The 72,089-nt window shown below is 38.7% G+C and overlaps 1 protein-coding gene across 1 annotated transcript; it reads left to right on the top strand.

The window, feature by feature from the left end:
• Positions 1–23,062: 23,062 nt before the first annotated feature.
• On the top strand, positions 23,063–71,702 carry DNAJC5B (DnaJ heat shock protein family (Hsp40) member C5 beta; the record flags this gene model as incomplete). The annotated part of the gene is made up of 4 exons (XM_084229521.1): positions 23,063–23,184; positions 54,842–55,055; positions 57,746–57,917; positions 71,608–71,702. Exons 1-4 carry the CDS (start codon positions 23,066–23,068, stop codon positions 71,700–71,702), a joined length of 600 nt encoding a protein of 199 aa, XP_084085647.1. The 5' UTR covers positions 23,063–23,065.
• Between the last annotated feature and the right edge of the window lie 387 nt (positions 71,703–72,089).

Here is a 72,089-nt window from a genome sequence, read left to right as displayed (position 1 = left end):
TTGTGCCACCAGAGAGGCCCCATTTTGTATTTCTAAACACTTAGTGCTGTGGCAATAAGAAATCAAAATATTTGGCATGAATTTGGCTCTTTAAGAATTATGAATTTAGTTGGGAAGGCAATAGAAACAACTGTAAAGAGTTCAGAAGCAAAAGAGGAAGTGCATAATAATGGAAAATGTTTGCATATTGGCTTCAAAGTATCCCAGGGCACAGTGCAGAGGGAAGGTAAACTTGCCTCAAGTGTTCAGGTTGCCCATCATGGCAGAGTTGGGACTTGAGAGGATTTTGAAAGTTAGTGAAACAGAATAGTGACTGTCACAAATTTGGGGTAAAAACATTTTCTAGTGCAAATATTGATCCTGGCACAGTTCTCCTAAGATTTGCAAGACCCCTCACAGAACTTATCTCTACTCCTCCTGTACTTTTGCAACTCCTTCTTTGCAAGCAAAGCAAAGCATTCATGTAGATTTGGGGGTTATAGAAACTGAAGTTATGGAGATATGCCAAAATCAGGAAAGATGAAACAAAATCTAACAGGTGATTAGTGTGCAAGGCCATGTATGCTGTAACCAATGTCTTATCTGATTTTAATTATGCATATGGGCTTCCTGACCACACACATTAAAACCAATGTGTTTCAAATCTTAATCATTATCCTTTCCCAAACCTGCTCCCTTTTGTGATTCCTATCTCAGTCAATGACCTGGTCATATTCCCAATTACTCTGGGTAGAATGAGGAGTTCTATCTATCTCCTGGTCTTTCTTCCCCTATGTTTGGTCATCAAATCCAAGTAGTTAGAGCGCCATGTCTCTTTTGATCTCATTGCTTCCTGTCATTCTAAATCCTCTGGGCTTGGCTCTTATCTCATCATCTTTCTTTCATTTTTTATAGTTCTGTTTATTGAGTTAAGTTGATTTTCAATACTGTATATGTTTTAGGGATATATGTTCATAACTCTTTAAATGTATGCTACCACCCCATACCCATACAAAGCATGAATAATCATCCACCATCACCTATTGAGCCCACCATTGCTTTGCTCCATGCCTCTCTCCTCCCTCTGGTATCCTCGGTTCTGCAATCAGATTTCAATGGTTCATTTTGGTTTATTTTTGTCTGTTCCTTAGTGTTGTTTCATTATGTCCCACATATGAGTGAAATCATCCAGTATTTGTTTCCTCCTGACTTATTTTGCTAAGCAACATCCCCTCTAATTCTACTCATGTTGTTGCAAAAGGCAAGATTTTATTATATTCTACAGCTGAGTAGTATTCCATTGTGTATATACACCACATCATCTTAATTCACTCTTTTGCTGTTAGGCACAAAAGTTGTATGGCTATAACACTCATCAATGTGTATACACCAAGTTAAGGAACAGCAAACTACTTTAGGCAACTCCTATCAATTCTGAGAACAAATATTGGAAAAAAACACATTTGTGGTAGAAGACTTCAACACCCCATAATCACCAACAGACAGATCAACTAGACAGAACATAAACAGAGATATGATAGCCTTAAGTAGAGAACTAGACCTGTAGACATTTACAGGGCACTATACCCCCCAGAAAAAAAATTAAAAAGCTGAATACATATTTTTCTCAAGTGCACATGGGACCTTTTACAGAATGGATCACATTCTGGGACAAAAAACAAATATCAGCAAATTCATGAAGATTGAAATAATACCTAGCATCTTCTCAAAGCATACAGATATCAAATTAGAAATCAACTATCAAAAGAAAACAGGGAAATCCTTTAATACATGAAGACTGAACACACTATTGAAAAATACTGGATTAATGAGGAAATCAAAGAAATTAAAAAGTACCTAAAAACAAATTGAAAATGAGCACAAAACTATAGAAAAATTATGGAAAACAGAAAAAACAGTACTAAGAGGGAAATACACAGCAATACAGACTCACATCAAGAAACAAGAAAGAGCTCAAATAAGTAATCATCTCACTCAACTCAAGGAATCATGGGGGGGAAAGCAAAAATTCCAAAGCCAGTAGAACATAAATAATAAAAAAATCAAAGCAGGGCCTCCCCGGTGGTGCAGCAGGTTGAGCGCAGTGCTGTGAAGCTGTTTGCAGCCTCCACGGCTCCGGTTCGATTCCCGACCAGGGAGATTCCCACATGGCACACGCAGAGCTCTCCTGGCTCACCCGCTGATCCCCTCAGCAGTGTATTTTGGTCCTTCTGCCTGTTCTGCTCCCCACTCTGTCTCTAGAGGATTCTCTCACCCTCCCATGCCTCTGGCCTGTACCCCAGTGCTTGTATGAATAGAAAAATCTTTTTTAAAAAATGGATCGCAATTAATAAAATACTTCGAAAAAGAAATCAAAGCAGAAGTAAATGAAATAAAATTTAAAAGACAATCCAAAAGATCAGTGAAACCAAAAGCTGGTTCTTTGAAAACAAAATATACAAATCTCTAACAAGGCTAACCGAGAAAATTAGGGAGAAATCTCAACTAAATGGGCTCAAAAATGAAACAGTAGAAATCACAACAGATACTTCAGAAATTCAGAGGATAATTAGATACTATTATGAACATCTATACATGAACAAATTCAATAACCTAAAAGAGATGGACAAATTTTCAGATTTATAAAATCATCTGAGACTGAATAGGGAAGAAACAGAAATCCTGCACAAATGAATCACAAGGAAACTGAAACAGTAATCAAAACTTTCTCCAAGAAAAGTTTTGCACCCAACACTAATGATAAAGGACTGATCACAAAAATCTACAAAGAGCTGATGAGACTCAACAACAACAAAGAAAATAATCCAGTCAAGAAATGGGCAGAAGAGCTAAAAAGAAACTTCTCTGAAGAGGAAATAACAAATGGCCAACCAGGCATATGAAAAAATGCTCAATATCACTTGCAATCAGGGAAATGCAAATCAAAACTACAATGAGATACCATCTCACACCAGTGAAAATGGCACATATTAAAAAAACTAGCAACAACAAATGTTGGCAAGGATGTGGAGAAAAAGGAACTCTCCTGCACTGCTGGTGGGAGTGCAAACTGGTCCAACCACTATGGAGGGCTGTGTGGAGATTTCTGGACCTACTACACATAGAGCTTCCATATGATCCAGCAATTCCACTCCTAGGTATTTACCCAAAAGACACAGAAACATCAATTCCAAAGAGCACCTGCACCCCTATGTTTATAGCAGCACTGTTTACAATAGCTAAGCTTTGGAAACAACCCAAATGCCCAAAAATAGATGACTAGATTAAGAAGATGTGGTACATATACACCATGGAATATTACTCAGCATTCAAAAAAGATAAACACATGCAGTTTGCAGCAACATGGATGGCGATGGAAGGGATCATGCTCAGCGAAATAAGCCAGAAAGAAAAAGAAAAATACCGGATGGTCTCACTCATAGCAGGAACCTAGAAAACCTAAATAAGGGACCAGGAAAAAGAATAACTATAAGAAAGAAAAAATCAAAATCAGCAAACAACTATGAACCAGAGACACTCTGTGGGGGTTGGGGGGCAGGGAAAGGCGGGATTGGGGTCAAAATAAGGGGGTTGCAATTGTATGTGGAATATAAAAATAAAATAAAAAAAAACTTTCTCCAAAAACCAAAAAGTCCAGGACTAGATGGCTTCACAAGAGAATTCTACCAAACTTTCAAAGGTGAACTAATACCTATTTCGCTCAAATACTTCCAAAAACTGAAGAAAAAAAGAATAATTTTAAATACTTTCAATGAGGCAACATTACTTACCAAAACCAAACAAAGACAACACAAAAAAAGAAAATTATGTACCAATCTCCCTAATGAGAACAGATGCAAAAATCCTTAATAAAATTCTAACAAAATGAATCCAACAATTCATTAAGAGGGTCATATACCATGGCCAAGTGGGATTCATACCAGCATCACAAGGATAATTCAACATCTGAAAATCAATCAATGTAATTCACCACATCAACAGAGAGAAAGATAAAAATCATATGGTCATATCAATAGATGCTGAGAGAGCCTTTGTAAGATCCAACATCCATTAATGATGAAAACTCTCCAATAACCAGGGATAAAGGGAATATACCATAACATAGTAAAAGCCACATACAACAAACCCACAGCTAATTTCATTCATGGTGAAAAACGAAAAGTTTTTCATTAAGATCTTATATAAGACAAAGATATTCACTCTCACCACTACTATTCAACATTGCATTGGAAGTTCCAGCTACAGCAACTAGACAAGTGAAAGATATAAAAGAATCCAAATTGGGAAAGAAAAAAGTAAAGCTTATCATTATTTGCAGATAGTATGATAATATACATAGAGAACTCTCAATATTTCACAGAAAAAAGTAATTGAAACAATCAGTTTAGCAAAGCAGCAGGGTATAAAATCAACACACAAAAATCACTGCCCTTCCAATACACAAGCATTGAGATAGAAGAGGAAAAAATTAAGAACATGATTAACAATTACACCAAAAACAAAACAAAACAAAAAACACCTAGGAGCAAACCCAACAAATGAGGTAAAATATCTATAGAAAGAAAACTATAAGACATTGTTGAAAGAAATAGAAGATGTAAAGAAATGTAAAAATATTCCCTGCTCATGGATTGGAAGAATCAAAATCATCAAAATGGCCACCCTACCCAAAGCAATACATGGATTCAATGCAATCCCAATAAAAAAAGCAATGACATTGTTCAAGGAATTGGCACAAACACTACTGAAATTCATACAGATTCACAAAAGACCCTGAGTAGCAAAAATCTATCCTGAAAAAATAGAAAAAGAATAGAAATTTCACACTTCATGACCTCAAATTATAAAGCCATAACAATTACAACAGCCTGATACTGGAATAAAAACAGACACGCAGACCAATGGACTAGAATTGAGAGCCCTGAAATAAATCCACACATATATGTACAATTATTCCATGACAAAGTCAAGAACCTACACTGAAACAAGGATACCCTCTTCAATAAATTGTGTTGGGAAAACTGGACAGCTATATGCAAAAGACTCAAACTAGACCACTATTTCATACCATACACACAAATCAATTAAAAAATGAATAACAGGGGCCTCCCCGGTGGCATAGGTGGTTGAGCGCAGTGCTGTGATGCTGTCCACAGCCTCTGAAGGGCGGATTCGATCCCAGTCAGCCAGAGAGATACCCACATGGTGCAGCAGACCTCTCCTGTCTTGCCCGCTGCTCCCCTGAGCAGTGTATTTCAGTAGATCTGCCTGTTCTGTTCCCCGCTCTGTCTCTGGTGAATCCTCTCACCCTCCCGCACATCTGGTCTGTACCCTGGTCCTTGTATGCTTAAATAAAATAAATATTTTTTTTAAAAAATGAATAAAAGACTTGGATGTAAGCCCTGAAACCATAAAATACATAGGAGAAAACATAGCCAAAAATTTTCATGACATAAGCTTTAGTGACTCCTTTAGGAATTCATCCTCAACAGCAAAAAAATAAAAGAACATAAACTGGAACTACATCAAACTAAAAAGCATCCACACAGCAAAAGAAACCGCAACTAAAACGAAGACACTATTGAATGGGAGAAAATATTTGCACACCATACATCTGACAAGGATTGGTATCAGAGATATACAATGAACTCATGAAACTCTACAAAACAATAACCCAATAAAAATTGGGCAGAACTAAAAAGGCACTTCTTCAAAGAAGACATACAGACTGCAAACAGGCACATGAAAAAATGTTCACAATAACTTCTTAGAGAAATGCAAATCAAGATCACAATGAGATATCACCTTATACCTGTGAGAATGGCCCATATTAAAAAAAAAAACAAAAACAAAAAAAACAAAAACAGAAACAAGTGCTGGTGAGGCTGTGGAGAAAAAGGAACCCTTCCACACTGCTTGTGAGAAATGCAGACTGGTCATTTTCTATGAAAAGCAGTACTGAGGTGTCTCAAAATATTAAAAATATATCTACCATATGATCCAGCAATTCCACTCTTGGGTATCTACTGCAAGAATGCAAAAACACTAATTTGAAGGTACATGTGCACTTGCATGTTCTTTGAAGCACTATTTTCAATAAGTCAAGTTGTGGAAGCAAGCTAAGTGTCCAAGAACAGATGAGTGATTTAAGATACAGTATTTATAATCTTCCATGTTGTTGTCATTGGATTCTGGGTAATTGTTCTCTCCTTGTGAAATATTTCATTGAGGCTCCCAGGTGCCAGCTATATTTATTTTTGTTTGCCCATTTTGCTGCTTTAGTTGTCCCTATTTTTAAAAATGTATCAGTAACAGTAATATAGAAATTTGGAACTATGCCTACTTTTCCAAGCTGGTGGTGATATGATTTTATTGTAGTTTTTTGACCTTTGCTGGTGTTCATAGCTACTCTAACCCATATTTGCAGTTGCTGAGTCAGAGGGTGACTGAGTGACTTGCAGGGGTCTAGCTGTTGGTGTGAATGTGTTGGTGGCTTATGTTTGTGGCATTACTGATATCTCTCCTCTATGGGGTTCCAGTTGTGAGATGGCAGTCTGTGCCTTCTTAGTTCACTTCACGAGGTCAGTTTCAATCTGCAGAGGGAGGGGAGTGCATTCCAGCAACGGTCTTTGTTCTTTTTGTCAGGGAATGATCTGGTCTGCAGGGAGCTCCCAAATCCTCTGCACATGTTTCTCCTCAGTCAAGGGTCTATGTCTCCATACTGTTCAGTTCTTCCTTTCCTCAGGGCCCCGAGCTGAGTGGCAGCCATGGACACACACCCTGGACCACAACCTTCAGGAGTTTCTTTCTACCCACCTCTTTTTTTTTAAAAAAAAAGATTTACTTATTTATGCATACAAGAACTGGGGTGCAGGCCAGAGGTGTGGGGGTGAAAGGATTCACCAGAGACAGAGGGGGGAACAGAACAGGCAGAATGACTGAAGTACACTGTTGAGGGGAGCAGCTGGTGAGTCAGGAGAGGTCTGCTGCGCCACGTTGGTAGCTCCCTGACCGGGGATCGAACTCGTGCTGCCATGCCTATGGAGAGCTTCATAGGTTGCGTCTTGACCCCTTGTGCCACCAGGGATGACCTTCACCCATCTCTTGATAAATGAAGCATGAATCTACTCTGTGTCCCTCCTGGTGTAGAATGTTCTGGTCGCTGACGTCCAAGAAGTGCTCCAGTTTCACACCAACTGACAGGAGTCTGGATGTACATCCCTCTGGTTAGCTGTTCGGGGATCATCTTTGGAGTGAAGCAAGATGATCATGCTATCTTGTTCAGAGTCTCTCATCATCTTTTTCTAAAATCACTCAGCTCCCCAACTTCATTCCTCTGTACTCTATTTGTCATAAATTTCTTAAATTCACCAGTTTAAGAGTGGTTCAAATTTTTCCCATTGTTTGAAAAATAAGGGACTCTCAAGACCCTTCACCTCTTCGAGCTTTGTCTAGCCATCCCTCCCTCTCTGTCACCCATTCCTCCTTCCCTTTTGCACCAGACAGGGATCTCTACTCTCCAGTCTGCCCAGCTCTTTCTTGCCTCTATGGTCTTTACTCATGCAGTTAACTTCTGAGAGAATTGGCTCAGAGTAGCCATGATTTTTCTTTCTTCTCAGAGATGAAACCTTCAACAAGGTTGGTCAAGCGTTCCTCAGACACTTTGCTACTAGAGGACACACGTTGATATGGGTCCTTGACCCCATTTTTTATAGTTCCATGGGCACCTTGATATTCAATAAACCTTGGTGACTAGACGTCTGTGCCTATAAATATTGTTTCTGTGGTGTTCCTACTCTTTTACTGAGAATTGTGGGGCATCTTATCATCCATTGCCCTTCATAGTATAAATTGTAATTGAACCCTTTCTTCCTTTCCAACTCAGGCTTCAGTTAAAATCCTTGATTAGAAGATAAGTCTTCTGCCAGTCACGTCATTAATGGCCCTCATAAGTTTCATGACATTCCTTGCTGAGTGTCTACTGTATGGTAGCCAAGGTCATCGCCAGAATATCAAATCATGTCCTTTGACATCATCCCAGGCCAGCTATCTGATTTCTACATTTTTCTGTGTCTTTTAAAGTGATGGTGTCCATAACAAGAGATTAGGGAAAACTCCCGGGAATCTGTATCTTTTGTTTCTACCTGGAACAAAGTCACTGAACCTAGTTTCTTCTGACTTCATGTTTCCTGTCCCTATTAATCATTTGAAGGTCCCTCAAATCAGGAAGCAGCATGTCTCCAGACTGTCCCACCCAGGTGGATAAGCTTGTCTCGCCGCTGTCACCACCGCCCTTCCTTTCCTGCACCTGGAATCTTGGCCTGATGACTTTCCCTGAGTACATGCTGTTCTTGTGTGGGAGCCCCTCACCACCACTGCAAAACCGCAGAAAAAGAGTCATTGAAAGTTTCTTTATCTTCTTTAGATGAGAGTTGGGTTTGCATTTCAGTGACTTCCTCATAGCTCAGAGGTGGTAAAAGCACAGTTCAAATAATATAATTCTTAAATTTTAGAGAATCATACAAATAGAAGATAATTATAAATGCAAATGTAAATTACCTTTCTCAGGTTTTAAGATGATATTGTCAAAATTATGTATATAATTATAATGTTTAATATGTATCTCAACAGACACATACTATAAATGCTGGTTTTAAAAGATCAAGCATCTTCTAAATAGCTTATGAACAGCTATTTAGGCTGTTATCTGAACTTCCCCTTGCCTCTTAAACATAATTTCAATCGATATTTCTTGCTTAGTTCTGAAATAAAGTAGCAATAATAAAAACAAATTTTAAGCTGTTTGGCACCTACACTATTAGCCAATGTTCTCTAGAGAAACTGTCAATAGGAGAGCTATGTGACATACACACAACATTTGTTATAAGGAACTGGCTCATGCAATGATGGTGGTGAGCAAGTCCCAAGATCTGCAATTTGTGAACGGTATACTGAGGACAGCTGATGATACAGTTCCACTTCAAATGCCAGAAGATTTAAAACCTTGGAAGGGCTAATATTTCAGTTATTGCCCAAGAACAGGGGGAAGAAATTGATATCCTAACTCAAGGCAGTCTGTTAAGAGGAAATTTTCTTACTTTCAGAAGGGGTCAGTCTTTTTGTTTTATTCAGGCCCTCAACTAAATGGACAGTTTCCACCCAAATTGGGAAGGGCAATCTGTTTTACTAGTTCTATAGGTTCAAATGTTAATCTTATCCAGAAACACACTTATAAGATACTCCAGAATAACATTTACTAACTATCTAGGTACCGCATGGCTTGGTCAAATTGTCACACATAGCCTATAAGTAGGCTCAGTAATTATCTCATTTAATCAACACAAAGACCCATGTGGAAATTGTTTTATTCCCATTTGTTCAATAGATGTTTATTCAACAAATGTTTGTATATTTTAGAGATGATGACACTGAGGTTCAGAGAATTGAAGTCACTAGTCAGAGGCATGAAGCTTGTAAATGGCAGTCTAACCTTGATCTAATTGACTTTGACTGGATACTTTTTAATCTTGTGGTCTGTGACTCCCAGCATTGTTGCTGCATTCCCCGCAGGTACTGGGGCTCACCGACTTGGGTGGGACAGGTCTTAAAGTCATTATCTACTGGTCACAGTGCAGGAGCAGCTGTGGGGAGGTGGGCTCATTCCTGCTTTCACATTTGGATTTGAGTGTAACTTGGAACCACTGTGTGGGCTCGGCTTTCCTTTGCCTTTGAGGTCACCCACAGAACATTAATGATTGCTGCATTTTACTGAAAGCTGTGTTGTGATTTGCATGGGAAATGTCACTTAATCTTTGCAAAAAAAAAAAAAAAACATTTCTCATAACCCCATTCTGCCATGGGAGATGACAGGGTTAAAGGGACAGCCAAGGGCAGGGACTGAGACATCCCTCTTAAAGCACCATCCTAAGAGCCAACGAGAGTGCCCTACATTTCCCAAAATGTCCCTGTGGGCCAGTCCAATCCTGTTCCACCCCTCCCCTAAATCTGCCCATAAAGTCGGCGTAACACTGCATGAATCAATAGTTTTGCAGGTGTGCACTGTCTGCTGATTCACCCATGGAACAGGCCTGGGCTTTCCCTCCGGTTTGATTTGCTACTCATGGCCTGACATGTTCCGCTTCTCATTTCTGACTTCAGTAGTGACTGTCCAGTAGTAAACTTAATCCCCTACACCAATCTTGTTTAAAGCAGATGCCCTGTCCCCTCTCCCTGCGGCTTTCTCTGGGTTGCTCTCCAGGAGTGACCTCTGACATAGCAACATGAGCAGTCTCGCTGAGTTAGCGTCAGTCACAGCAAGCCTCTGGACTTGGAGAGGAGGAATCTGAGACTCAGGAGGGTGTGTGTCTTGCCAAGTTCACACAATTACACGCCAAGTCACTTGTCTCCCAGTTCAGTGCTTCTGGTGTATGGTAGAGATATCACTTTTAATGGGATGAGGTGGGAGAGCCCCGCAATCTGACCCAGTGGGGACAGGTCCACGAGCAGCACATCTCAGAAGCAGAGCTTGTGGGGCAAATGTACCAGACAAAATGAGAGGTCAGCCTCTCTTTCACACATGCCCCTCCATGTGCAAAAATGCACAGCACTGGGGTAGGGTGGTCTTTTTTTTTTTTTTTTTTTTGCATTAACAGTGAATTCTCTTTGGCCTGCATGCTTCATTGGAAGGTCAGAAAAGAGTCAAGCTTCTATCTGTCTGGAATTGTAGTGAATGACTCACCATGACCCCCATTCCCAAAGGAAGTGGCTTTGGCTTGAATCATGTGTTTACAGAAAATCAGTTTGTCTATAAGTCCACATGGATTCACCCAGTGGATTCTCCTTGGTGCCTTTTTAGCAATTGGGTTCTGTGGGATGATGTTTCCAGACCAGATCCTTGGTCCAGCTCCCTCCAGTTCCTCACTGGCATTGTTTCCAGAGCCTGTGGCCCATAGGACAGGAGCTGAGGGCAAGCAGGGTCGTTTCAGCCAAGACTCTGAAAACACTGCCCAAAAACGTTTGCACATGGAAATAATCGTTGGCAGTAAAAACTCTCAAAAGAAAGGAACATAAAACTGCAGATTGATTTTAAAACCACTTTACTTTTTAATATTTTTTAAACCTAAAGGGTAAATGAACTTCAGATTCTTTGAGAGCAGTAGGGCCATTGTTGAGAAGGCAGCACACTCTAGAGGTGGAGAAGGAATTTGGAAGGTGCCCGGAGACTCAGATGCTCTCCCTGGCTGCCAAGGACTTGGTGGCATCTCTGGACAAGTCACCCTTTATTCCTTGACCTGGAATTCTTGGAATTGGGAGATCTGTGTCTACCCAGGCTCTGTTAATAACTATATAATGTTTACATGAAACTGTCGATCCTCAGGTTCTTGATTGGTGAAACACTGTTCCTCAGAGCTGCCAGACACCTTGATTTTAGACTTCTAACCTTCAGAATTATGAGAAAATGCACTCCTGTTGTTTAAAGGTACCCGGAGTGTGCTGCATCCTTACAGCAGCCTTAGGAAACTGATGTGCCTGTAATGCTGTTAAGTTCGGGCACTAGGCAAGTGGAAATTCTCCGATGTGGCCCACAAAGGGAACGTCACAGTCCCCTGCCCCCGTGCTCTGGCTCACCTAGAGACTGCCCTTCTCCAGCACATATTTTACGAACCACCATCTGGTGTTCCTTGTTAGCTGCCTTATACTGTTGGGTGCTGTGCTTTAAGTGTAGCTCCTTTGCCTCCTCTTCTAGGTGGCAGCCAGAGGTTGTAAACTCAGATACCTCCTGGGTCAGAGTTGTTGAGAGAGACACAGGGGGAAGAACTTCAGACTGGAATGTGTGTCTGCCTTTAAATAAAACTTACCCCACCCAGACGGCCAAGAAAAACATGACTAAGACCTGTCATTTGGGGATCTCCACAGTGTGCCGGAGAGAGGGGGGTGTCTCTTGGTCTTTTCCTCCCCCAACAGCAGTCAGCAGGTTTTTATTCAGTTTCACAGTTTGCTGGCTGGATCCGTGGCTGGGTCCTGGCCCATCAGTGTGTGGATGGCTCTGAGACCTCAGAAGTTCAATCATGGCCCCAAAGTTTCTCCTTTCAGACAGAAACTTCAAAAGCAGATTTCATAAGGTTATAATTTAAATCCCCCAACTGACCAGCTTCTCGACACTGTTGCAAAATTTGAGCTGCAAAAGAATGCAGCAAAGGGCGGTGTCTCTCCTCCACATGGCTCTCCACCACCCTGATTATTTTTGTGAGTGTTTTTCTTGACACTTCTCAGACTCTCAGGTGGCAGGGGAAAGTGGGATACTGCAAATCAAGGGTGATTTGGGGAGAGGAATACTTTCTTGCGGAAGCTCCTGTTTACAGTTCATTTCTTTTTGAACACCAGAGGGCGATACAGTCATTTGAATAGCTCGCCTTCCTGGCTTTAACTGAAATCCTGGGAATCAACGATTTTCATTTTAACATGAGAACAAATGCTGAGTGGACTATTTGGTCATTTGACTATAGGCTCAGGTCTCTTAAGAATGTTAGAGAAGGCTTTTGAGACTGTTTGCTGAATGCCCCAGCTCTGGGGCCTGGGGCAGGGAGACCACAGGTGGCCACTGTGGCAGTTTCCTCTGTGGGGAAGCACTTGTCACTTTCCCTCCCACTCCATCCTGAGATTGTCAGTTCTGGTAAGCTCGGTGGGAAGGTTTGGACTGTGGCCTAGGTTAGAGTTACCTTGTGTTAAGGACCCAGATTGTTACTTCCAGAACCTCTTTTAACTTGGTTTCATGAGGTTATTCCACTTACTACCTGGAGGTGAGGCTTGGTCCTGAGAGATTCAAAAGGCCCAAGAGTAGAGACCCCAACAGGGGTTGCAAAAGTCCTAATAATTACCCCAAGGCTCTGGTGACAACAACCAGCTGACCAGTTTGTGTGTCTGTGGTCTTGGATCAGCTCCACCCACAACTTCTCGTAGTAAGGATGGTCTGTAGAATGTTCAATGATTTCTGAAGCAATGCAGATACTTAGTATGGCTCATGGAAGAGTCTATAAAGAGCAGAAGTAGAGCCACTGAGGATGACTATGGGGAAGCTTGACAATAGTAGTAAGGGCCCTTGGAAGTTCAGTTGGACTGACATCCACGGGAGGACATGGCTTTGGAGCTCTGAAGTCTGAGAAGAGCCCAAATTGGACAGCTGCCCTGCCTAGGTGGGTGGCAGAGAGGAGATACCACCAGTATCACAGAGCCCATCTAACCTTGCATGCCTGCAAGTAATGGATATGTATGTGTATTTATAGAAGAATCTGCACTAGGTTATATAAGTTGTTCAGAAAGAGGCCTGTCCACTTTTGTGCCCTGAGAGACAGAGCTCAGCTTTAGTTATACTGTTCTGGGCACTTTCAGCAGAGGACAAGAGTGTTGTTCTTAGCACAAACATGTCAACAGCAAATTGCAGGACAGAGAAAGCCTTGCAGGACAGAGAAAGCCTGGCAGGACAGAGAAAGCCTTGCTGGCCAAAATCTATGCAAATGGATTAGTTGCAATTCAGTGGACCCTGGCTGTTTATCTGATAAAGGAAACTGACAGAATGAGGGGAGAGTATGTATAAAAGAAGACACACGTTCACTGCCATTATCCTGATGAAAAGTATTACTGAAAGATCTAGGCCCTCATTACTGAAAGTTGAAAAGTATTACTGAAAGATCTACTGTGGAGACAAGAAACTGGTGCAAGGTCTTGATACCTGGGGCTTGGTAGACCCAGGAGGCAGACAGAGGACTTCCCGGCTTCTGAGGCCTGTAACAATTGTGGGGTCTATCCTGCCATGTGCACTTAAGATGTCATTCACATTTCCATTGCTCAATCCAGCCTTTTAATTTAATAAGGATATAAAAGAACAGAATTTGGAAATAGAGAACCTAGTTCTAGCTTTTGCCCCTTATTATTGATTTTCATGCTTGTGGAGATTTATATCACCATCTTTACCCAGTTAACTTTCTTAAAACAAGCACAAAGTATAATATATATGGCAAGTGAAAACACTTAGGAAATTGTTACTGTGATAGAAGCACAGTTATTAATCTCAAGAGGAAATTCATAGGATTTCCCTATCTTGATTCCATTTTACCTGGGCTAGGTGAGGCTTCATTTGAAAGGGGGCTTAGAGATGGAATTATCTTTAAGCCAGTCCTTTTAAACCACCAGTTAAATGCCAAATAAATAGGAATGAAAACTATTTTGGTTTCTGTGTATTCACTGGTTTTGTAGGCTAGTTAGCCACTTTTTTTTTTAGTTAGCCACATTTAGATGATAATTTGTAGAATAATACTGTTTGTATTGGAAACCCTATTGAAAAGTGTTTTTGCCTTGAAAAAAAGTTTTGTCCTTTTTTTTTTTTTTTTTTTTTAGCTAACTAACTTGAGACATCTTGTGCTGATGTGAACAGGGAAGAATTATTGACTTAAATCAAGGATCAAGTTTCTGTGTACAGACATTTTGTCAAATAAACACCTGTGAAATACATGTTTCCTAGCAGGGATTGGACTCAGTCAAAATATTCAGTAACATAGGTCTCATATTTAGAGTTTCAGCCAAATAGATGTCCAAATAGGTATCGTCCATGACATCAAACAACAATTTGGCCCTCATTAATGATTGTCCTTATTGGTATTTCCTTGTTTAAAGCCATTATTCCTTTTTTCCCTTGAGCTTTAACACGTTTACCATCTGGCTCACTCACAGACTGATATGCAAGAAAATATAGCAGCAGCAGATCCCTGGAATTAGACTGTAAACTCCTGAAGCAAAGCTCTCTAGTGAGTTAGAGCTTGGACAATGGAGTCAGCCAGCTTGTGTTCAAAGTCTATTCATTGCTTATTGGCTGATGATCTTGGGCAAGTCATTAAACCTTTCCAATCTTATATTCCTCTTCTGTAAAATAAGGATATGAGAGCAACTTTTACTTTTGTAGAATTTCATTGCAATCATCTAGTTTATGTGTTAGGTACCATCACCATCATCACCACCTCTGAGTCCCTCACAATATTCTCACGTGTGCCTTGCACTAGATCAAGTAGGAGAACACTTTCCATTCATTGTAGAACTCATTCTACCTACTGATGAATTATAGATATGGGGTGATGTTTACCAGGGTTGCATTTTCAAATTTTTAATTTGAATGCACAAATTCCAGTGTATTTAGTTCTGACTGGGGGGAGAAAAGGTTAAGGGCAAACCTCAACCTTGAAACTAATTGTTAAAACTGTGTTTATAAAGTTCCTGTGCTATTCTTGGCACGCTGTACTAGACGTAGAAAAGATCTGAGAAATAAAAAATGCTCACATGTTATTACTGTTTTATAGAGAAGACACAGGTTTTTTTTAAAGATTTATTTATACAAGAACCGGGGTACAGGCCAGATGTGCAGGAGGGTGAGAGGATTCACCAGAGACAGAGTGGGGAGCGGAACAGGCAGACTGAAGAAATACACTGCTGAGGGGAGAAGAGGGCGAGACAGGCGAGATCTGCTTTGCCATGTGGGATTCTCGCCAGCCGGCTGGGATAGAACCCACGCTGCAGCGGCTGTGGACAGCTTCACAGTGCAGTGCTCAACCGCCTGTGCCACCAGGGAGGCCCCGAGAAGATACAGGTTTAAAATAATTTCTCAAAGTCTAAGAAATAGGTCTGCTATTTTTGGGTACTCCTTGTTCAGGTAAACACTTCTTGAAGTGTTAATGATAGTTAGACAAAGGGTTTATTAGATAATCAAAATGAAGACTGAAACTGGGGAGCAGTCTAGCAGATTTTAGTATTAAGAACTGTCCCAACAATCACAAGTTTGAGTTTAGTTTATGTAGACAGGAACAGTGAGTAGTTGACATAAGAAATTTAACTGTGGGGTGGGGGTGCTTCACCTAAAGATAAATTGATGCTATTTATGTATAGATGAGGCAGATGCTGGGGGTTAATGTCTTCCTTTCTGAAGAACACACAGTGGAGATGCAAAGGTTGGTGATCATTGTTTAAAACTTTGTTTTTTAAAAGATTTATTTACTTATGCATACAAGAGCTGGGGTACAGGCCAGAGGTGTAGGAAGGGTGAGAGGATTCACCAGAGACATAGTGGGGAGCAGAACAGGCAGACCCACTGAAATACATTGGAGGAGAGCAGCAGGTGAGACAGGAGAGGTCTGTTGTACCATGTGGGTAGCTCCCTGGCCAACTGGGATTGAGCTTGTGGGGCAGAGGGTGTGGATAGCTTCACAGTGCTATGCTTAACGGCTTGCACCACCAGAGAGGCCCTAAAACTTCTTTATCAGGCAACTCTGGTCATTAGTGAGAATTGAAACGTTGACTTTACCCGCAGGTGGTAGTTTTTTTGCACAACTGTTCAGACTTCAAATCTATGCAGATGGCTTTTCTCTTTTTTTCTGCTAAAGCAGACAGGGGGATCCCCAGAACATTTTAAAATATGTTCACAGAAGCCAAATTTTATTTTATGTTTAATCACATGGATGCCATTATCTTCAGTAAATGTTTTCTGAGGAAACACAGGCAGCGGGAAATTCCTCCAGAGAGCTGCTTGGTTGGCAAGTGTTTTCCATTTTACTTAACTGAGGGGGTTCTCTGCCTGTCAGAGCTGTGAAGGAGGGAAATGATGAACAGTGGCTCAAACTTGGGAAGCTCTTCAGAGCCACCCAGAGCTTTGAAAGTGCTTAGGGCCTCTCTGGTGGCGCAGGTGGTTGAGCGCCGCGCTGTGAAACTGTCCACAGCCTCTGCAGTGTCGGTTTGATGCCCAGCCGGCTAGGGACCAAACCACACGGTGCAGCAGACCTCTCCTGTCTCGCCCGCTGCTCCCCTCAGCAGTGTGTTTCAATCAGTCTGCCTGCTCTGTTTCCCACTCTGTTTCTGGTAAATCTTCTCACCCCCTGCATCTCTGACCTGTACTGCAGCTCTTGTATAAATAAGATAAATCTTAAAAAAAAAAAAAAAAAAAAAGGAAGTGCTTATGCGTGGTCCACTCTGGGAGCTTCTGCTTTGGGATAACCTGAGTGGGGACTAGCTATCAGAATTCTTAAAATCTTTCCAAGTGACTCTAGAGAGAGTTCCTATCTAGTGCGTTCTCTCTTAGGCATCTATGATTCTATGTTCTCTACATATTTAAAGATTTAGGCATATTAAAATTCCATCTCTTCTAGAACCTCTAATTCAAAGGGACACTTTTTAAATTCAGAAAATTATGAAACATAACAGGAATGACCAATTTGCTCTTTTGAAACATAAACAGTTGATTTTACAGAATTGCCACTATTGTTCTGGGAGTAAAACTGCATTACCATTGGCATAGCAGCCAACAGCCTATTCATTTCAAAAAGAGTAATCACCTTTTTCCTTTCTAAATTCAACAGAATGAACCATGCCCAGACAATTTCCCTTTGAAATTTACAAAATGATGACTTGGATTCCATAGATTGTAATAATAAAGACTTAAACAATGTAGAGGGGTAACAATGATAGCAAATGGTAACAGTGATAGCAAATGATAACAATGATAGCAAAAATAATTCCTTTGTCTGTGCTGAGACATGAAATTTGACTGAATGACTATGCACCCTACTGTTTGTAATTGTTAAGATTATTTTTTAATATAATCAAATTCACCTGGTACCTGCTGCAGATTCTGAGGTAATGTGTTAGTCATTTCTAATAGTGACTCTAACCCTACTCACTTATTGAGAGGGGTGTATAAAAGATTTCCAGGAGCACTTAAGGCAATAGCAAACCCCCCCAAAAATAGAATACACAGGAAAAATTAGCACATAACATTCCCACTCCCCCCCCCAAAAAAAAAGCAGGGTTCTCCAGTTTTCTACGTCATATGATTTTGGATCAATCCTGGAATAGTATCTAAATTGTCCTCTTCAAAATTGCATGATTTAATTGTCAGTATTTTTACAGTACTTCTAGTACATTTTGTGCTTACCATGAGTTATTTCCTTTTGCAAATAACAGTTGAACCTGCACTTCTAGAAAGTTTCACCCATTTAAGTAGAATATGAAGCCATTAATCTCTGACTGTACCTTTAGATGATATATCAGAAGCCGTATCAGTGTGGGCATATGCTGACGTCCTATGCATGAGGCATAAAGCACATGTCTCTTATTTCTCCAAATTAAACTCTCAGGGCCAGTGAATGAGTTCTTCTACCTGCCCAGAATGTATTTGCTTCTACAGAAACCCCTTCATCTAGTTTTCAAATCTCCGCTTGGTTATTTTTGTTCAGGAAAACTTTTTCAGCTCTCCCTCTATTCTGCCAATGTACATGGTTTTGTAACATCTCTCCATTTTCTATTTATATGACTGATAATTTTTTGAAAGATTCATCTATCTACATATGGAAGAACTGAGGTATAGGCCAGAGGTGCAGGGGATGAGAGGATTCACCAGAGACCAGAGTGGGGAACAGAACAGGTGGATCTACTGAAATACACTGCTGAGGGGAGCAGCCAGGGAGACAGAAGAGGTCTGCTGTGCCATATGTGGGTTAGCTCCCTGGCCGGGGATTGAACTCAGGCCTTTGTGGTGATGAGACTTAACCCCTGTGCTACCAGGGAGGCCCCTATATGACTGATAATTTGATTAATATCTGTCTTTCTTCATAGGCTGTAACTCTATGACCCACAAACCTAAAGGCTGTGTTTAGTTTTGTTTATTAGTGCATTTATAGCATTTAATTCAGTGGCTGGATCTAGTAGAGGACTGATTTTTGAATGACTAAATGAATAGGAAGCTGTGTTTTTGCTTTGAAACACAGTTGTAGTTCTGCCTCACCCAAGAGTTTTGCTATAAATTTTTTGAATTCATTTTGTATACAACACTTTAAAACAATGAAAAGTAATGATTTGCATTAAAAGTAAAACAAAAAATGTGTAAAAATAATGAATTTTACAAAAAGTGTAAAAACAATGAATTTTACAAAAAATATTTATTTAATTTAAAACATGAACTCAGATATTTTTAAAAATCATCCCATAATCTCACCATATATAATAGCAACTATTAATATAGCAAATTAATATAGCAAACATTAATAAAGCAACTATTTTCATTTTATCAAGACACTATCCTTAAACAGATGTGCTGCTGGAACTTGGATATTTCTAAATGTCTATGGTCTTCCTCCTCTGGGAACCCCATTTCTCTGCATGATGATAGGCTTCTTCCCCAACTCTCACTGGAAATAAGAATCTATAGGAAATAAACTTTTATTCTTTTTTGTCTAAAAAACCCAATGCCCTCTAGAGGTGAGAGTACACTGAAAAGTTCACACAAAATAACCCCAGGCTTTGCTACCTGTGTTGCTAAGCAGCATGGTTAAACTGCCTTCAGCCTCAGGAACCCAACCCCTGAATTTGTGCCAAATTCACAAGCAACAACTTTCTCATCTGAGACTTTTTTAGTCTGTAGGAGCCCACTGGAAATTCTAGGAACTGTTCTCTTGTGTGACCTTTGATTGTGTGAGGGTTTTGGCATTGTTTTAACAAGAGATCATTTAACCACTTCAGTCACCACTGTGACTCAGTGTCTCTTGACTAAGATTAGGGTAAAATGTTCAGATATGAAAATACTTGGATTAATCTAGTGAGCAACTGATAGTTTTGCCCATATTTATGTTCCATTGTCATTCTGGTAACCTGAAAGCAATTTATTATACTAGCCTTAGATCAGAAAGAAAATAAAAGTTTAAAGATCCCACATTGCAAGTCAATATGAATTTTTAGCATATTTTCTTAATTGAATGTTCTGGTGGAAATCTGTAGGTGGTTTCATAGAATTTGGAAAAATAGATAAAGCATCTATTTTGTTATCACTGGATGCCTTGTAATGGCAACCTTTATGGTCATGCATGTTTTATTTTCTCTTCGTTATGTTTTCCAGAGGGATAACCAATTGGCTGATAGAGTAACCAATGAAAAGTAACCTGACTCCATTGACCCGCTTAACCTTACATGGGAACTATGGAAAGGAGCAGCCGTTTTCTTTGAAACAGTGGAACAGGTATGGAACATCTTTCATTATTGCCTTCCTTCATTTCATTACAAAACAGCAAGTTGTTCCTGTTTGAGAACACAGAATTGGAGTTACAAGAACAGGTATTGTGGGTTATTTTGTAACATTTCTAAGGTGTCCGTGTCTTCAGGTTTCTGTTTATATAAGGACCAGTGCAATTAAGAGATAATTCATTAATAGCAAATAAGTCATCAGACTAAGGTAGAATTATTCCTTGTAAATTTAGGATAAGCATCTTGAATGTGTGTTTTGCTTTAAGATATAATGCTCTTTGAAGAAGGAGATTTTGATCCAATAAATGGATTTTGATGGAGAAATCACAAAATAACAAAATATAAAGCATGTTGTTTTCCCCAATAACAGGCTTTGAAAGTGTTTTTGCTGTGTTTAATGATTTGGTTTCCCTGCCCACATTTGTTTTCTCAGCTGAAAATGGACCCTGCCAAGAGAGACATAGTTTGATTTTTTTCCGCGTTTTTCAGAATTCACGTAACAGATATGTGAGGCTTTTTTTTTTTTATGGCTTGGAAAAGAATATTTAGATCAGAGTTGTAGAACTCCTGGGATTATAATTTATAAAATAAATTTTTATTATGAATCATATATCCATCATCACTGGAGAGATGAAACTTCTATCCATTATATCTATTAAAAGATAGGTGAGCTGTATGTGATTTGACAGGACTGTATAGTGGCAAAAGCTTTAAGAAATTATGTTATTGGCATTGTAATGCAGCTAGAAGGTAATTTAAGATCAGAAGATTATGAACTGGATGATTAAATTAAATTAGTAAATAACTTTGCATGACATTTTTTTCCTCCATTGAATGACTTATACATGAGAGATTATAAAGATTTAAATCTTGCATGGAAATATTAGGATTCAAAAGTTTAAAGAAGAGAATTCATAAAATGTTATTTTATATAAGAAATTAAATGAAGGTATGGCTCTATTACTTTGTTTATATTTATTTAAGGAGAGTTTTTAGGGATGTTTTGTCTATTTCTCTGTAATTAATATGTTCTCAGGACACCAGGACACAACTTTAGTTTCACACATTAAAGCAACTAAGGATTTCAATGTGTACTAATGAATTTGAAACTAAATGCCATCTATATCAATAATATATGAAGAGTATGGTTTCTAGTTCAACAAGGAGAGAAAAACTAGTGTGTTGTTGCTGCTTAATGCATAGAAAGCAATCTTGTTGCCTTTTGGTTTCTTTCTTTTTTTTTTCCAGTTTATAGATACAGCATTGACAAACTCTCAGCCAACTATTTTTATCTTGTGTTCTAATACTGATGTAAAAGGGTTTTTGTTGTTGTTGTTTTTTTTTTAAACACCTTAATTAAGAGACGTTATCTGTCTGAAGGAACATCAGCTGGGAATAAAGCAAAGAAGGTGAAACAGAAAGTAAACAATTTCCAAACTCTCTGCAAAACACATTCTGGTGCCTCCCTGGTGCGCAGGGGTTTAAAGCTCAGCACTATCAAGCTATAGCCAGTCACTGATCCCCAGCCAGGGAGCTAATCCTCATGGCACAGCAGACCTCTCCTGTCTCACCGGGTCCTCCCCTCAGCGGTGTATTTCAGTGGATTCACCTGCTCTGCTCCCCACTCTGTCTCTGGTAAATCCTCTCACCCCCGAACCTCTGGCCTAGACCTCACTTCTTGTATGCTTAAATAAATAAAAATGAATCTTAAAAAAAAAATCCTGGATATTGTTCAACTAAAATCATAAAGCAAATCAGTGACTGGGTCTCATTTCACAAGAATAAGTCACAGTGCGATGGGATTTCTAAATGAAGAGATGATTTGACAATAGAGATAAACCAAGAAAATAGCCAGTTACCAGTTACCATATCTCTCTGGGTGTAAGTCTCTATGTATGAGCTACCTGAGAAATGGAATCTCCCCTCTTTTTTCCCCAATGGGAAGAGGAGTATGTGAGGGATACTCATGAGCCCAGGTAGGAGTAATCTCAGGGTGTTTCCAGGACTCCTCTATTCCACACCTAAGAGAAGTTCTAACCCCGTTCCCAGATGAGATCAGGATTTTTTTCCCTCCGATCTTTACAAAAGCTGGTTTTATGTGGGATCCCCAGCCCCCCTTGTTCTTAGGGATATTGTTTTGGTGCCCAGAGTTCCTGCTTGTAAGCTGGTGTAGGGTCATGCAGGGGCCTCTCACCAAGGGCAAAAGTCCTGGTATGAGGAACATACTGGAAAACCAGTATCTGCTGAAAACAGCAGGCAGAGAATAGAAATACTATGCTTTGACCAACAGGAACAATGGAGCCCCCCCACCCCTGCCCCTGGCTATAGCCCCTGGTCACTCCACCTTAGCTTACATTCCCAATAACCGCTTCCTCCTCCTCCTCCTCCCCCAAGTACATTCCCTATGGACTTGCCCCACCTTTGAACTTAATGCTAATACAAGACTGTCTTTGCATGGGGGTGCACACTACTCCAGGCTTCTCACTGCTCCGGCTGGACTATGAGTAATCTTGCCCTTATCCTGTGCTGCTTCCAACACCAGCACCCCGTGAAGCGTCAATTTTGTCTTTGTTTTTCTTTAAATTCTTGCTGTAATGATGATTATTCCAATAGATTCAAAGAAAAATGGATGATTATTTCCATTGTTGGCTAAATTTGGAAAACATAAAAAAGGAGTTATACAAATTATGGCAAAAACAAAACAAAACAAAACACATATATATACCTGACCTGTGAGGATTGATTCCCAATAATTCTGTATTAGCTGGGTATTTAAATAATATTTTGCTTGTACTTAACCATGTTTCTTGCCTGTAGCCTTTAACACTTTAGCTTCAAGCTATATCTTTGGCTCTCCTAACTCCTTTCTCCCCCTTTTTGCACCTGGCACAAAAATGTACTTCAGATCATCCTCCAACAAATGGCTAAAATGAACTCTCTTCCCTTTTAGAGAGTGGGATCCAGTATGTATAACCTTCCTGGCTAATTTCTTCCTTTGGTTTTGCAGCCTGAGAAAATGGCAAGTAACATGCTTAACCAAAGACAGCGGACTTTGTCGACATCTGGAGAAGCTCTATATGAAATTCTTGGTCTACATAACGGAGCATCAAATGAAGAAATTAAAAAAACCTACAGGTACAGGGGAAGTGCAATGATGACATTTCCAGCACTAGTAGTGATAGCTATTTTGTAATTGGCCAGTGCCTCCAATCAAAGATATAAGTTCTTGCCAAACCAAGTTATGTGAGATTTGTTCTCTCTTGTACTACAAAGACATTTAAGAATAAATAGGCATGACATCAGTCTTATAACATAATTCTCTCCTAATGTCAATCCTCAAGAAAGGGCAGCCTGTGTTCAAGACCAGAGGGAGAGAGGGAGGAAGAGAGAATCTGAATTACTATGAACGAATGACCAGCACTTGTGATTTGATCCATATGCTATAACACCATTGAATCTTAAAGAAGAACGAAAAAAAAAATAAATAAATGGGGACTTGTCATAGTTGTTGCATTACATGTTATATACTTTTCAAGAATTTAAAGTTGGCCTTTCATATCTGATATAGTTCCAAATTAGCTGTTTTTGGGAACAATTGAAATACCTTTATCTTTAAGACTCAAAGGAATGGAATAAAGTATTGAGTATACAAAAATAATTTGTTGTTGTAGGAAATTGGAAATATCATTTATCAACAATTCTGTCTAGTGATATTTATTAATATTTTGTTTCCTGGGGCCTCCCTGGTGGTACAAGGGGTTAAGCATCGGCATTATGAAGCAATCCGCAGTTACTGCAGCATGAATTCAATCCCGGGCCAGGGAAGTGACCCACATGGCGCAGCAGACCTCTCCTGTCTCAGCCCCTGCTCCCCTCAGCAGTGTATTTCAGTAAATCCAACTGTTCAGTTCCCCACTCTGTTTCTGGTGAATGTTCTTAACTCCCTTCTCCATCTCTGGCCTACACCCCAGCTCTTAGATGCATAAATAAATAAATAAATCTTAAAAAAATTTTGGTTTCCTTCTAGATAAGACATTTTAAAATTAAATTGGATTCATCCATCTCTTTTTAACAAGGTCCTATCATGAAAACATCTTCATATTATTAAATATTCTGATTTTTAATCACTAGCCTATGACTATTCTGTAGCTTCATTTCTTTGTGAGGTAATTGTTTCACATGTCAGTTCTTTTAATATTTTCCTATATTTAATATCTTGCTTGTATAAAGCCATGATGCATATTACCAATTATTTTCTTACTGATTGAGAAATAAAGCTGTGTCTTTAGAGAAAATAATGAATTAAAGTATAAATGAATTTTTCAGATTTTGATCAATTAATTCTTGATTTGACCTTGATTTAGGTTTTTAAAACTTAGTTTTTTCAATATATAGAAGTGTGGAATTTTAAATAGGCAAATTTGTTAGTCACTTCCTTTATAAGTTTCATCTGATGGAGTTAAAAAACATCTTTCCCAATGAAAATATGAAATATTAACCTATACATTCATTTAATACATTTATTCTTTCCTTTTTTATTTTTGGAGGAATATATCAGTTTATTTAAAATAAAACACCTGCTACCATGCACTAGACCCCCTTCTTCCTTGATCCCACACTTAATTTCTTCTCTGGTAACCTCAGTTCTATTGTTGATATTCAGCAGTTTTTATTTGGTTTTGTCCATTTATCTGTTTTTTAAAACTTATACTATATATTTAAGTGATATCAATCAATATTTTCTTTCTCCCGACTTATTTTGCTTCCCATAATTCCTTCAAGGACCTTCCGTTTTGATGCAGATGGGAAAACTTTATCAGAATAGTATTCTATTATGAATATATGGGATATCTTCTTTATTTAATCAACTATCCGTGGACACTTGGGTTGTTTCCATATCTTAGCCATTATAAATAATGCTACAATAGGGGTTAAAGTTTCAATGCTATAAAGCTATCACCAGCCACTGTGGTGATCACCAGGCACTGCAGCAAATTCAATCCTCCATGAGGGAGCTAACCCACACATGGCGCAGCAGACCTCTCCTGTCTAGACTGCTGCTCCCCTCAGCAGTATATTTCGGTAGATCCACCTGTTCCACTCCCCACTCTGTATCTGGTGAATCCTCTCGCTCCTCGCACCTCTGGCCTACACCCCAGTTCTTGAATGCATAAATAAATAAAAATTAAAAATAATAATGATTCTACAATAATTATTTCATATTCTTCAGATAGACAAGCTGAAGTGGGATTGCTAGATCATTTGTTAGTTCTATTTTTAGTTTTTTGTAGGTGTTCCATACTGTTTTCCAAAAATGGTTGCATCAATTTCTATTCCTACCAACAGATAGTATTCTTGGCTGACTGTTTTTATCTTTGAGTATTTTGAATACATCATTCCATTCTTCCCTTGCCTGTGCAATTTCTGCAGAGAAGTCTGCACTCTGATGGGAGTATCTTTATAAGTTACCTGCTTTTTCCCCCTTGAAGACTTCGATATTCTTTCCTTTTTTTTTTTTGAACACTTGCTAGATTTACTACCACGTGTTTTCATGTAGGTTTTGCTGTCTTTAGGTTACTGGTTATTTTTTATGCTTCGTGGACTTGTATATTTAATTCTCTGGGGTCCCTGTTATATATTGTTCCTCTAGATGTTATTCCATAAATCTCTCATGTTATTTTTGAATTTTTGATTATTTTGCCTTTTGCTTGTCTGTTTGGTTGCTTCCATTACCCTCTGTTCCAGCTCACTGATTTTATTTGCATCTTCTTGTCTACTGTTGAGTTCTTCTATTGTATTTTTAAGTTCAGGTATTATTTGTTTGAATATTTCTCTTATTTTCTTTATCCTTGTAGTTCTTGTTTTGTTCATTGATTGTTCTTATTTCAATAAACATAGTTAGGACTGCTACTTTGAACTTGTTCAGAAAAGTTACATAGTTCTGTTGTATTTTACTTCCCCACCCCCTCAGGGTTTTGCTTTGCTCCAACATTTGTGGTATATTCTGCTATTTCTTCATCTTGCTTTAAACTGTAAGTTAATTTCTACTGGTTAAGATAAACAACTTTCTTCCCTTAAGTTGATGTGTTGACCTTCTATTAAGATTACAGGTTGCAGAAATAGTCCTAGGTTGTTTGCCCAGGATACTGGCAGCTCTTTTATTTTATAGCTGATGCCTCTGTGCCAGTTTTGACGCCTGGAGTGCTAGTGCTGGCACAAGGTAGGCGCTTCTGGGGCAGTGGAAAGCAAAGAGGTTGCTGCTAGACCATAACAAGAGTTTAAGCCTTCCTGCTATCTGTGATACCAAGCTAAGGAGGAGAGCTACAATTACCCTCTCCTCTAGGTTGGTTTCTTAGACAGAGCTTTCCATTAAATGCAGGCTTACACAGACCCTTCAGTTTGGTCCAGCTCTGGCATGTAAACTCTGCAGTGTGGGCAGGTGCAGAGTGATCTGGGAGCTGCAGGTTCAGACTGCAGACAGGCCTTAGCCCCAATAATGGTCACAGGTGATAAGGGATGGGTATTTTTCAGCACCTATGGGCACCATCCATAAAAGTTTGCTTCCCTTGCTGTCCTTTCTTAACCTCCCCTCTTAGAGATTCCCCTGGAAGGGAGCTGCATTTGGGAGGAAGGTATGATCTAGAGTCTGTTTCTAGCAACTTCCATGAACCGAGCTTTCCTGGAGGCACAAACTCCTCCTGCCAGGGCCTAAATGTTATAAATTCTGACTAAAGACAGCAAGTACCACAGGTAAATATAATCCCAAAGATTTCCTCAGCAGTGAACTGGGATAGGTATTTTTCACAACACAGAAGCCAGTTGTAAAAAAAAGAAGCCTCTCATGAGGGAGTCACAGGCAAAACTCATTCTGCTCCCCAAAATTTCCACTAATTAGGCCTTCCCCAAAAACTCAGACTTTAGCTGTCTAAATCAGGGTTTACAGGCTCAAGCTGACATTTATTACCTTGAAGCAGTTCTGCACCAGTAATCAAAAAGATTGCCTAATGGCCTCTAAGCTCACTAATTTCAGGGTGTTTTATCCCCCATGCCTGGGTCATTGATTGATTTCTAGTAGTGTGGCATCTCCCCTTGCTGGTGTAATCTGCTCCCCAAGTACTTGCCCACAGATGTCTGCTCCCCTGTATCCTATCACTCTCAGAAGGAACTCTCCATTTTCCACATCTGGTTGTGTATGCTCCCTTCTATAATACAGTCCCCAGGTACCAGCGTCCCTGAGAGAGGTATGAGCCCTCAGTCATCAAAAAGTCTCCATCCAGCAACTGCCCCTCCCCTCTTGGGTCACTGTGTCTCAGTGACATTCCAAGCAAAATTATGGTACAATTTTTCCTACCTTCTCTGACATTTTCTGGTACTTTTCCTTGTTAAAATGCTGATCCTTCAGTCATCCAGTCTTGTTTTGATAAGTTTTTATGATGCTTTATTGTATATTTGGAGAGGAGGTAAGCACAGAGTCAAATCTTCTGTTAGCTAGCCAGAATTCCCTAATAGATTTATGACATTCCTTTTTATATTAAATCTTCACTCTATTTGGAGTTCAACATGAAGAATGAAAGTAGAATTCCAGATTTAGCTTTTTCCAAATCACCTGCCCACCAAAATGTATTGAATATTCCATTTTTATTGATGTGAAATTCCTTGGCTTTGGAATAAATCCTCAACATGTAGTAGATTTTGCAAACTGAAATGCCTTCAAGAAACATGAAGGGCCTCCCCGGTGGTGCAGCGGGTTGAGCGCAGTGCTGTGAAGCTGTCTGCAGACTCTGCAGCACGGGTTCCATCCTGGCTGGCTGGGGAGATTCCTACATGGTGCTGCAGACCTCTCCTGCCTCACCCGCTGCTCCCCTCAGCAGTGTATTTCGTCAGTCTGTCTGTTCTGCTCCCCACTCTGACTCTGGTGAATTCTCTCACCCTCCCATGCTTCTGACTGTACCCAGTGCTTGTATAAATTAAAAAAAAAGAAAAAAATACTTACAAAGATCCTCCCAAAAATGGGGGGGGGGGATTTAACTACCTTTTAAGTTTTGAAACCACTTTACTTCACAAATATAACTTCTAATTGCCTTTATTAACTTTTTAAACTAAAATTTCAGGTCATATCCTAATTAAAGCACTAATTATACTGAGTTATTTGCAAATTCAATAATTATAACCCAAAGTCTTCTCATGTAATCAGCATCTTGCTATTAATTTTGTTTTAATGTCATACAAATATTATTTTTTCAGCTGATTAGGATACTCGTATGCTGTCATAAGCATCTACTTCTACCTAAATTGCACATTTGTATTCTTCGAGTTATTCAAAATGTATGAGCAGATTTAAAATCCATTGAGAATATTATTCTTATATGCAGGGATCTAAATCAAATCACTCACAATATAGTGAATTAAAAATCAGTGAAATTTAATAAAATTACCAACTGTTGAATCCATGTGCGTTTAAATGGATATGTGGGCAGGAGGTGAGCACAGAGTCTTTATTATTTATTCTATCATCTAGCCCTAGCTCCCTAATAGATTTATGATTTATATAATTATACCTTATGTAATCCTGAGTCGTGCTCTTGAAAACAAGGTTGATAGGAGAATTCTTTCTGATTTTACATTTTATTTTTAAATAGATAATATATTCGCCTGATTAAAATGAGAACATACCAGCAAGTATATAGAAAAATCTCTCTCATACTTTATATCTCCCAGGCTCCCTTCCCAGGGAATGCAATTATTTTTGTGCCTTTTAGAGAACTCTTATGCCTATATCACATGTATAGAGACCTATTCTGGACAAGATGGGTAGGCTTATATTTCCCTATCCTCTCTGGTAAGCATGGCTACAAGACTTGGAAATAAAGCAAGAGACAGCTAAAAGAGAACCATGGAAGGTAGAAAGGGGAGCTGAGTTGGTTAGGGACCACAGAACCAAAGGAAAAACAATGGCAGGGCATCTTATGACTCCCCACCCAACAGAAGGTAATCGAGACCTTGCCTTACCTGATATCCGCTGGAGCAATTGAAGGTAGTCAGATACTCTTTTCTTCCTCCAAATTGAGCTTGAGTTCTGCAACAATTTTAGGCACGTCCAGCAGAAATAACAAGGGTGACTAATTAAATGTCTCCCTAACAATAACCATCCAGATTCCTTTCCTACCAGTCTGTGACTCCTCTTTTCTCTCCTGTCCAGAGCTCCCACTTGACAGGAGACATTAGCAAGGTAGATTCTGTCTCAACAAGCACCTTGACCAGGGAGCACTTTGTACCACGCAGCCTGGAGATTCCCCCACCTAAAGACACAAGGCAACCCTGCCTGGGAAAGCTCTTTTCACTTCTTCCAACTAGTGGGACTACAGAGACAGAAAACAAATCAAGAAGAACAGAGTAGCACCAGAGAGGCTCTGAAAATAACTGTCATTGCAACTGCATCCCACAAAATGTGTAGAGTATGACCTGCATGCTAAACCTAAACATGACTGCCTATTAAAATAATTTTAAAAAGGACCCAGGGTTTCCTAACATAATAACTAAAATGTCCAGATTAAGATCAATCATTGGGGGCCTTCCTGGTGGTGCAAGGGGTTAAGACATGGCACTATGAAGCTGTCCACAGTCACTGCAGCACGAGTTCGATTCCCTGGCCAGCCAGGGAGCTACCCACATGGCGCAGCAGACCTCTCCTGTCTTTCCCGCTGCTCCCTCAGCAGTGTATTTCAGTCCGTCTGCCTGTTCTGTTCCCTACTCTGTCTCTGGTGAATCCTCTCACCCCCCACATCTCTGGCCTACACCCCAGCTCTTGTATACATAAATAAATAAATCTTTAAAAAATAAAAATTAAATTAAGATAAAAATTAAAAAATCTTTCAAAAAATAAAAAGTAATAAATCACTCATTGTACAAAAAAGCAAGAAAGTCGCAATTCAAATGAGAAAAGACTACCCATCCTCTCCTACAGACAAAACTTGTTGCCAGGACAAGCTCATCATGCCTGGCTCTTTCTTCTCTAAGATGCACTTTCCCCCCAGAAACTCTACAGTTTTCATTCTACTCTCACTTCTCCTTCCACCCCCAGAGAAGCTTCTTTCACTCTGTGCCACTCTTTGATCACACTTATCCAGCTGTGGTTACCGGGGACTTCTGGGAGGCCTCCCAGCTGGGCATCCAAGCACATCCTGATGTGTTCAGCCTCCATGAACAGTAGGCTATTAGGGCTCAAAGATGCATCCCCACCACAATCCTACAACAAAGCTACCTGACTCTGTCTTCTTAGTGAATGAGGTAAATAGTTCGCCATTACACTGTTGCACAGAATGCCCTTTAGGTATATGATTAGGTCCTTTTTTTCTTGATCTTGCTGCCATGTAAAAATCCTTCATTCCAAAGGCAGTAGACTCTGGACCTGTACTTTGTAATGCTACCTGATTACAGCAGAAGCCAGAAAGGCTGACTGGAGCACTTATCAACACAAGTATGCCTGGAAAACCTGGCAATCCTAAATGCTTTATAGCAGGAAGTCTCCTTCCTTATTTAATGAATATTTATTGAGTACTTGCTATGTGTAAGACACTCTTTCGGGCACTAAGAAAAGAACAATTAACAAAAGAGACAAAAATCCCTACATTCTTGAGGCATATATTCTGGGCTGGCTATTGGGGAGACTTATAATAAGTAAAACTTATAGTGTATCAGATGCTGGTAAGTGCTATAGAGAAAAGCAAAGTATGTAGGAGAATAGGGGGCAATAGGAGTGGTGTGGAAAGTTACACATTTTCCTTGAGATGTCACACATAAATTTTAAGACTAAAGTCCCTTGGTTGCAGTGAATTCTAAGGATAAAGTAGCAGTTAAAGAGTATAGCGTATGAAATCAGAAAGACTTGGACTCAAAGCCCATCTCATTTTCTTTTAGTAACATGCAGATAATGTCACCTACCTCAGAGGGTTGCTGAAGACTAAAGATGATACATACTAAGTGTTTAGACAAAGTCTAGTACATAGGTGCTGGGCACCACAGAGGATACATAATGAGTCAGAGAAATAGCTTTATAGGACAGCATTCTTCAAACTTGTCTGGATCATTGTGGAGAACGCAGCAGGATGGGGTGTTTGGGTATTAAAGGGGAGGAAGGAATTTATATTCTGTGACATTTAAGTTCCACTGAATACTTTAAAAACACTTAAAAGTACTACAACTGTTTTGGTCTAACATGCCTGTGTTTGTATTGTGCTGACAATCACACCTTTTGGATCTGTTTAATTTTATTTAAAAAATTAGACCAATTTGAAAATGTTGACAGAACAACTCAAAAAAAAATTTAGTGGGAATGTTAGAATAGAATCTAGAGAGAGAACAAGAGATGAGGAAAGGAGAGAAGAAACCCAAACTTCAAATGCAGAATGATTACAAAGATCCATTTTTTGATAGATGGGATTGGGGAGGGAGGTCTGGAGGGTTCCTTGACACCCTCTGTATGCTCCATGGCCCATTGTACTGTCCCTTGGAGCTTGAAATCCTCACAGGCAGTCATTCCTACTTTTCTGCTTTTCCCCTTCATCAATTCCCTGAGAACAGGCTCTATGCTTTGTCTTCCATACTTCCAGCCCCATCACCATGCTAATATTTATCAAATATAAGAATGAATTGATCAGCATAGACTTTGTCAATGGATGTATGTCTGCTTTTCCTTGATTATATTCTTAACTTCTTCAGGCACATTTCTCAAATGTTTGATCACCTAGCTGAACAAGGAGTCATTTACTGACCCAGTAAATAGAGACAGATCAGCGTGAAATTGAAAAGACAACAGTTTCAGTTTGGAACAGGATGCATTTTGTGTGACCTGAGACTTTTAAGTCAGAAAATTAGGATAAGGAAGGGAAACTATATAAATGAGAACCAGCTTACAGAATGAATCACGAATATTCAAAATATCTTATGTAACTTTTTTTTTTACACTGATGTGCACATTTTGGAAATTATATAGAAACTAGATTAACATGCCCCAAAGGGAAGTCAATTGGGTTCCCTAATGATCTTGGGGCAAGGTGCTAAGAAAATGCTAACTTACTGGATGGGAATTCAGACAAAAGATCTAATTCTTCTTTATGTCCTCAGAGAACCACAAAATCAGAGTGAGCTAGTTTTGCATATCAGCACCTGAGTCTCTGTGCCTCATGGATAAGCTTAATTTCTCCTTGTTGACACGGTATCAAATATTCTGGTTCACAGAGCAGCAGGGCACTCAGTTGATTCTTGTATCCCATTCAGTTTCACATGGAACTTTCTGGAAATCACCTTCCATCTCTGAAGAGGTAAGTTGCCTCAGAGTAGACCAAAGTGAGACAAATGCTATTTTCACAAGGGGCAGAAAAAAGTGTCATTTACATAGTGATGTGGTGACCCCAATCTGTGGTGCTTTTACCCATTTTTATTAGCAATTACAGGCCATAACAGAGGCTGCTTATGAATAAAGTGTAAATGTCAGGGGGATGCATATTTAATAGGAGAATTGTAAATATTTACAAGGCAAAGTAATGATTCAACCTCACAAGATAAATTGAAATTAATTTCCATCAAGAACTAATTTGTTTGCTGAATTCTAAAACCTTCCACTAAAAGAAGAGTATGTAAGGTAATGTCAGAGTTATCTTCCAGGTCAGTTGCATATCCTTCCTCATCCCATAGTAAAGCTTCCACTTGACCCTCTTAGTTCTTCATGCGGCTTGAAATTTAATGATTCCTGGGTACTAGAATTAATGTGATCAATGACATTTTTTCCTGCTCACTCATTTACTCATTGGCTATTTAGTATTGACTACTTATTTATATTATACTATGAGAGATAATTCTACATATCTATCTATAGTGATCTGTATCTATGTCCATATGTAAGCAGAGTTAGTACCACTTAAAGAGCTTACTTTATAAAGAGTTAGACTTACTGAGGTTTAAAAGATATGAACTCAAGCAAGGGAGACCATCTTGAGTAAGCTAGATTAACTTCAGCATAATATTCGTATTAATCATTTAAATGAAAGCAAATGCTTCCATTTTTCATTCTGTCCTAAATAACATGCTAAGTTATAGGGGATACAATTATAAACAAACTATGGCCACTGATCTGTTGTAACTTGAGGTCTAGTGGAAGATACAGAAAATAATTCTATGATGATAAAAATGAGCATCCAATTACCAATGAGATAGTGTTTTGGAAGAAAGAGCATTGTTCCATGGGAGTATGTAACATAGATAACTGATCTGGACTAGGGATTAGAGGTTTCAGAAAGCAAATGTAGTCTTAATTTTAGTACAAATAATTCTTATTTATATTGAATGTAACCAAAGGGAGAAAAAACCCAAAACACAGAAGGAAAAACCCAAGTCACAATGAGTCATTAAATACAAGAATAATTTAAAAAAATACCCAGCATCTATGGAACACTGAATATGTGCCACTATGCTCGGTGATTTATATTCATTTTTCTATTTAGTTCTCACATCTTTGTATTATAGGTACTATTATTAGCTTCCTTTTATACTTGAGGAATTTGAGACTTAAAAAGGTAGATTATGTAGCTATCTACATTCACACAGCAGTGCTGGAGTTGAGATTGTCATGTGGGTTGTCTTACTCCAGATTCTACTCCTCTGAATCACTGACTTTATCATAACTACCACGAATGCAAAGGATTCAAAAGTCAGAATCCAAGTAATGGCCCATATTGGCAGATAGAGGGGAGTTTTTTTTCTAAGAAGGAAGGCTGGGTATAAAATTCAGTTTTCTTAGTCCCAGATTGGGTTTAAAGGCCAAGGTGGGGAGAAGGATCCAGAATGAACATTTTGAAAGCAACGAAGAGCTTTAATTAAGTTCCAGACAGTGTGGATAAGAGGGTTCACTATTGGAATATCCCAGGGATGACTACATTGCAGCTAATGTGACATCTGTCCTTGCACTGGGTAAAAATATCTTTTCATATTCATTGTTGAGACTCTATACATATGATGGTTAAAAGAGTAAGATCTGCAAGCCAGTCCTTACAGTTCTAGTTCTAAGGTAATGTAATATGGTTCTTTTCAGCAATACTGTTAAGTCCAACTGCTTCTTAAGACAACTGTCAATAAAATAAAATCTCATTCACCATATGTTCCTGCTATATACTCTGTACTGATAGCTATTCTGATGGACTAGGTGTTTAATAATTTGTAAAAAAATGCATGCATAAAATATAAATGAATGAGAGAAAGCATCACTATTCTTCCTACGTGCTTTAGCTCCAATTTGTTTGGTGTCCAGTCACCTACTCTAATATAGTAACTGAAAGAAATTATGTGGTAGAAACAAGTGTATAAATAACAAAAATAATACTGTTTGACCTTATTGAAAATTGTTACCTTAATACCACAATATTCATTAAAATTCATTAAATCTGCTTTATGTTTATCAATACTCTTGAAACAAAAGGGTATATTTAAAAAGTATACTTTCAAAGGAGAATTTCTACACATTTTTATGTATTTTACTGAAATTAGTATAAATATTAAAACTATTGATAAGTGATGATGTCAGTGTCAGTAAAAAAATAATAAAGGAACTCAAAGTCTGCTCCTCTAGAAGGGCAACTAAAAATCTGATTTAAAAAACTGTCAGAATCTACTTTTATAGAGTGAAAGCTAACCAGATTTTTGTGGCAAGTGAGGTGCACTTATTTTTTTAAGTTAAATCTTAATGAAAATGTTGAACTTCATGATACTTCCTCAGCATAATGGTAACCTTGAAAATAACTGCCCACATCCCCAATGCCAGTACCAGTACCAGAGGGAGCAGAAAAGATCTCATTTGCAAATAGTTGTCCTTGGATGATCTTCCCAGCGGCTCCCTAGGAGAGCTGTTCAAAGGACTGTTTTAACTCACCTAAATCAAAACTTATCCAGTCCTAAACATGCAATGAAAGAGTGTGTGTGTGTGTGTGTGTGTGTGCGCGCACGCACGCGCATGCACAGTGGGGGAGGGCATCTATTGAGAACATTTGTAGGTGTTCTTTTAAATCTGAGACAATGTATAACAGTTGCAAAGATTAGACTTGCTAAAAAAAAAAAAATTGGGAGAAAATAAGATGCTTTGGGAAAGAGAGACTATGAAAAGCTCTGACATGTTCCTGGGAATCTAGAACTACTCACATGCCCAGAGCTTCATGTATGCTCAGCAAAGAACAAATAAAACCCTACCTTCTCACTTCTTTCTTACCTTTAATAACTGTGCAACCAAGAAGAGAAGGACAGAGTTATAAACCACCTGGCTGAGAGTGCTGCAGCATGCTCTAACACAGCAACACAGAGCCCATCTGCAAAGACTGGGAGTTTTGGTTCCAGATGTATAAGATACTCTTCATCTAAGCCTTAGCTGACCTTTAAGTTAGTGGAACTGAGACTTCAGTGGTCACGCATGAATAAGTATACAAATTTTAGAAAATTTTGGTTAACAAGAGTCACTAAAGAAACAGCTACAACAAGCAACAAAACCATCAGTAAATGGAGAATCTGATTTATAGAATTGCAAATTGTAATACTCACAATGTCAGGTTTCAAAAAAAATTAAGAGGCATGCAAAGTTTGCCTATCATTATATATGTGTACACACATATACATATATGTATATAACAAATATTGATAAGGATTGGAAAAATCAGACTCATCCATTTCTGGTCAGAATATAAAATTGTGCATCCACTGTGAGAAATAGTCTAGCAGTTTCTCAAAATGTTAAAGATACAGTTAACATATGACCTAACAATTCTTTGCCTTGATATATTCCCAACATAGCTGAAAACATATATTCCCACAAAAACTTGTATGTGAATATTTATAGCAACATTCTTCATAATACTCAAAAAGGGGAAACCATCTAATGTCCAGAGGAAGTATCAGGAAGACATTTAGGAAGCCAAGGGCAAAGAAGGAATTGCCAAAAAAAATCTTGCAGAAAGGTCAAGAAGAATGAGAGCTGACAATAAGTCATTAGATTACACTTAGTCTGTCTTACAGTGAAGAGCAAATTCATTAGCGAATCTGAATTTGCAACTTTTTTAATGTAAACTATGATTTGAAAGTGTTATGGTGAAGGGAAAGAGATCATTATTGAAGGGCAGTGTTGACAGAAAAAAAATCACTTCCCTTCTTAAAAAATATGATAAAGTAAATCAAAGATGTCAGGAGACTACATTTCTTGCTTTGCTCCTGGAGAATAATCTGAAAGTTTGCCCACACCCTCACTGCACCTGAAAGGGACCGTGGCAAAACAAGAACAGCTCTTGGATATTTCATCACCACTGACTGCATCAGAAGGAACACAGAAGAGCTGCATGTTTCATTAAGCCAGAGGTGGGTGCAGAGAAATGCCTGTAGGTTGTGGCACCTTGAACTCCTCTTTAAGAATAAATGTTCCACAAGAACAGACACACAGACCAATGGAACTGAATAGAAAATCCAGAAATCAACCCACAGATTTATGGTCAACTAATCTTGGACAAAGGAGCAAAGACTATGCATTGGAGCAAAGAAAGTTTGTTCAATAAATGGTGCTGGGAAAACTGGGTCGCTACATGCAAAAGAATGAAGCTTGACTACTATCTCACACGATGCACAAAAAACAACTCAAAATGGATTAAAGAACTAGACATAAGACCTGAAACCATAAAATACATAGAAGGAAATATAGGCGAAACACTACGTGATATGCACATTAAAGACATCTTTACAGACACATCACCCAAAGCGGTGATAGCGAAGGCAAAGATAAACAGCTGGGACTACATCAAATTAAAGAGCTTCTGCACAGCAAAAGAGACAATAACAAAAACAAAGAGAAACCCCACCAACTGGGAGAACATTTTTGCACACAACACTAATGATAAAGGATTGATCACAAAAATCTGCAAAGAGCTGATGAAACTCAACAACAAAGAAAATAATCCTGTCAAAAAATGGGCAAAAGAGCTAAAAAGAAACTTCTCTGAAGAGGAAATGCAAATGGCCAACAGGCATATGAAAAAATGTTCAACATCACTTGTCATCAGGGAAATGCAAATCAAAACTACCATGAGATACCATCTCACACCAGTGAGAATGGCACATATTAAAAAAACTAGCAACAACTAATGTTGGCGAGGATGTGGAGAAAAAGGAACTCTCCTGCACTGTTGGTGGGAGTGCAAACTGGTCCAACACTATGGAGAGCTGTGTGGAGATTTCTGGACGTACTACATATAGAGCTTCCATATGATCCAGCAATTCCACTCCTAGGTATTTACCCAAAGGACACAGAAACATCAATTCCAAAGAGCACCTGCACCCCTATGTTCATAGCAGCACTATTTACAATAGCTAAGTTTTGGAAACAACCCAAATGCCCAAAAATAGATGACTGGATCAAGAAGATGTGGTACATATACACCATGGAATATTACTCAGCATTCAAAAAAGATAAACACATGCAATTTGCAGCAACATGGATGGCGCTGGAAGGGATCATGCTCAGTGAAATAAGCCAGAAAGAAAAAGAAAAGTACCGGATGGTCTCACTCATAGCAGGAATCTAGAAAACTTAAATAAGGGACCAGGAAAATGAATAACTATAAGAAAGTGAAAATCAAAATCAACAAAAAACTATGAAACAGAGACACTTTTTGGGGGGTGGGGGGGCGGGAGAGGAGGGATTGGGGTCAAAATAAGGGGTTGCAATTGTATGGGGAATATAAAAATAAAATTTATTTTAAAAAAAAAAGAATAAATGTTCCACAATTCTGCTGTGAGACCTGGGATTGTTTTTTTTTTTTTAAGTTTCAGTTTTGCTTCAGCATTTGAGCAGTATTCCTATCTCTTCATTTTTAGTTTTTATGGATTGTAATAGGGAAAGACTTTGAGTGTTGCCTTTGTACCTATTAAAGTAATCATATAACTGGTACAGGCAATAAGTTATAAGTAAAAAGGAACTGAATACCTAGACCACCAAAAGTCAGCTCCAGTGAGAGTCAGGGATCACAACATCCCTATGGTTCTGTGGTACCAGAGTTGTGTGGTGGGATCCACAGTGACCCCCTTTAGGCCAGCTCCTCTGTCTAAGTGTCCTGTGTCAGCCTCCACCAGTAGGCTAGGTTTGAGCACGGGGCACAAATTATAGTTGAGACAGGGTCACAAAATGGGAGTTGTTCTTTTTTTTCCCAAACAGAGCCAAAACTCTGCCAGTGAGTGCACAATTTTTGTCAAAGTTTTTGCCCAGGGAAAGGAGGGCAGGTATTTTGATTATCCCAGTATTGAGGTGCAAGTAGAAGCCTGTTCTTTGAGGAGACATAGTTGACCTAATCAGGTTCTCCCCACCTGTCCAGATGTTGGGAACTTCAGATCAAGCCAATAATCCCTCCGCTCCCCTGCTCCTACAGTTCTCCATTAGTGCACCCTCTGTCCTGGATGCCAATACTGCATACCCCTTTTGTAGTGCTGTGGTGGGTCTCAAAAGTCCCCAATATAAGTCCACAATGTAAGTGTGCCCCTGACTCAACAGCTGTAGGGTACCCCTCCATCTCGAGGGTTGCACTGCCCTACTATCACTATAACCACAGTAGGTTGTCCTATTATTTTCTGCCAGACCATTGCTTCTGCTATGTACTGCAGTTGTCTGCTTTTCCTTCGGGGTTACTGATTTCGGTCTGAGGAATTTCAGTTGTTAGTATATGAAGGAGGCGACCCCCCTCCTATTCACTCTGTGCTCACCTTGCCATTGCCAAGAGCTGGTTCTTCATTAGACAAAGAAAAGAAATGTAGTGAACAGAAAATATTTAAAACAAAGTTATGTTGATTTGACATTTCCAAAGGTTTAACTACTGTTGTATTTTCACTCTCATATTTAAAAAAGTGAAAGTATAATGCCTCATCATGTTTATTGCTCATTTCAGTTAAAATTTGGGAATATCATCCGCCAGGAAATCATTGAAGTGCAAGGAGTTCACTGTCTGAACTGCCGCTAGAGGTCAGCACTTGACTCTCAATGTGATTATTACATGAGGGAAAAGACGGATTCTCTGAAAAAGATAGTTAATGGTTCCTAGTGCAATCACCTACCATCTGTTTTGAATCATGGGTGTGACTATGGATCCCAGAAGATGAAAGATCACCCTCACAATTTCTGAGGTGAGCTCACATCCATCTACAAATGTGCAGAAATTATGGAGCTTTGTCACGCGGCCTTCAGAATCCCCTGAGTGGAGCCTTGGTGATGAAAATGTTTCAGTCACACACTATGTGGCAGGTGCTTCAGAAATGATCACATAGCAGGGGTAGTGTTGGCATCATTACTTTAACATGAAGCCATGTGATACCTGAACTAGCTATTCTGCTTCTCATGAAGGACGCTGCATTCATTTTTGTCAGTGGTTCCTGTTTCCTTGCACTCCAGGAACACTCTATTCTGTCTTTCTCTTAGCAGTGTAAGAGTTTCTTGTGGAGAACAAAAGTATGAAATAGTTGTAAGCATTTTGAGATACTTTGGTACTTAACAAGGGGACGATATGACCATGAGAAGCATAACAGACAACAGATTTTATTGGAAGATGCGTAAACAAGACTGCACGAGAAGGGAGTCCCTCACAGCTTGAGGCCATCCAGAGGCTATGACATGGGAGCTATCCTCAGAAAGGGAGGAGGCCAAAGAACCTCCCGGGTAGTGGGAGCTGGAAAAGGGGGACTTATGCACCATTAAAATATGAGCTACAGACAAGACATTGACTTCCAAGTGAAAGTCAAATCTATACAGAATTTATAGTTTTATAACACAGCATCTTTCTGAATTCAGGAAAAGATTAACTTTTTTTAAAGATATATTTATTTATGCATACAAAAACTGGGGTACAGGCCAGAGATGTCAGGGGTGAGAAGATTCACCAGAGACAGAGTGGGGAGCAGAACAGGCAGATTGTCTGAAATACACTGCTGAGGTGCAGAGGGCCTTGATGCCCCAGCCAGATAAGACACTGGCAAGCAGCTAAGAAAAGGGCCTCACACTGTGGGGCCGAAGCTCAAAGAGCCTCACACCATGGAGCTGAAGATTCCTTGTGCCTCACACGGTGGGGCTGAAGATTTAACATCCCTTTGTTTTTTGTTCTTGGTCATAAAAAGAGAAAAAATTTCTCAGAAAGTACATTAGGCAATAAATTATATGTAGCAGCATACTATAAGTAAATGGCATGGAAAATTATCTATTTAAAAATTAGTTATTAAACAATTTGGCCCACTTGACATGGGAGACAATTTATTGTACATGCCTGAAAAGCAACCCAGGACAACAATTATAGTAAGTCCTTCTTATGTTTTTTAGAAGTTTCTTAGGAAAGTTTTTAAATGAAGTTAATCGTGTTAAGAAGTTTCTTGGTAGAAAACCCTGCTAGCTGATAACCAGAAAGCCGCTGGTCTCCAGCTGAAGGCCATTAGAATAGAAGAGTCTTTTGATGTTTAGTCTTTAGCTGATAGAAGTGTACTAGCGGCTATCGGCTGTCTTAGGTAATTATCTAAACTGAAATAATAAGTTTTAGTGTAAGGCTTAGTTTTTTTAATCTATTAACCTTGAAGGTTGCCTTCTTGCTGAGAGCATGTAGCAGCCAAAAGTCTATGGGAAAAAAAAGTACTGATTGTTTCTGCTTTGCTTCCATGCATATGATGATGTCATCTCACTGCTTGCAAAAAATGAATAAATAAAGACCTGCTGAGTCCCTCAGTAGAAGATACTTGCGCCTCATCCAGTGTCAGTGTCTCCTCACTACCTCATCCCCTTCCCTTCAGGCCTTAAAGTTTCGCCTAGGCCGTCTCATCCTTTCAGGGACTCCTGACACGACATTTTTCCAAGGCTGGTCGTTGGCACTGAGGGGAGCAGCGGGAGAGACAGGAGAGGTCTGCTGTGCCATATGGGTTAGCTCCCTGACTGGGGATAGAACTCATGCTGCAGAGGCTGCAGATTGCCTCATAGTGCTGAGACTTAATCCCTTGTGCTAGAGGGAGGCCCTAGATTAATTTAACTAAATTAAAATTAAGACTCTCTGTTCACCGAAAGCTTCCTTACAGAAACTAACAACAATTATAACAAAAACAACAAAAAGTTCCCAGAAAGGGAACTTTCATGTATATGCAATACATTTAACTGTCAGAATAATCATTTATAGAATGTTATTTTTAAAAGTTATATATATTTAAGTATCAAACTAAAAATTTGTGAAAGACGAGCATGAACTGAAATAGAGGACATCCAAATGATTGATGTATATATCAGACTCAGTAGTAGTTAGAACTATGTAAATTAAACCATATGTGTATATGTATATAATGTATATAAGATATAATATGTATATACAGGTATATATGTGTGTATATAATCATGAGTGTCAAACATTAAAATGTCTGTCAACAGCAAATGTCAGGGAGCTGTGTATTGGAATTCATATTTTGGTTTCTTATATTTTCACTTGACTGTTGTCTGAGTCCAGGAGGGCATAGGAGTTCGAATGAAATTCCAATATTGTGACATACTCTCAAGTTCCATAGTCTTAAAACTTGTTACACACCTAGGGATTTCTAGTCTAGGCTTAGTTTTCACTTGCAAACTCTGGTTTATGGCAGTTTTTTTTTAAGATTTATTTATTTATGCATACAAGAACTGGGGTATAGGCCAGAGGTGCGGGGGTGCTGAGGGGAATAGTGGGCAAGACAAGAGAGAGACAGGAGAGGTCTGCTGAGCCATGTGGGTTAGCTCCCTGGCCAGGATGGAACTTGTGCTGCTTCAAACTTGTACTGCATCAAACTTGTGCTGCAGTGGCTGGCAATAGCTTGATAGCACTGTATCTTTAACCCCTGCGCCACCAGAGAGGCCCTGGTTTATGGCAGTTTTCCCTCTCAGCATAGCCAATTTTATCTATTGGTTTATAACTAAACTGATAATCAGATTTTCTTTGCTTTTATCAGTGCACATTTTCAGATCAAATTTTGCTTTCATTTGTTACCTTTGCAGTAGATTTTGGCTTTGCCATGAGGGTAGTTTAATAGTTTCTAGAATATAGGAAGAAATCAATACCTCCCCTTCCTTCTTCCACTTTTTCATCTTTGGCAATAGGTGACTTTTTCCCTGGGATATTGCAGGGTTGCTAAACTTTGTGACTGATGTGGATTAACAGAAAGTCACACAACAATGTAGAAATACTTGCAAGAAGCAACAGAAAGTAATTGGAGAAAGCAGCTGCAAATGTGTGGAGTGGGGAAAGGCAGGTATAGACAGCCATGCCAGGGTGAACTTGGTTTCCTGAGTCTCAGAAGCCAGCTCTCCCAAATAAGGGCTCTGACTTCCAACCCCACAGAGACACTTTTGATATAGAACTGGGGCAGTATGATCAGAACCAGGACTGAGGTGACTCAGATGGGTACAAAGTAGTAGGTAGATCCCACTTGAGTGTTAGAGAGGTGAGGAGGAGAACTGGGCAGAATATTATTACAATTTTCCCTGAAAATAGGTAGCTTTTAAGAGCTAATTGCAACTAGATAATCGCAACTAGATAATTGCAACTGTGAACCCCATATTTATCGAATTTGCCTATCACTGATTCATTATGCATTTCAGTTGACAGCTGTCATTGGATTTTGAAGTGGAAATTGGTGATAGGATGCTATCTCTAATATTAGTTATAACCATAGAGATTAACAGATGACTAAGTATATAGAGGTTCACATCATGTTAGAATATTACCACTTTTAACTATAAAATTAGAAGTTTTAAGAAAAAAGCTTAAAAATGCATATGTGAATATTCTCCTTAAATGTACTCCAATTCCTTAATTCTGGTTTCTGGCTCTATAGACAATTCCCAAGGGCACCTCCTTAGCAATTGTGTAATTTTGGCAGCTGCCTCTGCTAGCCATATTTCCCCAGGATTTCTCAGAGCCAAGAGCCTCTGCCAAGAGGATTCAAAATGTTGCTGATGACCTGGAATTGAATTTGTTACAGATGAAGGTGTGCCAGCCCTCAGAATTTTCCAACTCCATTGTTAGAGTGGAGTGATAAATGATTGAGTGCCATCTACCCTGTGAGCTGACAAAAAGACAAGCAACTTAAAATATGTCAGGAAGCCAGGTTTCTCTGGCTAAGTCTTGGGCAGTGTTATCAGTCTACAGCTGAAACCTAGAAACAAGGAAATGTTTGTAAAAAAGGCATTTTTCAGGTATCAAGGCAGAAGGCAGAAGTAATAGCACTTACATTTCATAGGCCTGGACATGACTTGTGGAAGTACCAAGGGAAAATGCTGCAATTCATATTCCAGTGCACAGAGTGAGAATTCCAGGAACATTGTATCATTAAAATTAATATGCTTAAAGAATCTACTTGACTCTTTATGATGATGATTGTGTCATTGAAGTTTGAGGACTTCCTTTCTTCCCTGCCTTCCACTTTTTTAAATCTGGTTCTAGTGGGTCATTTAAGGGAACAAACTCTAAATTTTCAGCTATTAAAAAGAGAACAAAATTTGTAACTGAACTTGAAAATGATGAAAGAAACCACACAAATAATATGTGTATTTTCTTTAACAAGCAAAAATGAAACAAAGAATCACCTATAACCCCAATATGCCACTTGTAAGCACTGTTAATTGTAGCTATAGCCTTCCATTTCCTTATTTATTTTCTACTTATTTTCTGTTTTATTTTTCCCTACATAAAGACAAATATACAATTGTGTGTGTGTGTGTGTGTGAATGTGTGTAGGTGTTTGTGCACATGTGTATCAAGGTCATGAGAGATTTCTATATACTAAACCCAGTGATCAGTTCTTAGTCCTTTTCTACATGATCTGACAGTGGCATTTGATACAGGTGATCACTCTCACTTGAAATACCTTGTTTGCATGGATTCTAAGACTTTTCCTTGGTCTTTATCTCCTTTGTTGGTTCTTCTTTCCCAAATCCCAGGCTTAAGAGATATTTTTGGATCTACACTTGGGAATCTTTCCCACTTCTATGGCTCTAAATACATCTGTCTGCTTAGAATTCCTCAATGCATGTCTTCTACAATAATTCTCACCTGAGGAGGAGGAGGGAGCGGGATCAGAGGGAGTGGGAGAGGAGCACAGGGGACTGTAGTGATGGTGCACAGGTGCATTGGTGAAGGAAATTCTATGGGGACTACACCTGAGGGGGTGGGGGAAAGTAAATATTATTTAAAAAATAATAATTCTCACCTGAACTCCAGGCTCCTATATCATTCTACCTCCATCCATTTAGTAGCTTAATAGGCATTTCAGAGAGGGGCGGAGCAACATGGCGGCGAGGAGACGCTGCGAGTAAGATCTCCCATTAAAAAAAGTTAATAGAGAGGAAAAGTGGCAGGTTCCAGTGAGAAGTGGGACACGGAAGATAAACGGGTGACTCCAGCAAACTGCCCGAAGAAGAAAGTGGCCATAAAAGAGGACTAGAATGGGAGGGAAGCGCAGAACCCTGCTCCCCTCCCCCGCCCACAGAGTCGGCACTCATCGACCAGCAGAGAGGAGGAAAAAAACAAACTAAAACGACCAACAAGAACAAACTACGCAGCAAGCAGGACTGTGAGTGGAAAGGAACTATTGCAGCCACCACACCCTGTGAACGGGAGCTGTGGAGAACCCTGCAGGATTCGCCACGGCGGTGAGCGAACAGCTCCGGGTGCCATTAGAGAAGAACAAAGACCCCGGGAGACGCGCACACAGCCCGGGCTGCCGGTAGCTTGCGCGGAAAAGTGGTGCGCTTGGCGCGCTTGAAAAGCAAACGCAGATCGGGATCCCGGCTGCCCAGGTCCCCGCGCCTGCGACCTAGGCTTGCGGGGAGACGCGCGGAGGTCCTCCCTGAGGTGAAAGTCCCTCACTGAGTGAGCAGGAACCAGGCGCCCAGGCACGGGAGCGGGTGCAAAAGGCGCCATTCCCGCGCCACTGAACTGGGCTACAGCCCGCGTCCTGGAACTGCGGGCTTTGGAACTGAGACCCGGGGCACGAAATTTGGGGCATGGGTTCTCCACGACGGTGGGGCACAAGGCAGACACAGCACCCCAAAGCCGTTGAGGTTTACCCTACCATTCTCGCTCTGCTCCCTGTCCCACAGGGGGGGGGGGTGTCGAAAAACAGCCCCCCAAGGACAATAGGAGAGATCTCTGGCGCCACCTAGCGACCAGAAAAAAAAGTCACTAACACCCCATAGAACAGGGAAACTTCTTAAAAGACTTCTTGAAAAGGGCAGAAGGCTTCTGGAGGACCCAGTGGCCAGCTGGGAAGTTAGCCCTCGCCAGGCCCCTTCCGACCAGCAGTCTGAGCCCACAGAGGGAACAGGTACCCACGTCTGGGGCAGACCGGGTGCGCAGAAGAGTATGCCTGAAACCGGAGGCTCAGGGACTGCATCTCGCTTCGCCATTTTTGAACAGGGACATTTCTTTAGTAAATACTGCCTAAAACCAGCAGAAAGCTCCCCCAGAAGCCAGAGATGGCTCCTGGAGGAGCCAGAGGGGAGCGGAGAAGTTCACCCAAGATACCAGCCAGTCCGAGCAACACAGTGTCCCAATGCATACGACAAATTAGAAAACAGACAGTAGGGAGTAGAAGAACCATACGCAACCTAACAACTCCTCAGGAAAGAAGCACACCACAAAAAGAAAACCACTGCCCAGATTGCAACGACAGCAACTTGGAAGAACTTCTGAGCCTTCCAGAAAGAGAATTTAAAATTGCCATGATTAAAAAAGTGATAGAAGTCATAAAGGAAAACAATGATCAGAAGAAGGAAATTGAGTCCCTAAAGAGGGAAAACAATGGTCAGAAGAATGAAATTGAGTCCCTAAAGAGGGAAGTAAAAGAAATGCAGGAGATCAAAGAATTAATGGAGGAACTAAAGAACTCTGGGAAAAGCAATGAAAGCAGAATAGATGAAATGGAAGAACGAATAAGTACTCTTGAAGACACAGAAATAAAAAGAACCAAAACAGAAAAGGAAAGAGAAGTACGAAGGAAAAAGAATGAAGAAAGACTTCGGGAACTATCTGACTCCATGAGGAAAGGAAATATAAGAGTTATAGGAATTCCAGAAGGAGAGGAGAGAGATGTAGGAACAGAGAAAATATTCCAGGAGATAATTGAAGAGAACTTCCCAAATGTGAAGAAGGAGCTGAAAATTGATATACAAGAAGCAAGAAGAACACCAAACTTCCACGACAAAAGGAAAAATACAGCAAGACACATAATAGTAAAGCTCCCAAGAATCCAGGACAAGGAAAAAATAATGAAGCTGACAAGAGGGAAGAAACAGATAACATTCAAAGGAAAACCAATCAGGCTGACATCAGACTTCTCTGAAGAAACACTACGGGCAAGGAGAGAGTGGAGGGACATAGTCAACAGACTCCAAGAAAACAGATGCCAACCAAGAATACTCTACCCCGCAAAGCTCTCCTTCCTCTATGAAGGAAGAATAAGGATCTTCCAAGACAAACAGAAACTCCGGAATTTCATTACGACTAAACCCCCACTCCAAAAAATACTACAAGGAATCCTAAAGCCAGAACCTCAGAGGGACGAATAACAATGAAAGAAGACCAAAAAAAAAAAAAAGTAATTAAAAGAATAAATAAATAAAATCAAAGGAAAGACAAACACAATGGCAAATACAGATGCTAACATATCAATATTAACTCTAAATGTAAATGGACTAAACTCTTCAATAAAAAGACACAGAGCAGCACCTACCGCTGGGGCAGACCGGGCGTGCAGGGGAGCGCGTCGCCAGCACCGGCATTTTGCAGCAGGGACCCTTCTTGCTGGAGACTGTGTGAACCCAGCAGAAGGCTCACCGAGGAGACAGAGGTTAAGCTGGGAGGCTTGCCCACACCGGGCACCTTCTAGCCTGCAGTTCCAGCCCAGAGGGGAGCAGCACCCACCGCTGGGGCAGACCGGGCGTGCAGGGGAGCTCGTTCCCGCATCGCCATTTTGCAGCAGGGACCTTTCTTGCTGGAGACTGTGTGAACCAGCAGAAGGCTCACCAAGGAGACAGAGGTAAGCTGGGAGGCTTGCCCATGCTGGGCGCCTTCTAGCCTGCAGTTCCAGCCCAGAGGGGAGCAGCACCCACCGCTGGGGCAGACTGGGCGTGCAGGGGAGCGCGTCACCGGCACCGGCATTTTGCAGCAGGGACCCTTCTTGCTGGAGACTGTGTGAACCCAGCAGAAGGCTCACCGAGGAGACAGAGGTTAAGCTGGGAGGCTTCCCCACACCGGGCACCGTCTAGCCTGCAGTTCCAGCCCAGAGGGAAGCAGCACCCACCGCTGGGGCAGACCGGGCGTGCAGGGGAGCACGTCGCCAGCACCGGCATTTTGCAGCAGGGACCCTTCTTGCTGGAGACTGTGTGAACCCAGCAGAAGGCTCACCGAGGAGACAGAGCAGGGACCTGTCTTTGCTGGAGACTTGTGAACCCAGCAGAAGTTCCCCAGAGGAGCCAGTGGTGAGCTGGGAAGGTCGCCCAAGATGCCGGCCAGTACCAGCAACACAGTGTCACAAGGAATACGGCAAATTAGAAAACAGGCAGTAGGGAGTAGAAAAACAACATGCAACCCAGCAACTCCTCAGCAAAATAGCACACCACAAAAAGAAAACCATCTACCAGATTGCAACGACAGTAACTTGGAAGAACTTCTGAGCCTTCCAGATAGAGAATTTAAAATTGCTGTGATTAAAAAACTGACAGAAGTCATAAAGGAAAACAATGATAAGGGGAAAATAATTAATGACCAGAAGAATGAAATTGAGTCCCTAAAGGGAAGTAAAAGAAATGCAGGAGATCAAAGAATTAATGGAGACGCTAAAGAACTCTGGGAAAAGCAATGAAAGCAGAATAGATGAAATGGAAGAACGAATAAGTACTCTTGAAGACACAGAAATAAAAAGAACTAAAACAGAAAAGGAAGGAGAAGTACGAAGGAAAAAGAACGAGGAAAGACTTCGGGAACTATCTGACTCCATGAGGAAAGGAAATATAAGAGTTATAGGAATCCCAGAAGGAGAGGAGAGAGATGTAGGAACAGAGAAAATATTCATGGATATAATTGAAGAGAACTTCCCAAACGCTAAGAAGGATCTGAAAATTGATATACAAGAAGCAAGAAGAACACCAAAATTCCATGATAAAAGGAAAAATACAGCAAGACACATAATAGTAAAGCTCCCAAGAATCCAAGACAAAGAAAAAATAATGAAACTAACAAGAGGGAAGAAACAGATAACATTCAAAGGGAAACCAATCAGACTAACATCAGACTTCTCTGAAGAAACACTACGGGCAAGGAGAGAGTGGAGGGACATAGTCAACAGACTCCAAGAAAACAGATGCCAACCAAGAATACTCTATCCCGCAAAGCTCTCCTTCCTCTTTGAAGAAAGAATATGGACCTTCCCAGACAAACAGAAACTCCGGAATTTCATTGCGACTAAACCCCCACTCTAAAAAATACTACAAGGAGTCCTAAAGCCAGAACCTCAGAGGGACGAATAACAACAAAAGAAGGCCAAAGAAAGTTATTAAAAGAATAAATAAATAAAATCAAAGGAAAGACAAACACAATGGCAAATACAGATGCTAACATATCAATACTAACTCTAAATGTAAATGGACTAAACACTCCAATAAAAAGACACAGAGTTGCAGGCTGGATTAAGAAACAAAACCCAACCTTTTGCTGTCTCCAGGAAACACATTTAGCTGCAAAAGATAAAAATAGACTCAAAGTTAAAGGATGGAAAACAATTCTACAAGCAAATGGACCAAAAAAGAAGGCAGGAACAGCTATACTCATATCAGATAAAACAGATTTCAAACTTAAAAAGATAAAAAGAGACCCCAGTGGTCATTACATTATGATCAAGGGGATAATACTTCAAGAAGAAATAACACTCATTAACATATATTCACCAAACGAAGGAGCACCAAAATATATCAGACAACTATTGGCATCTCTGAAAACAGACATCAGAGAAAACACATACGTAGTGGGAGACTTCAACACACCACTATCAACAATGGATAGATCAACAAGACAAAATATAAGTAAAGACACTAAAGCTCTAAATAAGGATCTAGAGTGCTTAGGCTTAACAGACATATATAGCACACTAAACCCAAAAAAATCTGAGTATACATTTTTCTCAAGCGCACACGGATCATTCTCTAGGATCGATCATATACTGGGGCACAAGACAAACATCAACAGATACACCAAGATTGAAATCATACCAACCATCTTTTCTGACCATGAAGGCATCAAACTAGAAATAAACCATAAAGAGAAGGCAAGGTATTCTCCTACCTCGTGGAGATTGAAACCCACACTACTGGAAGTCCACTGGACTAACGAGGAGATAAAAGAAGAAATTAAAAAATTCTTTGAATTGAATGACAAGGAGGACACCAATTTCCTAAATGTATGGGATGCAGCAAAGGCAGTAATAAGAGGAAAATATATAGCAATAGATGCTCACATCAAGAAACAAGAAAGAACTCAAAGAAACAACCTAATCTCGAAACTCAAAGATCTAGAAAAAGAACAACAAAAAAAAACCCAAAACCAGTAAAAGAAAAGAAATAATAAAAACCAAAGCAGAAATAAATGAAATCGAAACTAAAAAACCAATCCAAAAGATCAATGAAACCAAGAGCTGGTTCTTCGAAAAAATAAATAAAATAGATAAACCCCTTGCCAGGCTCACAAGGGCAAAAAGGGAGAAAGCACAAATAAATAGGATAATAAATGAAAGAGGAGAAATCACAACGGACACAGCAGAAATCAAAAGAATTATTAATAACTACTATGAACAGTTATATGGAAACAAGTTCAACAATCTAGAGGAGATGGACAAATTCCTACAACTCTACAATCACCCAAAGCTAGATAAAGAAGAAATAGAACACCTAAACAGACCAATTACAATTAGCGAAATTGAAATGGTAATCAAAAACCTCCCCAAAAACAAAAGCCCAGGACCTGATGGATTTACAAATGAATTCTACCAAACATTCAGAGACGAATTGGTACCTATCCTTCACAAACTCTTCCAAAAAATTGAGAAGGAAGGTATAATACCTAACACGTTCTATGAAGCCAACATTACACTAATACCAAAACCGAACAAGGACAACGCAAAAAAAGAAAACTATAGGCCAATCTCCCTAATGAACACTGATGCAAAAATCCTCAATAAAATTTTAGCTATCAGAATCCAACAATGTATCCATAAGATAATTCACCACGACCAAGTTGGATTCATTCCAGGGACACAAGGATGGTTTAACATCCGAAAATCAATCAACGTTATCCAACACATCAACAAAAAGAAATATAAAAACCATATGATAATATCAATAGATGCTGAGAAAGCTTTCGACAAAGTGCAACACCCATTCATGATAAAAGCCCTTGAAATTCTTGGGATACAAGGAACATACCTCAACATCATAAAGGCCATCTATGACAAGCCAACAGCCAGTATCATTCTCAATGGTGAAAAGCTGAAAGCAATTCCATTAAGATCTGGAACAAGACAAGGATGTCCACTCTCACCACTGCTTTTCAATATAATACTGGAAGTCCTAGCCAGGGCAATAAGACAAGAGAAAGACATCCAAGGAATCCAAATAGGAAAAGAAGAAGTCAAACTATCACTATTTGCAGACGATATGATATTATACATAGAGAACCCCAAAAACTCCACAGAAAAGCTAATTCAACTCATCAATCAGTTCAGTAAAGTGGCAGGATACAAAATCAACACGCAAAAGTCAGTAGCCTTCCTATACACAAACAATAAATCTGAAGAAGAAGAAATCAAAAAAACCATCCCTTTTATTATCGAAACAAAAAAAATCAAATATTTGGGAATAAATCTAACAAAAGAGGTAAAGGACCTATACAAAGAAAACTATAAAACACTGTTAAAAGAAATAGAAGAAGACACAAAGAAATGGAAAGACATCCCCTGCTCATGGATTGGAAGAATAAACATTATTAAAATGGCCATCCTACCAAAAGCAATATACAGATTCAATGCTATTCCAATCAAAATTTCAATGTCATTCTTCAAAGAAATAGAACAATTATTGATGAAATTCATATGGAATCACCAAAAACCCCAAATAGCCAAAGCTCTCCTGAAAAAAAAAGAAGGAAATGGAGGCATCACACTCGCAGACTTCAAACTATACTACAAAGCCGTAATCATCAAAACTGCATGGTATTGGAACAAGAACAGACATACAGACCAATGGAATCGAATAGAAAATCCAGAAATAAACCCATAGATTTATGGTCAACTAATCTTTGACAAAGGAGCAAAGACTATGCATTGGAGCAAAGAAGTTTGTTCAATAAATGGTGCTGGGAAAACTGAGTCACTACATGCAAAACAATGAAGCTTGACCACTACCTCACACCATACACAAAAATCAACTCAAAATGGATTAAAGAACTAGACATAAGACCTGAAACCATAAAATACATAGAAGGAAATATAGGCGAAACACTACGGGGTTTGCACATCAAAGACATCTTTACAGACACATCACCCAAAGCAGTGATAGTGAAGGCAAAGATAAACAGCTGGGACTACATCAAATTAAAGAGCTTCTGCACAGCAAAAGAGACAATAACAAAAACAAAGAGAAACCCCACCAACTGGGAGAACATTTTTGCACCCAACACTAATGATAAAGGACTGATCACAAAAATCTGCAAAGAGCTGATGAGACTCAGCAACAACAAAGAAAATAATCCAGTCAAAAAATGGGCTTAAGAGCTAAAAAGAAACTTCTCTGAAGAGGAAATGCAAATGGCCAACAGACATATGAAAAAATGTTCAACATCACTTGTAATCAGGGAAATGCAAATCAAAACTACCATGAGATACCATCTCACACCAGTGAGAATGGCACATATTAAAAAAACTAGCAACAACAAATGTTGGCGAGGATGTGGAGAAAAAGGAACTCTTCTGCACTGTTGGTGGGAGTGCAAACTGATCCAACCACTATGGAGAGCTGTGTGGAGATTTCTGGACCTACTAAACATAGAGCTTCCATATGATCCAGCAATTCCACTCCTAGGTTTTTACCCAAAGGACACAGAAACATCAATTCCAAAGAACACCTGCACCCCTATGTTTATAGCAGCACTATTTACAATAGCTAAGCTTTGGAAACAGCCCAAATGCCCAAAAATAGATGAATGGATCAAGAAGATGTGGTACATATACACCATGGAATATTACTCAGCATTCAAAAAAGATAAACACATGCAATTTGCAGCAACATGGATGGCGTTGGAAGGATCATGCTCAGCGAAATAAGCCAAAAAGAAAAAGAAAAATACCGGATGGTCTCACTCATAGCAGGAATCTAGAAAACTTAAATAAGGGACCAGGAAAATGAATATAAGAAAGTGAAAATCAAAATCAACAAAAAACTATGAAGCAGAGACACTTTTTGGGGGTTGGGGGGCGGGAGGGGAGGGTTTGGGGTCAGAATGGGGCGTTTGCAATTGTATGGGGGAATATAAAAATAAAATTTATTATTTAAATAAAAAAAAATAGGCATTTCAAAGTTGTCCAAAATAGAACTGTGAGTCCTAGTCAACCTTTCCCTAAAAACAAAGTTGCTTGCTAGCTCATTAGATAGTAATGCCAAACTTCTAGATACTTAACAAAATGTTGGTGCTATCTCTGGTCCTTCTTTTTCTCTTATACTGTACATCAAATCCATCACCTAACCCTCAAATATATCCAGAATCTAACCACTTCTCACAGTATCCCCCACTTCCATACTGGTCCAAACTATCAGTTCTTATTCCTAAGAGTCTTCCTGCTTTTGCCTTTGTTTTCTCCAAGACTGATTGATACTTCAAAAACTACAGTCAGATCCTATATAATAGTTATCCCATACTGTCATGAAAGTTTTTTAATGACAAAAAGATTTTGTGTGTTATTAGTACAAGATTTCACCATAAATTCTGCACACAAACAAGAAAAGCATGTCTCCAAAGGTCCCAACTCTAAGAATTTATAGATATCCCAACAACTCTCAAAATAAGGGTGAAAATTTTTTCAGTCAAATTTAAAATGAAACTTAATTTTTTTTACTATTTTTATTCTGAGTATAAAATTAGAGTGGATTATACACCATGACACACGATTTCAAATATTTTGGTGTTTTTAAGCATCTTGATGCTGTGGGACTTAATTATTCACTGCTTTCTCATCAACAATACTTTAATTCCTGAAATAGGGGTGATATTTTCCAATTTATCATGAAGATTGATTTACAAGGTATACTTTGTATTTATGCTCTATTTTGGTCTTTTATTCCTTTCATTTATTAAAATGAAATAATTCTATAAACAAGCTTAAGGTGAAACTGATGGTCACAGTAGAGAAAATAACTTTTGTAGACCTTCCAATAAAGAATCATAAAATAGACTTTGTAGAGGAAAACATACCACAAATGTAATTTTAGGGGAAAATGATAGTTTTATTTTATTTATTTATTTTGGGGGGATAACATTAGTTTACAACACTATATATGTTTGAGGAGTGCAAGGTCACACTTCTTCTCATGCAGGTTATCACACCCAGCCCACCACCAAGCATTAATAACCCTCCACACCGGCCACTGGAGTTCGTCTACCCTTTGCTCTTACCACCTCTCAACTTCAATTCTGCTCTCAGGCTTCAAGGATTTGTTTTCATTTTGTCTGTTTGCTTGCTTTGTTTCTTTACATTCCACATATGACTGAAATCATTCGGTATTTGTCTTTCTCCTTCTGACTTAATTCACTTAGCATAAGACCTCAAGTTCCATCACAAGCCCAAATGACTAATCACTAGTTATATCACCTGTATAGGGAAATGACCACTGGTCCAGAGCCTGATTATCATAGCTCAGCTTTTGTATCCATTTTTTTCCATTTATGCTTGACTATAACCAAAGAATAAAGAATACCTCTAAAGCCATCCCCTTCAAAACACGCGCACAACACTACCCTACCCTACCCCACACCACACCACAACACATATCCACAGAGGGGAGGGGACTTTGGACTTACATGAAAATCTCTACAGATTACATAAAATGAAAAAAACTATGTGAAATGAGGTCAAATATATATATTTGAATACAAGGTAAGAGTCACGGTATGCAGAAAAATAAAAGGAAGCTGGGATTCATGGATTATAAGGCAGTCATAATAGTTTTTCAAAGGGGATAGAAATAAGAACTTCTTTTTTTTTTTTTTGATAGTTGAGTTTAAGAAATTTGTAGTGTGAAGTTTCTTGATTCTGGAAAATTCTTCCACTTCTAATTGGGATTTTGGTATAAGTTGTCCCATTGCTGGAACTCTTAGAGGCCTCCACATGTTGGGGTGAGTTACTAATCAGCTTGCAGGTAAAAACAAACTTCACCTATTTGCCAATAACAAAATGTCTACAACTCAACAGCTCTGCAGTTACTGAGAATTCCTTTGAGCACGTGAGGGGAGGAATAATACTATTGTGCCTGTATATTAGATGCAAGAGACAATATTTAGTGAAAACTCACATAATCATTAGTGTAAAACTCATAGCACTTGCTTGTATAAAGTGTGCACAAATGAATATCACTTTCTAAAATGTCATTGTTATTCTGGTCAAGTAACTTTTGTTCATTTTTTTATTTTGAAAGAAAATTGGCCCTGAAATACCATCCTGACAAGAATCCAGATGATCCATCTGCTGCTGAGAAGTTTAAAGAAATCAACAATGCTCACACAATACTTACTGACCGGTCAAAGAGAAACATATATGACAAGTACGGATCACTGGGACTCTATGTGGCTGAGCAATTTGGAGACGAAAATGTTAATACCTACTTCATGCTATCAAGCTGGTGGGCAAAGGTGAGTCAGATTTTTTTCTTTCAAAGCAGACTATAGTGCTTTGGTGGTGGGAAAGTTACAAGACCCCGCCTGAGAATAGAAATCCTACACTGTCAAAATATTAACAAGGATGTAAAATAATGGTACTTCATTAAAAAAAGATTTCCTGAAAGACCAATGTATTATTCAGTCTATTAGGCTCCATCTCAAAGAAAGTATAACCTTCCCATATTATTAAACTTTTGTAAATAAAAGGACATAGTGATTCAATTGAAAGCTATTATTTGAAGATCATTTCTGCTTTAGCTCATCAAATGATTATAAAATACAGCATGACTTAAAATACTTCTAGACATTAATTATATTTGAAATTGAAGCTTCAGGTTAATTCTGCCTGCCCTCCCTCTCCTGATAATGACTAATTAAGAACTGACTCATTGCTCAAAACCAAAAATAATTTATTAGTGTGACAACTGTTTAATAAATTATTATAGGACAGATTTAGCCATGTACTTTACTATGTATAGCACAGGTTACATCAGCAACCACAATACTTAAGAGACTGTGTGGTAATTATGTCAGAGGTTCACATGAAGCCTGCTGTGAGGTAGTGGAGAGGGAAATGAAGGGGGAAAGGTGAGAATTAAGGAATGGGGAATAGGGAGTTGGAGTGACAGAAAGGGAGGAAATAAGAGAGAGAAAATGTATCTGATCAAGAAAAATACAATATATTTAAGGACTTAGTGCAAGCAAAATTGACTTTTGACAGTAAATTTGTGTTCTTTTCATAGTAAGTTCTAGTATGTGTGTATGTTTGGTAATGGTTTTATATTTGTTTATGAGTTTAATATTCTTGTGATAGAAGTGTATTTGCATATGAACCACACAGAGTCCACCGACATAGTTTTCAGACTGTTCACACATGTAAACAGTTCACTGTTCATACATTTTGTGAAATTATATTAACTCAGCTTCATGAGTTGTAATTAATAATTTTTAAAAACTGCAAGTCTCCAGAAAGGTAGGTTTCATGATCAGTAGTGTTCTTATTTCTGTTTTCTTCCACTAAATCTTGGTAATTGAAGAGTTTTGTACATACAGGAAGAAAGAGAATGTTTTTGTATATAAGCATGAAGAGATAATCCGTACTCTAAAGCCTCATTTTTCTTCTGCAATCCCCAGAATTCTTTTTCTTGGAAATCCTCTGAAATCCTCTTTCTCTATTATTGAAGACTAGAGAGGAAAACAAATTCCTGCAAAGCAGAGTTGAAACTGGAATGAGAATGTAGATACTGACAATGTCACTTATAATAGTAGATGGAAACTTATTTAACAATGTGGGCTTTCATGGACTTTGGCTGGGAACCTAACCTCCAGGCAGGATACACTTTCCATGGGAAGGTACATCTGGAGTTCTCAATAACTTACTCACTGACACCTGAGTACATATTGGGGACTGCCTCCATATCAATGAGAATGGGTTTCCTTAACCAGGACATTGACAAAATTGTTAATTTAAGTACATATGCAGAAGCTATCCAGTAGTGTAAGGATATATTAAGTAATTCCTGATGTAGCTTTCTAATAATAAGGCTACAGGGGCCTCCCTGGTGGCGTAGGGGTTAAGTCTCAGCTAAGTTTATCACCGTGTTGGCCTGAATTTGATCCCGGGCCAGAGAGCTAACCTACATGGCACAGCAGACTCTCCTGTCTCTCCCACTGCTCCCCTCAGCAGTGTATTTCAGAAAATCCACCTGTTCCATTCCCCACTCTATCTCTGGTGAATCCTCTCACCCACCCACCCCCACCCCCACATCTCTGGCCTGTACCCAGCTCTTGTATGCATAAGTAAATAAATCTTAAAAAAATAAAATAAAGGGCTTCCCCTGGTGGCTCAGTGCTTGAGCGCTAGGCTACCGAAGCTGCCTGCAGCCTCTGCAGTGCTGATTAGATCCCCGGCTGCCAGTGAGGGTCCCACATGGCGCGACAGACCTCTCCTGCTGCGCCCGCTGCTCCCCTCAGCAGTGTATTTTGTCACTCTGGCTGTTCTGTTCCCCACTCTTGCTCTGGTGAATTCTCTCACCCTCCCGCGCTTCTGACTGTACCCAGTGCTTGTATAAATAAATAAATCTTTAAAAAAATTAATAAATAAAATAAAGAGTAGAGCAGGGAGACTAGTTGAGAAGCTGCTGAAGTGTCTAGGGAAGAGATAATAGGATCTATCCCAAAGCCTTACTAGGGAGGACAGAGACAAGGGAGGAAGATGAAAGAGATCTTGAAGAGAAAATTTTCTGTGGGACTTGGTAACTAAGAGGAATGTTGGGTTAAGAGGGGGAGCTGTCAATAGCTCTTCTTTGGGAAGAATGATTCAATCTCCCCTATTAGCTGCTCATTTGACCTGTAGAAGTTTTGCTTGTTCACTTGTTTGTTGTTTGGTTTGCTCCTCTCTCAATAATGATCACTACAGCTTACGAGTAAAGTATCCTACTTGATTACTTTGGCTACAAGTCATTTGTTCGGGATTTAACATGTTAGGCAAACTTCATGAGGAATTTGTTTCCAAGGAAATTAAAAAAGATATAAGGACATTCTGTGGGTTGAATTATGACGTCTTCAGGTCTCCAGGAGCACATGGGTGTGTGCTTGATTTCTAGGGCTCCCCTCCACTCACCACTCCTCACCCCTGTTTTGCTTTGCCTCTGTTTCCCTAGACTCTGTTTGTTATCATTGGCCTCTTGACTGGCTGCTATTTTTGCTGCTGTCTGTGCTGCTGTTGTAACTGCTGCTGTGGACGTTGCCGGCCAAAAGCATCAATACCAGAAGAGGACTTCTATGTGTCTGCAGAGGATCTTGAGGAGCAGATCAAAACAGACATGGAAAAAGGTGGAGTAATATGAGAGCAGAGGGAGTGGGTGTCTCTTACCATAGCCCCGAGGCCAGCACCAGGTCCCATGTGATGATTCTCATAAAAGTGAGAGAGATCCAACAACCAGATTTGGGTGGGGGGGTGGCAGGAGGAATCCAAGACTGGCAGCACAGAGAAAAGCAGAACCTGACGTCATTAGAAAGAAGTCATGAAATTTGCTGATGGCAAAGCAAAGCTAGAACAGTTCACAATCTCATTACAAGAGCGTGAGCTCTGGCCATGATACATTATTGAGATTTGGGTGGGGAGGGTACAGGATAGGATAAATAAGATAAAAATTTCTCCCAGGAAAAGCATTACAGCCTGTTACTTTAGGGACCCATTCAAATGGATAGATATCAAGAGAAGTCAAAAATCTTTGACTTTTCTTCTCTTTGACTACTTGATCATGAGTATGTGTAGAACTGGAAGAAGATGGGTCTTTCTTCCCCAGAAATGTATTTTCCTTCCAAATGCACACATTCAGGGGAGCCTCAAATCACAATCAAGAATATTGCCCTATGTCATTGGGGCTATTTACTTTGCTAAACCAGTTCCCATGTCCACAGAGGTAGAGATATAGAGATAGAGTTGACCTATTTGTTAATAATCCTGTGCCCTTGCTCTCTTTGGTATGGATGACCCCATTAAAGTGTTAACTTGTGCTTTTATATCCCAAGTAAGGAAAAAGAAAATTGTAATTGTATTTCACCACGCACCCATAATTTAGCTCCAGGGGCAATAATATAAAATCATTACTGCCACTATGCTATTTGCTGAATTTGCAACCCAGTGGTTCCCATAGGGAGGAATCACAGGCTGCAGAAAGATTTTGCATTCTCCTGACCTCCCAGTCCTAAGATGGGGGACCATACATATGTATATGTATGGTCATGATCTATTACCTGATTCTTCAAGTTCATTCTATTCAAAAATTACAAAGAAAAAATGTAAAAAAAAAAAGTAAAAAATCTCACAAACTTCACAGCATTAGAAATACTTCAGGTTCTTTGGGAAATGCCTTTGTTTAAATTAGCTGAAGCCAAACTTTCCATTAACCCCTCTATTTTTATTGCTACAATTCTATTATAATTTTCTACTATAGACTGTATTATCATGAACCTGGGGAACCAGATTAAATAAGATACAATTACTTGATCATTCAGGCAGTGACCCACTGTGGTCAGAACCGCAGATATTAGGCATGATATACTTGTCTGGACTCTCATCCTTTTGATCACATTGAAACAGAATTCCCATGATATCAAACAGTAGAGACTGTTTAAAGATTTCCACATACCTTTTCCTCCCTATCAAATGTGATGCTAAGTAGTATTACTTATTAATAATAAGTTAGTAATAAGTGATACTTAGTATCACTTATTACTAACCTTGACTCCAGCTTGACAGAAGGAGTCCTCCATCATGTGAACCCCCATCTTAGGACTGGGAGGTCAGGAGAATGCAAAATCTTTCTGCAGCCTGTGATTCCTCCCTATGGGAACCACTGGGTTGCAAATTCAGCAAATAGCATAGTGGCAGTAATGATTTTATATTATTGCCCCTGGAGCTAAATTATGGGTGCGTGGTGAAATACAATTACAATTTTCTTTTTCCTTACTTGGGATATAAAAGCACAAGTTAACACTTTAATGGGGTCATCCATACCAAAGAGAGCAAGGGCACAGGATTATTAACAAATAGGTCAACTCTATCTCTATATCTCTACCTCTGTGTATTTCTATGTAAATTCCTCTTCAGGGTGGGGCTTGCTTAAGAATGATGATCCTGGTCCATTAATTCTATCTGTCCTTTGAGAGGATAAACTGTTATAAGATAATTTCAGAGGTTGCTGGCCTTGTTGTCCATAGAATAGTCTATAACATCCTTCAATTCAGTACAGTACTTGGTCACTGATAGTGGATAGGAAGTGAGATATTGCCATTATAACCCACTGCGTCAACCTTAACTTTTTTTTTTTTTTTTGAAGCGCAGAAACCAAAACTAGGTGACTTGAAATTAGATATTCCAAATGTGGTATTTCATGCTTCTCTGAAAAGTTTCCTCTTTTAAATTAAATAAAAGCTCTACCAGGTCATTTCAGCAGATTTCTTTTCTGGAACAGAAATTCATACTTTGTGCCAAATTCCACCCAGGTTCCCTTTCTGCAGGGTGACTGATGATAAATCTATGTGTCTCACTGTTTTCAGTTCTGACACCCAGAACTATCAATTCTATTGCAGAGGTCAGATTCTAGACTAAGTAAATCATGATTCTATTTGACTGTTACTAAGAATCCTTAACCAAAAGGAAAAGCTTTATCATATTCCTAAATATTTAAAAGATTCTATGTAGAGTTGATGCAGGTTTTGTAAGACCTGTTATAGAAAAAACACAAAATTAGAGAGTTAGGTCTGAAAGTGATTATTTTGAGTAAGAAAAAGAAGTTACAAAATTGCAAAGTTTAAAAGCTGACAAATACCACAAGTACCACAAAATCTAGAAAAATAGCAATAGTTTAATTAACTGTCTGGCAAAACTCTATAAAACATTCTTTCATGCTTTCTGGGAGAATAGAAAAGTAATTCTATGTTTCTGCTAATGTATTTGATTAGAAATGTTTTATTATTGGTGGATCAGAACATTTTTTTCATGGTATTACAGCTCATGTTTTCAAAATCTTTAGGAATTGTCAATTTTGGGGAAACTTTCATGGTTTATTTCATATATAAGACATAAAATTTGGAAGAATTTCCACAGATCACCTTGTGACCACCTATTTCAAACCTCATTGTTCCTACATCACCCAATCCTCTCAGGACCAGAGCGCTTTGGACACAAAGGTGAAATACCACAAGCATGGATCTTCATTTGCTGAACAAGCAAATTGAGGTCTAGGATTACTCCTAAAGTGAGGTCTAGGATTATTCCTAAAGCCATTCCTATGCCATTATAGCTGTGGCTAGCAATAATGAACTACATTAACTCTACATAGAATTCATGCAAATCACAAAAACATATCCTACTAAACACAAATGAAACTTATTTGCAACTCTACTTCCCCTTAGTCAAATTCCTAAAATCCATAGCCCCTTGTCACCACTCTGGAAGAAAAAGTGTGATGGAGAAAACGTTAAAGTGGAAAGAGAGTGTTTTTGCCTGTTAGAGTTAAAATACTGACATTTGTAGATCTACCCAATAGTGAGCACATTGCTAAGATCTACTGCAATGGGTCTGCTCAGTTACCTTCAGGTTCTGGAAGCTTAAATTTCATAAACTGTGCAGCAAATTCACACTGCTCTTGGGTCAAACATTTTATTGTAAGAATGTATGCCTTATTTGTAGTTACTTAATGTATTAGTTACATTTAGATTTTTATTCCACTAATTCAAAGACAGTGTAGTTTGCAGGTAAACTTAATGCAAGTTAAAACTTGCCAGGATGAAAAAAGCAGATTCTATCTGAAAACTGTTTTCTGGACTATGGTCCAATAAATGACATGTACTCACTGTACTTCTGAAAACAAATGTACAAATATTTATGGTTTTTTGTCTCTTTTGCAAAAATGTTATGTCATATCTACAGATTGCTATTTTTTTGCAGGGCAAAAATTTTGATGAAAAATTTATCAATTTAAAAAAATGGATTTTTGATATTTCAGTGTCTAAGGACTCTTAACGTAGTCCTAACTCTTAAGCCTAAGCCTTTATGATGAAGATTGTCTTAATTATTTTGATAGTTTTATATTTAATATTTAGATCTGTAATCTATTTTGAGTGAATTTTTGTATAAGATGTGAAGTTTTAGGGTTGTTTGGGGATTTTTGCACATGATGTTTAATTATTCCAAAGCTATTTATTGAAAAGATTTTTCTCTCTGTTGAATTTTCATTGCATCTCTTTCGAAAAAAATTGACCATATGTATAACATTGAACATATATATGTATATATATGGGTTTGTTTCTGGACTCTGTATTCTGTTCCATTGATCTATATGTTTATTCCTTTACTTACAACAGTCATGTTTCTGCAGCTTTAAAGTAAGTCTTAAAATCAGCCAGTATGATTCCTTTAGTTTTATTCTTTTTTCAGTATAGTTTCAGCTATTCTAGTTTCTTTGTCTTCTATATAAATTTTAGTGTCAGTTTATCTAAATCTACAGAAAAAAATACTGCTGATATTTTTTATTGGAATTGCATTAAATCTGTAGATCAGATTAGGGAGAACTGACATCTCTACTATGTTGAAACTTCCAATCCATCAACACATACGTGTCTCCATTTAGAATGCATTTGATTTCTTTTATGAGGGTTTTGTAGTTTATGGCATACAGATTTGGTACGCAGATACCTAAGTATTTCATTTAGGTATTTCATTTAGGTATTTCATTTAAGTATTTCATTTAGTATTTCATTAGGTATCTAATACTTTAGATACCTAAGTATTTCATTTACATTTCATTGTAAATGGCACTGGTTTTTGTTTTGATTTCCAGTTGTCCATTGCAAGTATTTACAATTATCTTCATGTTAATTATGCATTCTGTGCCCTTATCAAGTTTATTTACTAATTTGTGTTTGTGTGTCTGTGTGAATTCCTTCGAATGTTCTATATAGGCAATCATTTCATTTGCAAGTAGAGATAATATTACATTTTTTTCAGTGTGATCATTTCTTTTTCTAAACCTATTGTGCTATCTATGATTTCTATCACTTGGTTTATTGCTCTGTCATCACCATCTTGAAACTCTTAACATTTGAATCAGATATATCACATTTTAATTGTGTAATGGGTTTTGCAATTTATATAAACAGTACTACCAGAATATTTCCTTGGAAGACAATAAATCTGGATTTCAAGTTTAATAATCACTGGCAATAAATAGGATAAAATGTCTCCAGAGTATAATACTCTTAGTGAAAAGGTCACAGTTGAATTAATATGATGGGGCGGGGAATAGGTTGAGAAGGGTTTTTAATTAACTACCCATCAAAATACTATGCTACAGATTATACTGTACTTGGAGATTTGACCAGTATATGAAGAATATAACTGGGAATTTTTCATATATGGATATTAACTTCTAAAGAATTGTGGTTAGCATTTCTTATATTATTCTCTTAGACTTTCCAGAAAAGCCAAGATACATAGTATCATAAAATCAATATGAGATAATCCTCTCTTTAGAATAACAGTTGTAGTTGCTTAATACTTTATTGTCTCCTTATGCCTAATACAGAAGAGGAAAGAACAGGAGCTAACTAGATAAATACATTTCTGATTTAAACTCAGTAAACACCTCAAATTTCACTTTTAGGAACATATTATAGGGCACTGTAGATATTTCTTCTTGGTTTTTTGATATTTAATTTATGAAAAGCAAAATTTGAAATATTAAATCCTTTTTTGACTGATTGACTTATTAAAAAAACATTAGACATGTTTTTCACCTGTCTTGAGATCATTTAATAATTTTAGTTTTATATATAATGCTTGTGATTTTTCTTGTACATTTTTTATTTTTTCAAACATGCCTACTCCTTGACATTAACTAAAAACTAAGATACCTTTTGATGTTATAACAAGGTATCAGTAGCTTCAAGTGTAGTGGTACAGAGTGGGGTCTGGAAGAGAAGGAATTTTTTTTATCATCCTATCTCTTTCAATTATGTAAAAGGGTATAATCCAGCTTCCACCATTCAGAGATAAAGCAGGGAAGTTCAGAGCACTGGCATGTTCAATATTCTTTGGAAACTATAGAATTTATAAACTAATTCCCATTTCTTCTTCAAAATAAAAATTTATTTCCAGTGGGATCCTGGGAACCCAGGATAATTCTATTATTTTTATGAAGCAGTCAGGATCAAATGAACCAGAGATAGTGGCTGGGGCCACGGGGAGGGGGAGGGCAGCAATGCTCCTTTTTCTTTTCTTGGAATATTTGAAACTTGAAAGGCAAAGGTAATAGAAGCCAAGTTATTTGGCTTTTTGAATGGCATATTTAAAACAAATTCATTTACACCCTGTACTCCTCTGTTAGTTGAAGACCACAATGAAATCAGAATTTTACCAGCTAAGAGGATTTTATAGACTACCTTGAGATAGAACCCCATTCCCTGGGAGTTTGTGAGGGAGTTGGGGGTGGGGGGGGGAGGGGAGAGGGCAGAGAACACTGAGATACAGAAACAGGGACATAAATGGGAACAAGTTGTCTCTTAACAGCCTGGCAAAGCAAACAGAAAATACAAGAGCTAAATTCAGTTTGTTTTTTCCAAGTTGAAAGCAGTAAACTGAAAACTCCAAGTTAAACCCTAAACATTTCTTGTTGAGTCATGATTTCTCCATTTTTTTTAAGGTCAGGAAATGAATTATCTAAATGAGACAATTTCATGGTGTTGACCTTGGATCTAAAAATGTGAAATTTAGAACACAGAAATATCTGTTGATTGCTTAACTGTTCTTGCCACTCACCTGGATGAAACTCAAAAAAATTCACAACCACTGAGCTGAAGAGGCCATATGGCTTGTAATTAGACTCTTGCTGTAGGCCAAGATATTGAGACATTTATTACATTTGCTGTTTAAAATTCATTACGTTATGGCCCAGAAAAAGGGCACCAAGGAAGAGATTAAATTCTAAATAATCTTTCTATCCCTTCAAGTAAAAAAAAAAACTGAATTTTAGAATCTTGGAAACCAGTTCTTGCTACTAGTCCAAAGCCCTTTGCTTGTACATTATATAAGCATATAAATAAATATCATTAAGGCCAGGGAAACAGGACTAGTAAGAGTGACAGTAGTTTGCTCAAAGTGGACCCTCGGTTTCTTTGATTTTTTTTCTCTCTGGTTTCTTTGATTTTTTGTGCATCACGGTTTAATGAGAAAATTTACTAGTCAGGTTTATCAAGATAATCATTCAGGAGAAAAACATCTATTGAGCATATAATATTTGCCCCACACTATGTTAGGGACTAGAGAAAAGAAAGACATGGCTCCTGCGGGCCTGGCCTTACAATATAGCAGAGAAGATGGGGAGACAGAAAATTGCTATATATTTACAGGTTTAATAAACTGACCAAAGCATAGAGCTTTGATAGAGAACACTATAGGATCTGACCTGAATGTAAGTAAGGGCAGCTTCCCCAAGGAAGTGGCATTTAAAGCTGAAAACTGGTCCAGCCACTGTGGAAAGCTGTGTGGAGATTCCTCAACCTGCTAAAGATGGAGCTTCCATATGATCCAGCAATTCCACTCCCTATGTACTTACCCAAAGCACACAGAAACATTAATTCAAAAGGGCACCTCCCCTATGTTTATAGCAGCACTATTTACAATAGCTAAGCTATGGAAACAACCCAAATGCCCCAAAATAGAGGACTGGATCAAGAAGGTGTGGTACATATACACCATGGAATATTACTCAGCAATCAAAAAAGATAAACTCATGCAATTTTCAGCAACATGGATGGAGCTGAAAGGGATCATGCTCAGCAAAATAAGCCAGAAAGAAAAAGAAAAATACCAGATGTTCTCACTCACAGCAGGATTTTAGAAAACATAAATAAGGGACCTGGGAAAAGACTAATTATAATAAAGTAAAAATCAAAATCAACAAACAACTATAAACCAGAGACACACTATGGGGGTTGGGGGGTAGGAGGAAGTAGGATCAAAACAAGGGGAGTAGGAATTGTATGCGGACTATAACCAAGATGAAAAGGCATACATTGTGCAAAAATGAAAAAATGATATTAAAATTATATAAAATGAAAAAAAAAACCAATACAAAATAAAAAGTATAATGCAAAAAAAAAAAAAGCTGAAAACTCAAAGAACAAGAAAGAGTTAAAATGCAGGAGGTTTTGGGAATGGAGAACCGTAGAAGGAATGACTCTTGGTACCACCAAAGCTTTTTGCACGGTATCACCTTATATCCTTGGCTAAGATCCTAAGCGGTGCTCTGGATGCCACACAAAGAAGGTATAGTCAAATTGTGCTGTTCTATTGAATAATTTGTTAAAGAAACTGAATGATGCAGAAGTTGGACAGGGATCATAGTTGTGAGTAATGCCAATCTGGGATATACTCAGGTAAGGGCTCAAACTATCAAAGTGAAATGCAGTAGGTGAAAAGCACCTGGAATATAGACAGTGTGTTAGAGAAGAGCAGTAGGGTTTTACTAGGAAGAGAGAAAAAGGAGTTGAGAGAAACCCACAAGGTTCTAAGGAAGAAAGTGCAGAAAAGTAGAGATGAAATATTATATAGCCATAATAAAGAATGAAGTATTGATACAGGCTGTAATGTGATAAACCTGGAAACATATATTAAGTGAGTAAAATAAGCCAAACACAAGGCAAAATATTGTATGATTCTAAACTAGGTAAATCCACAGAAGCAGAAAGCAAATTGGTGATTGCTATAGCCTGACGGGGAGGGAGGGAGAGGGAGCAGCTGGACACTGTGCTTCTGGCAATGAGATAGAGGTGATAAACCACACATTTAGAACATTATGAATGTACTAAATACTACTAAATTGGCAGTTCACTTTAAAATGGTAAACTATATGACTCTTGCCTCAATTATATACATCGATACAAATTGTGTGGGGGGGGTGTGGTGGAGGAGACAGGTAGGCAGAAATTTGACTACAGAAAGATGTTAAACACACTTCATTCAGAAAAGGAGAGGGTTCTTTGTCCTCTGAAAATTCACTTATAGTAGGGAGTAGAGGATACCACAGACCTAAGTTAAGGCATCAATATGCACAAGTATCAGGAGATGATACAGTTGATTGTTGGTCTTTTATTTTTTAGAAGATTTATTTATTTTTATACAAAAACCGGGATACAGGCCAGATGCGTGGGAGGGTGAGAGGATTCACCAGAGACAGAGTGGGGAACAGAACAGGTAGACTGACTGAAATACACTGCTGAGGGGAGCTGGGGGCGAGACAGGAGAGGTCTGCCACACCATGTGGGACCCTCGCCAGCCATGATTGAACCGGCTCTGCAGAGGCTGCAGACAGCTTCACAGTGTGGTGCTTAACCGCATGTGCCACCAGGAGGCCCTCCTTGGTCTTTCATGCCAGCTACCTTAAGAGCAGTAGTACTAAGCCAGGGCTAAGACAGAGGGCATTGGAGTCAGTCAGTCTCATTTCGAACCCCAGTTCTATTCATTACTGCCTCATTATGAGTAATCAGGAAGATAAAGATTAACTCCTTGATCTGTTATTTTTATTAAATGTTAAATAAATGCAGACAATATCACCAGATTTTCTACCTTTCAAAAAAAATACTGCCATGACCTTTTAAGTTCCCTGTTTGCTTTTCCCTCATCAGCAGTAACTGCTCTCTGAAATTATTTGTAATCATTTTTTTCACTGAGTTTTATAGAGACATTTAATTGACATACAGCACTATGTAAGTTGATGTTTTACAGTATAATGAGTTGACTTAAATATTTTGTGAAATGATTAGCATCTGTCATCTCATATAAGTAAAAAAAAATCAGTGTTTTTTCCTTATAAAGACAATCTCTCTTGACAATTTTCAAATATATCACACATAATAATCATTCAAATATTACTTGGTTTTGCATATTTTGAATGTCATAAATGGGTTTGTATTCAGCAACTATACTCCAAGTTTTTATTCTATATCATATTTCTAAGATTTACTCACTTTAAGACTGTCATTCATTTTCATCATTGTATTCCATTGTATTCCTCTGTGGGGACATCTCATAATTTATTCATTCTTTCTATATCTGAGGGATATCTGGATAGTTTCCCTTTTTTTTTTTTTTTGCCATTACTATCAATACTGTTGTAAATGTTTTGTACATGTCTCCTGGTGCGTGAGTGCTCAAGTTTTCTAGGTGTATGCACAGGAATGGAATACTTTTATTCAAGGGTACGCATGTCTACAACTTATTAGATAACCAAGTTGTTCTGCAAAATAGTGGCTCAATTTCCAATCTCACAAATAGTTATTGCTCCAAGTCCTTGCCCAACATTTGATATCACCGGACTTAAATGTACACCCATGTGCGTGGGAAATGATTTACTATTGTGGTTCTAGTTTTTATCTCCTTGATTACCAATAAAGCATCTCTTCTTAGGCTAACTGGTCACTCAGGACTCTCCTATAAAATGCCCAAGATCTTTTGCAATTTTTTTTTAATATATCAGCTGCCTTTTTCTTAATAATTTTTAAGTACTTGGTATTCAATCTTTGTTGACTGTGTTTGCTTAAGATCTATTCTCCCAGTTTGATTTCGTGTTTCATTCTTCATGATCCTTTTTTTTTTTAAAGATTTATTTATTTATTTATACAAGCACTGGGTACAGTCAGAAGTGTGGGAGGGTGAGAGAATTCACCAGAGCCAGAGTGGAGAGCAGAACAGGCAGACCGACAAAGTACACTGCCGAGGGGAGCAGCGGGTGGCAGGAGAGGTCTGTTGCGCCATGTGGGACCCTCGCTGGCAGCCAGGGATGGAACTGGCGCTGCTGAGGCTGCGGGTAGCTTCACAGCCCAGCGCTCAACCACTGCACCACCAGGGGAGGCCCTATGATCGTGTTTTTTTGAGAACCCAAAGTTAATTTTAATGTAGCAAAAAGTCACTCTTTGCCTTTAGTGATTTTTATTTTAATTAAGAAATCTCCCCTTATCCCAAGGATATAAAGATGTTTCCTATATGTTCTTCTCAAAGTTGTATTGTTTTGTTTTTCACATGTATATGTTTAATCATGTAGGACTGATTTTTTGTATTTGGTATGATGTAAGGTTCCAATTTCATTCTTTTTCCATATAGAAAACAAATTGTCCAAGCACAGTCATTTCTCATCTTGGTTTTGGTATAAAGTTTCAATAAATAAATGGAGCAGTTTCTGGGCTTTTTGTTCTGGCCCACTAGTCATTTTGCCTATTTGTATGCAATACCAGACCCATTTTTAATAATTCCTAAAATTGTTTAGGCAAATCTTCCTAAGTATTCTTCAGGACCGTCTCTCATATCCTTGGTCATTTGCTTTTCCACATAAATTTAGAATTAGCTTTGTCAAGTTCTTTAACAAAATTTCCTTAAAGAAAACCTTTGGAATTTCAGAATTATAGCAACTCTATAAATCAATTAAATAGAACTAACATGTTTAAGAATGTGTCTTCTAATATATGATATGCTATGTCTCTCCTTTGATTAAATCTTCTTTATTAGTTTTCACTAAAGGTATATCTTATATATTCTTGGTTACACTTACTGCTGGATACTTAATCTACTTTAATACAATTCTAAATTCTAAATATATATATATATTTCTGCTTGTTTTTTGGCATATAGATTTATACCTTTTTTAATACTACTTTTGAATTCAAGAAACCAACTAAATTCTAATTATCGGCCTATAAATTATTTAGGGTTTCTATATAAATGTTTATATCATTTCTAAATCATGACAGTTTCAATTCTTCCCTCCCATTCCTTTTCAAAAAAATTTTTTTTTGTTTTTCTTGCCTTTCTGTGTTTCCTGAGACTACCAATAAAATGTTGAAGAAAAGCTGCTTTCAAGATTGCCTCATAATTATGAAGTTGGCTATGGGTTTTGATAAGGTTAAGAAAACCATCTTCTATTTCTATTTTGTTAGAACTTTATCATGGGTGTGAAATTTTATCACATACCTTTTTCTTCATCAGTTGAGATGGTCTTGATCCTTGTTCTTTAATCTGCTAATGAAATGAATTATGTGAATTAGTTTTCTAATGTTAAAGTCATCTTATTAATAAGATATAGTTAGGGCAGACATGATGTATTGACTTTAATTTTTAAACAATTTTTTTTTAAAGATTTATTGTGTTTATGAATACAAGAGCTGGGTTATAGGCCAGAGGTGCAGTGGGGGGAAGTAAAGAGGATTCACCAGAGACAGAGTGGGGAGCAGAACAGGCAGACTGACTGAAATACACTCCTGAGGGGAGCAGTAGGCGAGACAGGAGAGGTCGGCTGTGCCTTGTGAGTTAGCTCCCTGGCCAGGGATAGAATGTGCTGCAGTGCAGTGGTGTGTTTGTCCATAGCTTCATAGTGCTGAGACTTAACCCACTGCAACACCAGGGAGGCACCTTAACTTTTATTTTTTTAAGAAACAGATTTTCTAATATTGAGTTAGACATTAATATCTATGTTAGTAAGTTGGATTGGCCTATAATTTCCCTTTCCCAAACTTTCTTTACTAAGTCAAGATTATATCCCATGAAATAAATGTAGAAATATTTCTTCTTTTTAAACTTTTCTTCAAGAATTTGTATATTACTGGATTTCTATTAGATTTTGTAGAATGTTCTGAGCTAATACATAATTGTACAAATCTCCATGAATTCTTTAATTTCAAAATCCATTTGATCATTAAAAAAATAAATCTAATTCATTTTTATTCTGTCCTGTAAGTGTAGGTTTGAAGTCTTTCTGAGTGTGATTTAGGCTTTGCTGTTTCTATTAGCACCGAATGTACATTCTTTTTATGTGTAATCTTTCCCTTCCTTCTCTCTCTCTCTCTCTCTCATCCCTCCGCCCCCATATCTCTCTATTATTTTTACCATGAGTCATGTTTCTTGCAATTTCTTAGTGATTCCTTGGGGCCTGGGTTGAAGGTGAGGCCACCCGCTTCTGCAAAGTGTTTGGGAGCACATCTTACACTGGACTATTTTATTTTATTTATTTTTTTTTTAGAGGCATGTTTTATTTATTTATTTGTTTGTTTGTTTGTTTTGTTTATACATGCACTGGGTACAGTCAGAAGTGCGGAAGGGTGAGAGAATTCACCAGAGCAAGGGTGGGGAGCAGAGCAGGCAGAAGGACCGAAGTACACTGCTGAGGGGAGCAGCGGGCGGCAGGAGAGGTCTGCGCGCCATTTGGGACCCTCCTCCCGTAGCCGGGGAGCAGCCGGGGATCAAACCGGCGCCGCAGAGGCTGCGGGCAGCTTCGCAACCCAGCGCTCAACCGCTGCACCACCGGGGAGGCCCTACTGGACTATTTTAAATTAAACTAAAAAGCTTCCGGTTTCTTAGAACACAGGCATAAATTTGGTCTGGCAACTTGTGTATTTATTGACTTACCACTAGACATTTTTTAGCAGTTTTTTTCTCCCTCCTCAGTACCAAATCTGAAGAATAACAAATTTCCTTGCAATTTAGGTGGATGGTGATAAGGAGAGCATAACCATTTGAGGTACTAGCTTTATGTGGAGCGCTCCCTGCTAGACTCTTCACATAAACAAGCTCTGGGTTTCGCCCTCTCTCCCAACCAAGGCCATATATGCACACCTCTACAGGGTATTTTTCAGATAGATAAACTTGACAGTCTATAGGACATACGTCGTGAACTCCACCAGATAATGAAAACTAAAGCTCAAATTCACTAATTTTAGAAATTGCCTCAAGGCGAAAGCTGTGTTCTGTGCTTGGTTTTATAATTCTATAACTGATAGAACATAAATAAAGAGTAAAGACATTGTCTCCTCTTTCTTGCAGTTTTATAAAGGGTAAGTATTCTTAGTATTTTATGAATTCAACTGGTTTGCCAATCATTATGTCAAGAAAAATATCTACCACTCACTCTATGAAAGGAAATGTAACACGATAAGAGAATGTTTATTGCTTTGCTTTGTTTATTTTCAGATGTGGATTTTCCAGTTCTTCTCCAACCTACAAATGCAAATGAGAAAACACAGCTAATTAGAGAAGGACCTCGAAGTTATTGCACAGACTCTTAATATTGAATCCATTAAGAGTCCACAGTACCTCCTCTTTGTTCAGTCATGTGACCACGTGGTCATGGGGGAGGGGGAAGGGGCTGGACTGCTGTGAAATTTTCCACATTTGTATTTTATTTTTAGGTTAGGGAAAGATGTTTGCTACATAATTTTCTTAGGATGCAGATTCACTCTTTGAGTAAAACTCCTAATGAAATATTCCATTTTGATGAATAAAGACCTAAAAAATTGATTCCTGCTCCTTGTCTGAGGAGAGACAGTGGCACTGGACAGGCTTTGTGAACTTGCCTTTTATGTGAGCTGGACCTCATAACTTACAGACTGAAGTAGTATTCCCATATGGAAGCTACTGTTCATTTATTTAACTAATGCAATATTCACATCTAC

Source organism: Talpa europaea (assembly GCF_964194135.1).
Source record: "Talpa europaea genome assembly, chromosome: 3".
Classification (NCBI taxonomy): domain Eukaryota; kingdom Metazoa; phylum Chordata; class Mammalia; order Eulipotyphla; family Talpidae; genus Talpa; species Talpa europaea.
This window is presented reverse-complemented; position numbering and strand designations above follow the sequence as displayed.